General features: G+C 37.7%; 1 protein-coding gene across 8 annotated transcripts; it reads right to left on the bottom strand.

Annotated features, from left to right (window-relative positions):
- Positions 1–13,361: 13,361 nt before the first annotated feature.
- CHST10 (carbohydrate sulfotransferase 10) lies at positions 13,362–67,287 on the bottom strand. Of its 8 annotated transcripts, none has more exons than XM_056807767.1 (9): positions 67,091–67,237; positions 65,374–65,429; positions 64,371–64,830; positions 62,113–62,183; positions 46,402–46,550; positions 31,893–31,984; positions 23,828–24,062; positions 18,749–18,854; positions 13,362–16,648 (listed from the first exon to the last, which is right to left on the bottom strand). In XM_056807767.1, the coding sequence occupies exons 4-9, from the start codon at positions 62,130–62,132 to the stop codon at positions 16,111–16,113; spliced, it is 1,140 nt and encodes a 379-aa protein (XP_056663745.1). In that variant the 5' UTR covers positions 62,133–62,183; positions 64,371–64,830; positions 65,374–65,429; positions 67,091–67,237; the 3' UTR covers positions 13,362–16,110. The 8 variants fall into 8 exon arrangements, with proteins under 8 accessions (XP_056663745.1, XP_001363802.2, XP_007501195.1 ...); XM_001363765.4 differs by lacking the exons at positions 64,371–64,830; positions 67,091–67,237 and adding exons at positions 65,753–65,895; positions 66,462–66,585; XM_007501133.3 differs by lacking the exon at positions 64,371–64,830 and having other exon boundaries at positions 67,091–67,287.
- Between the last annotated feature and the right edge of the window lie 4,802 nt (positions 67,288–72,089).

The following is a 72,089-nucleotide window of genomic DNA, read 5'->3' as shown; positions in this document are numbered from 1 at the left end:
TCCTTGTACCAATGAATCGCACAAGCCTAGTTTCCTATGTGTATTTTGTGTATTTCTGTGCATGCATGTTGTCTCCTCTAAAAGAATGTAAGTCCTTTTTAGGGGACATCATTTAATTTTTGGTTTTGTATCCCTGGCCCTTACTACAGTGCTTGGCACACTGTAGAATATTTGTAGAATGATTTAATGATGCCTACTATTTTAAGGAAAGGCTTTGCCTTTACTATGCTCTATGGTCAAAATGATTTTTATTTTTTAATAGGAAGAGCTAGATTTTAAAAGGAGGCATATTTTTCAGTGGGTTCTACTTACAGCATCAAGAGCCCAATCTTGGAGCAAATTCTTGGGGAGGGCCAGAAAAAGGAGTCACGGGGGAGATTGCACAATACTCCTTTTACATTCCTATGCTCTGGAAACTGAGAGTTCTATGATTTTGTATTGGGTGTTGTTTTATTTTACCCTTCATTTTCCAGTTAATTTTCTCTTTTAAAAAATACTAAATTTCTTCTCACTGGAGCTAAGGGAGAAAGACACAGGAACTTGTTCATTATTAGAGAATTAATTCTAGGGAGGAAAGTCACACCAGGTGTGCTAGTGGTAACCACAGAGAGAGGGGGACCCCGTTTTAGACAGATCTGGGGCTTGAGCCAAATGGGATAGAAGGAAATGATCCCTAAATGCTGTCCTTATCTGCCAAGGATATTTCCTTACACCTCTATGTGCTAACCCCTGCCTCTCAGCAATTAAGAATAGCATCTCCAGAGTGAAGTGAGCAGAACCAGGAGAGTATTGTACATAGTAGCAGCAATACTGTATGATGCTTAACTGTGAATGACTTGGCTATTCTCTGCAATACAGTCATCTATGGAAATTCCAAAGGATTCATGATGAAAAGATGCTATGTGCCTCTAGAGAGAGAACTGATGGAGTACGAATGCAGATTAAATCAAACTTTTTTTACTTTATTTTTTGTTGGTTTTTTTTTTTTGGTCTGTTTTCTTTTACAACCCAACTAATATAGAAATATATTTTGCATGCTATGTGGGTAAGCTATGTTACATTACTTGCTTCTCGATGGCAGTGAGGGAGAGAGCTAGAATATTTAGAGTTCAACATTTTAAAAAATGAATATTAAAATGTTTTATATATAACTGGGTAAAAGAAAATATTATTGTAAAAAAATAGCATCTCAAAGTGTCCACTGACATTCGTTGCCATGGTTTCTCTTGTATATCCTAATGAGTGACTATTGGAGGTTATTCTGTTGAGTTCTCCTTGGTGGCTAATCTTTCTTTTTCTTTCCAAAGCCTTGGCTCAAAAAAAGCACTTCAGCGACATTAGATCCCTGGGTGGAAGAAAGCCAATTTGCCTTCCATAGAAAGAGATAGCTTGCCCTCATTTCTGTGGCAGTGTAAGTTGACATTCATCCAACAACCGTCAGCTTTAAGATCAATTTTCTCTCTTAATGGCAAAGACTCTTAGATATGCCTTGAAGACAGGCTCCTTCAATAGATGTGTATGACGGAGTGAATGACTACTGTATTTCTGAAGAAAAAAAAAGCAATGTATTATATACTTGGAAACTAATATACCTGTTAAGAGAAATGCACAAGTAAATAGGGGATTGATTACGCTCCACTTCTCCCACCTGCCCAAAAGTGGAAGAAAATATCTCTCTATCATCAAGCTCCTGCTGGTGCTTTCCACAATTGGAAGCAAGAGATCCAAAAGAAATGGGGGCAGGGTTGGCAAGAGGCAAGAGACAGTGGGGATGAGAAGCAGTATAAGGGGCTGTAGACCCCAAAATAGGATGCAAAATAGCAAAAGAGATACAGGAATTTCGGGAGTAAAATCATAGGATACTTGATTTAGAGCTGGTATATACCTACTAAAAATCTGAGGTTGAATTTGAAATCAGATCTTGCTGACTCCAAGACTGGTGCTCTATTCAATGTTTCCTAAACCTTGCTGTCAGCTGTTATGATTCCAGATTAATCCCTTGAAGTGGTCCCTTTAGTCAAGATTGTTTTCCTTTAGCTAGAAATGAATGGATGAACTTGTCCATAATATTTCTTACACTAAGGATTAGCTATGATATAGGTTATTTATATATTTTATCTTTATATAGTTTTATTTATAACCAAAGATTCAAAAGGAATACAGTCAGATATATTACAATAACCACTGCACGAGCTGCTTGCTCCCTGTTTTTCCTAAACTGAGGAAGTCTTTGAAGTAGTGTATGAGCATACTTTTAAAACAATTGTTGATTTGTTTGTTAGTCACATTGAAGTTCCCAGGTATCTCCCTCTCTCCCTCCCCACCTTGCCCTAGAGGTGTCATTTGACAAAAATATATGTATATATAAAATTATGTCTTGCTTGTTTCTCTTTATCAGTTCTTATCTGCAGGTAGACATATACAAGTTATTCCTCAGACAATATTTCTGTTGCTGTGGAGAATGTTCTCTTGGCTCTACTCGTTTTGTTCTTCATAACTTCAAAGGGTCTTTTCATGCATTTTAAAAGTTAACTTGCTTATCATTTCTTATGGCACAGTAGTATTCCATGACAATCATGTACCATAACTTTTTTAATCTATTCTCTAGTTGGTGGAAACCCCCTCAATTTCTAGATACTGCTGAAAATATTTTAGGACATATAGGTTCTTTGCCTTTTCCCCTGATCACCTTGGGAAATGGACCCAATAGTGGTATTGTTGGATCAGAGGGTATACATGTTTTATAACTCTTTGGGCATAATTCCAGATTGATTGTATTTTTTTTTTTACTTTTAGATGGTAGTATTTAAAGTTGCAAGAGACCTTAGAAATCATCTAGTCCAATAATTTGTAACCTTTTTCATGTGTGGACCTCTTTAGCAGTCTAGTATAAACTATGGACTCCTCGTAAAAATATTTTTTCAATGGCATAAAGTGCAGAGGATTACAAAGCAAACCAATTATATTGAAATATAATTATCAAATGTATATAGATGCACATACATTTATATAAAAAACAAACACACACTCCAGGGCAAAAAGCCCGACCCACATCAAGCCCCTAGTTCAGTGATGGTGAACCTTTTAGATACTGAGTGCCCAAATTGCAACTCTCACACTGCATGTGAGCCCCCAACCTTACCCCAGATAGGGGAGGAAGGAAGAGCTCCTATTGGGTTGCTGGACAGAGGGGCAGGTGAAATGAGAAATGTCTTCAAGGGCTCATGGAGATGGGGAGGGGAGAAGTCCCCTCTGGCACATGTGCCATAGGTTTGCCAACATAATCCTAGTTTTATAAATGAGGAAACTTGGGTCTTAAAAGGGAAAGGTAGCGAGAAATAGCAAGCCAAAGAATCAGAAGGCAAATCCTAGTGTTCTCTTTAATTTCTTAGGGCAATTAGGCCCCCTTAAAGATTTACTTGCTTTCTTACCCTATCTGGATATTTTTTAAACAGTTCCCTCTCTAGCACACTAGGTTCCCTTGACCTTTTGGTCATCTTCTCAGCCAATCCTCAGTTGTGGATTACCCACAATCCATGCTATCCAGTCAAGTTATTAGGTTTCTATTCAATTTAGCAGCATCACTGTTTACTTTGTCAATTAATTATCCATGTGAAATAGAAAAATCTAATCTTGATTCAATTCAATTAAAAACATTTATTATTTTTCTAACTACACAGAGACCAGACATCTTCAAGTAACAGAATTTAGATAGTTGGGTTGGCAGACCAATGGTCTATCAACAGATTCGCCAGAGCAAATATAAGCATAATCACTTCATGTTTTCCTAGACCAGGCTATAAAGCTATGTACCTCCAGCTTCAAAGCTGACCAACTCTAAATTCCTTCTCCTCTCACCTACTCTTTCCCCCCAAAAAAGGGCTCATAAAAATGGATCTATGGTTCTAATAATTCCCAATAAATTGCATATACCTTCTCCCTTTAACTGACTATTGATGCCCACCAATTTAAACTTTGCTAAGGAAAAAAAATCCCACTATCCTGCTCCTTTAAGGAATAGACTCACCTCTATTACATCTCAGATGACACATATTCCATAACCAAGTAGGCTAAGATTGATGACCATCAATTGTTTTTATAACACACCTAAATAAAATAAAGACTAAAAATAAGTAATTAAGGAAAGTACTCACTTGAATGCAGGTTGCTTGGAGCTTTGGCAACAGAGGATATAATTGTTTTTTTTTTCTCTATCACTGTCCCACAGATATCATCAAAAATGAGTATGTGGGTTGGGGAGAGAAGGGAAAGGGGAGGGAAGAGGAGGAGGCGAGGGAAAGGAGAGACAGAGAGACAGAGAGAGGAGAGGGGAAAGAATGATGGACAAATAAAACAAAATTGATTCTCTTCTTTGGGAGAGAGGAGATAGAAAAAGAACAGCATACAAGACACAGTTGCCTCAACAACCAACTGATCAGAATCTTGGATATACCAGGTCACTGGTTCCCCTCAGTTACCCTCTCTAGATTGTCAGCAAGCTGTCTCAGGAGAGATTTTCCCTGGACCTCTGTGAGTTTGTTAACCTACTTCTTGGCTATTGTTCCCATTTCTTCTTCTATATCAGAAGTTCTCAACTTTTTATGTCATGAATCCCTTCAACAATATAGTGGAATCATGAAACTCTTCTTAGAATAATTTTTTAAATAATTGAAGGAAATAATAAATTTCAGCTAGAGGTTAGTAAAAATAAAGATGCCATTTTCTTTTCCCATCTAAGTTCACAGACCTCCTGAGATCTATGAATCAGAGAACTCTTATTCTAGGACAAGATGAAGATTGCTCCTGGTATGACTACTCCCTCTTCTTCTCCATACAAAGCATCTTTTTTAGAGTCTCATCAGTCACCAAAACAAGAAAAGCCAGTCTACTGCTTGCTAAGGTTAATCTCTCTCTTTGAACTTTCCCTCCTAGATCTGCCTGACTCCAGAACCTTGTTTTGGTTTCCCCTTCCCCTTATTCATCTTCAATCTTACCTCTTCTCTGCCTCCTTCTCTTCTTCTCACCTTTGCTAAATAAGCTTTTCCATAACTCTTACACCCATCCAGGTACCATCCCATTTGTCTCTTCACTGCTGCAACTTTTGTCCTCATTACTTTACCTAATGGAAAAATTTATAGTCTTAATTCAATCCTCATCCTGCTTGACCTCTGCATCATTTACAGGAATCAGTGTCATTCATATCATGCAGTTAGGTGTATAGTGTTGGGCCTTTAGTCAGAAAGACCTGAATTCAAATCTAGCCCTGAACACTAGTTATGTGATCCTGAGCAAGTCCTTTAAACTTTGTCTGTCTTAGTTTCCTCATCTATAAAAGTGGGAAAATAGTATCTATTTTCTAAATTGTCAAATGGGATAACAATTATAAAGCACTTAGCACAGCGTTTGATGTTTGAATATTTTTACTGTTCAGTTGTTTCCATTTGGGGTTTTCTTGGCAAAGATACTGGAATAATTTGCCATTTCCTTCTTTAGCTCATTTTATAGATGAGGAAACTGAGGGAAACAGGGCTAAATGACTTGCTCAGGGTCACAAAGCTAGTAAGCAAGCGCCTGAGGTCTGATTTGAACTCAGGTCTTCCTGAATTTAGGCCTGGGGCTCTAGCCACCTCACTGGCCCTTCTAGTATAGTAAGTGCTTTATAAATGTTAGCTATTGTTATCATTCTCATTCTCATTGATGCTACCCTAGTAAAAGTCCCCATTACCTTAACTACAGCAACAGCCTTCTTCTATGTATTCCCACCTCTGCTGTTGCCTCCTTTATTTTGTCCTATCTACTGCTGCCATCCTTATCTTCCTTATGCATCACTCACCTTAAAAAAACTCACTGGCTGTCTATTACCTATGAAATAAAATAAAAGAAAAAGCCTTCTTTTTGGCATCTAAGGCCCTCCATCATCTGTTGCCCTTCAACTCTTCCAAACATTTGATATCGATTTTCTCCCACTCAGCCTCCATTCTACCTAACAGCCTACTTTGTCCCATGAATATGTGCTTTTCTATTTCTGTAGCTTTGCTAGGGCCTCTGGGTGGTCTGGTGGATAGATACGGTGTCAGGAAGTCATAGGGGTTTTTGTTGTTGTTTTTAATTGCAAGTTTGAAGGCAGGGACTGCCTTTTTCTTATTTGTATACCCAGCACTTAGCACAGTTCCTGGTACATAGTAAGTGCTAAATAAATGCTTATTGAATTGAACTGATAGCCATCAAACTGAACTTCCTTGGCCATTGAATCTGTGTGGTTTGAGAGTGAGAGAAGGGAACTCAGTCCTCCAAGCCTTTTTTTAAACTGAAGTAAAGCTGGGATTGGGGGGTCGAGAGAAAGTCTATACATTTTATTAGTGATTATTTCAATCCTAGACTTATGTCCCTTACAGATGTAGGATGAGAAAAAAAAAGAATGGGGGTTGGGGAAGGGAATTGAACGTCAGCTGGCTGTGACAAGAAGGTACCATAGGACAGCTATAGTAGAACTGATTTGTTTATAGCCATGGATTTTTAGGTGTGCCATTCGGTCATATCTGACTCTTCATGACCCCATGGACCATGGCACACCAGGTCCTTCTATCCCCCACTATCTCTCACAGTCGGTCCAAGTTCTATCCATAAGATCTTCTGCCATCTCTTTTACTTAGCTTTCAATCTTTCCTGTTATCAGGGTCTTTTCCAATGAGTGCTATCTTCTCATTATGTGGCCAAAGTACTTAAGCTTCAGTGTCAATATCTGACCTTCCAGTGAATAGTCTAAATTAATTTCTTTAATTATCGACTGATTTAATCTCCTTGCTGCCCAAGGAACTCTCAACAGTCTTCTCCAGCACACCAATTTGAAAGTGGTGATTCTGTGGCACTCCGCTTTCCTTACAGTAGAGGGTTCAAATCTGAGTGGCACATAGGTACATAGGATCAGAAAAAATGGATGGACCAATCATGTAGCAAGGGCAAAGGATAAAAGATGGAGAATGAAAATGCTTTAGTGTTACCAGCTGAATGCAAAAGATATGGAGAAAGGCTTCTATCTATCCCACTGGGTAGATATAGATCCTGTATGGAGAATTTACATAAAGCTGTGGTCAAGAATCTCCCAGGGTGAGACAACATAGCCAGATTGTGATCTACACCATCGGAGGGAGTACGTACATTGGGATCATAGATGCACTGAAGGATAATGGATTGAGGGAACTGGAAGGATAGAAGGTTATCATCAGAGTAGAATTTTTATGTAGTCTCTTTGAAGCAGATGATGGCATGAGGATATGGAGAGAATGGCATAAAACAGATGGCATGGTCTCTGAAGGATTTCATGGCTCAGGACATTCAAGGTAATGGCCTTGGAGTGAAACCAGCATCTCCAAAATGAGAAAGAAGTCAAAAGAAAAGAAAGGCCATTTAGTACAACTTCATTTGACTCACCCATTTATTAAGCAACTACTTTGTGCAAAGAACCACTTGAAAGAACAGATAAAGATGAAAAGATTGTCTCATTGTTCAAGAAACTCACATTTTATTTGGGAAAGAGGGTGAGAAAAATGGATATATGGAATAGTTTTTGAGTTTGTTGGTCTCTGGTCCCTTTTATGCTCTTAAAATTGAGGATTGCCCCCCACAACTTTTGTTTATATGAGCTACATCTATCAGTATTTACCATATTGTAAATTAAATCATCTTAGTATTATGATGAAAATAATTTTGATTTTATGATCCTCCTGAAAGGGCCCTAGACTATAATTTGAAAACTACTGGCACAATATAAGACTAGATGTAATGGGGTAAAGAGCTAAGCAAAATTTTGGAGGAAAATCCAAACAAGGGAAAGAACATTTTAGGATGTGAGGGAGGAAACCAGGGATATCTTCATTCAGGTGACACACGTACGTAACTGGGAAGATAGAAAGGGATAATGAAGGGTGGCAATAAGGAAAAAGTTGATTCTAGGAATGAAGGAGTTCAATGAATTAGTGGCCTCAAACCTCCTTCTGACCTAGCTACATCTGGTGGGCCATTCTGGAGGCAGAAGGCATATCCTTCCAAACACTTGGGTAGTTTGAGGCAACTAAGTGGTATATAATATAGAATGGACTTGGAGTCATGAAGACCTGAGTTCAAATCTGGCCTCCAGATATTTACTAGCGGTGTGATCCTGACCAAGGAAGGCCATAGCATCCATAGGTAGGTGATAAAAACCAGAAGATAAAAGCCACTGAGTGGTTGCAATGGGAGAATTTGAAAATGCCAGTGGAAAACCAGGAATACAAGACCTCCTCCTTCACTCATGGCACAGACAACATTGAAAATTTAAATTTAGGAACTGCCTTTCCTGACTTAAACCACTTTTTAGCAAACAGTAAAACTTGCTTTTTTTGCCCCCACCCCCACCCCTTTTCTTATTTTCTATTTTTTTTTATTTAGTCAATTTAGAACATTATTCCTTGGTTACAAGAATCATATTCTATTCCTCCATCCCCTTCCCTCACCCTTCCTGTAGCAGATGCACAATTCCACTGGGTTTTATGTGTCCTTGATCAGAACCTATTTCCATGTTGTTGATGTTTGCACCAGGATGTTCATTTAGAGTCTACATCCCTAGCCATATCCCCTCGACCCATGTAATCAAGCAGTTGTTTTTCTTCTGTGTTTCTGCTCCCACATTTTTTCCTCTTAATGTGGGTAGTGTTCTTTCTTGTAGATCCCTCCAGGTTGTTCAGGATCACTGCATTGCCACTAATGGAGAAGTCCATTACATTTGATTGTACCACAGTGTACAGTCTCTGTATACAATGTTCTCCTGGTTCTGCTCTTCTCAATCTACATCAATTCCTGGAGGTCATTGCAGTTCCCATGGAATTCCTCCAGTTCATTATTCTTTTGAGCATAATAGTATTGCATCACCAACATGTACCACAATTTGTTCAACCATTCCCCAATTGGAGGGCATCCCCTCATTTTCCAAATTTTTGCCACCACAAAGAGCGCCATTATGAATATTCTTGTACAGGTCTTTTTCCTTATTATCTCTTTGGGGGTACAAACCCAGCAGTGCTATGGCTAGATCAAAGGGCAGACAGATTTTTAGGGCCCTTTGGACATGGTTTCAAATTGCCCTCAAGAATGGTTGGATCAATTCACAACTCCACCAGTTATGCATTAATGTCCCGACTTTGCCACATCCCCTCCAGCGTTCATTACTTTTCATTGTTGTCATGTTAGCCAATCTGCTAGGTGTGAGGTGATACCTCAGAGTTGTTTTTATTTGCATCTCTCAGATTATAAGAGATTTAGAACACTTTTTCATGTGCTTATTAATAGTTTTGATTTCTTTAACTGAAAATTGGCTATTCATATCCCTTGCCCATTTATCAATTGGAGAATGGCATGCTGTTCTGTACAATTGATTTAGCTCTTTATAAATTTGAGTAATTAAACCTTTGTCAGAGGTTTTTGTTATGAAGATTGTTTCCCAATTTGTTACTTTCCTTCTAATTTTGGTTGCATTGGCTTTGTTTGTACAAAACCTTTTTAATTTGATGTAATCAAAATTATTTATTTTACATTTTGTGATTTTTTCTAACTCTTGCTTGGTTTTAAAATCTTTCCTTTCCCAAAGATCTGACATGTATACTATTCTGTGTTCATCCAATTTATTTATAGTTTCCTTCTTTCATTCATTCTGAGTTTATCTTGGTGTTGGGTGTGAGATGTTGATCCAAACCTAATCTCTCCCATATTGTCTTCCAATTTTCCCAGCAGTTTTTATCAAATAGTAGATTTTGGTCCCAAAAGTTGGGATCTTTGGGCTTATGATAGACTGTCTTGCTGAGGTCACTTACCCCAAGTCTATTCCACTGATCCTCCTTTCTGTCTCTTAGCCAGTACCATATTGTTTTGATGACCACTGCTTTATAGTATAGTTTGAGATCTGGGACTGCTAGGCCTCCTTCCTTTGCATTTTTTTCATGATTTCCTTGGATATCCCTGATCTTTTGTTCTTCCAAATGAACTTTGTTATGATTTTTTTTCTAATTCAGTAAAGAAGTTTTTTGGTAGTTCGATGGGTATGGCACTAAATAAGTAAATAAGTTTGGGTAGGACAGTCATTTTTGTTATGTTACCTCATCCTACTCATGAGCAGTTAATGTTTTTCCAATTGTTTAGATCTAGTTTTAATTGTGTGGAAAGTGTTTTGTAGTTGTGTCCATATACTTCCTGTGTTTGTCTCAGCAGATAGATTCCTAAGTATTTTATATTGTCTAGGGTGATTTTAAATGGAATTTCTCTTTCTAATTCTTGCTACTGAGATGGGTTGGAGATATATGGAAATGCTGATGACTTATGTGGGTTTATTTTGTATCCTGCAACTTTGCTAAATTTGTTGATTATTTCTACTATATTTTTTAGTTGATTCTCTAGGATTATTTAAGACCATCATATCATCCGCAAAGAGAGATAACTTGGTCTCCTCCTTGCCTATTTTAATGCCTTCAATTTCTTTTTCTTCACTAATTGCTACTGCTAGTGTTTCTAGTACAATTTTAAATAATAGGGTTGATAATGGACATCCTTGTTTCACTCATGATCTTATTGGGAAGGCTTCTAGTTTATCCCCAATGCAGATGATGTTTGCTGATGGTTTTAGATAAATACTGTTTATTATTTTTAGGAAAGGACCTTCTGTTCCTATACTTTCTAGTGTTTTCAATAGGAATGAGTGTTGTAATTTATCAAAGGCGTTTTCTACATCTATTGAGATAATCATGTGATTTTTGTCGGTTTGCTTGTTGATATGGTCAATTATGTGGATGGTTTTCCTAATATTGAACCAGCCCTGCATCCCTGGTATAAATCCTACTTGATCATGGTGGATGACCCTTCTGATCACTTGGTGGAATCTTTTTGCTAGTATCCTATTTAAGATTTTTGCATCTATATTCATTAGGGAGATTGGTCTATAGTTTTCTTTCTCTGTTTTTGACCTGCTTGGCTTTGGGATCAGTACCATGTTTGTGTCATAAAAGGAATTTGGTAGAACCCCTTCTTGGCTTATTCTGTCAAATAGTTTGTATAGTATTGGCGTTAGCTGTTCTTTGAATGTTTGATAGAATTCACTTGTGAATCCATCAGGCCCTAGGGATTTTTTCTTAGGAAGTTCTTTGATGGTCTGTTGGATTTCTTTTTCTGATATGGGATTATTTAAGAATTCTATTTCTTCTTCTGTTAATCTAGGCAATTTATATTTTTGTAAATATTCATCCATATCACCTAGATTGCCATCCCCTACCTCTTTTAAAGCAAGACTTAAACATTATTTCATAACTCTCATCTGGTGAATTCCTCTAGGATACTCACTCTCCCTTCTTCTTTGGGCTGTTCTATCCTGTATTTTGACGTTTCTCTCCATTCCCTCCACCAGATTCACTTATAGCTATTTTCTTTGCTGTTCCTTATTAACATGGTAGCTCCTACAAGGTCCTCTACCAGGAATCAAATTTAATGACACTTAACACTCTCCAATCAGAAGACAGAGTGATTTCTCCTTTGTTCATGGCTGATAACTCTCCTATTGTTTGTAGGAATTAAACCTGGTGGATGTCATTAAAAATAAAACTTCACCCTGGGGGCAGCTAGGTGATCCAAAGGATAGAGAGTCAGGTCTAGACCTGGAAATGGGATATCCCAGGTTCAAATCTGGTCTCAGACACTTCCTAGTTGTAGAACCTTGGGCAAGTCACCTAACCTCAGTTGCCTAGCGATGACCACTTTTTTACCTTGGAATCAATACATTGTATTGATTCTAAAATGGAATGTAAGGGTTTAAACAAAAAGGTGAAAAAATATATATTCTTTTTTCACCTTTTATATATATGTAAATATGCAAATATATAATATATAAAATAAATATGCATTGTGAATTATTATGAAACACTATAAATCATATATGTAAATATAATATATAATAGTATAATAAAGCTATCTAGAATAAATATGTATAACATGTAACATATATTATATAACATTTGTTATATATTGTTTATTTTTATTATGTAAAACATATAAATTTCAATATGCATCATGAATATATTATAAATATATTATATAAATATATTATATAATATAAATATATTATAAATATATTATATAAATATATTATATAATATAAATATATTATAAATATATTATATAAATATATTATATAATATAAATATATTATATAAATAATATAAATGAAATAAATATAAATATTTCTATTTAAAATAAATACTTTATATTAAAATAAAAATCTTTTATATTTAAAAGAAATAAAAATATAAACATAAATATAATAATGAAGATTGATATATAATTTATTTGTTATGCATAACAAATAAATATATATAACAAATAATATATATATATATATAACATGGGAGAGCTAGATAGCACAGGGGATAGAGCACTAGGCCTAGAATCAGGAAGATCTGAGTTCAAATTTGAACTGAGTCAAATTTGACTTTCTAGCTATATTTTAAGTTAGCAAAGAGGTAATCAGTCCATCAAGTCTTTAGGTCTAAAATGTATTCAACAATAGATTTAGCTAAGTGACTCTGGGCAAATCACTTCACCCTGTTTGCCTGTTTCTTCCTTTGTAAAATGAGTTGGAAAAGGAAATGGCAAACCACTCCAGTGTCTTTGCCAAGAAAATCCTAAATTGGGTCAGGAAGAATTGGACACAGCTGAACAACAAAAGTATTTTACAAACCCAGAGGAGTCTTCAGTCTTTTGACTCCCAGTCCTGTGCTCATCTCCCTCTGCCTTCCCCCAGGATATGCTAAAAGCACAGATTTAGATCTGGGAGGGACCTGGGAGGCCAGGATGGCTAACCCTCTCATTTCACAGATGAGTGACTCAAGGCACTGAAAGGTTTAATGCCTTCCCCAAGGTCCCCCAGGTAATAAGAGTGTGCCAAGGTGGGATTTGAACCTAGGTCTCCCTGAATTTAAATCCAGTGTTCTAGTCACTCACTATACTCTGTTGTTTCTCACATTCCACATTTATTAAACCTTTGTGCTTAACAGACAGAGCTCCCAATAAATATTTGATGAGGACAATATGGATGAAGTTTCTAGATTTTGGCATCAGGTCTCTCCCTCCCAAAGGCTGACAACACATCCCTCTAAGCAAATTCTGGCACTCCGGGTTGGATGAGCTTTGCCTTGGACAAGAATGGCGCCATTTTGCACTGGATCAGTTAGATTGCTTGCCCAACAACAATTCAGCATTTAGAACATTTACAAAGGTGTATTTTCTCCATTAAGGTTGCAAATGAGATATTGAGAAATATCCCCAAGCTCATTTTAGAAAGAAAAATCTTTTGTTTGTTTGTTTGTTTGTTTTTTATTAGGACTATCTTTAAGGCCTTAATTCACAATACATTATTCACATTGTTACAGTTTAAGTCAGTGAAGAGGTAATCAATCAATCAATCAATCAATCAAGTCATTAGGTCTGAAATGGATTCAACAATGGACTTGGCTAGGATTTCATATAAAAATAACTCAAGGGTTACATCCTTTACACATCAGTTAAGGACTAACAAGTCTATGACTGTAACTGCAACTGTCAAAAACAACAACCACCCAACTCACCACCATACCATAGCGTTGAAGCCTTGGCTCAGTTAGACCCTCCTGTTAACAGTAGTCAGTTGAGTGCTCCTCCCTCAGACCAATTAGTGTGTCCAGATGTGTCTGGGGTGATGCTTAGCCATTAGGTTCCCCTTTTCAGAGATGCAGCACATGTCAGGTTTGGCACAGATTTTAAATCTTATTTTTCTTTCATATTTTCCACTATGGAGGCCCATTCTTGCTTCCATAGAATGCCATTGGGGCAAATTGTGCAGCTGGTTGTAAAGATCATGGAATCCTGTGGAGCTGGCAGGGATCTCAGAGACCACCCAGTTCAACCCCTTTCACTATACAGATGAGGAAAATGGGGGCTCGTGCAAGATAATCAAAGTCACACAGGTAGTGACAGAGTCAGAATTTGAACCTAGGTCCTTTGACTCTAACACACTTTCTTTTACATCACTCACCTTGCTGCCTGGATCTCTGTTGCCATCATTGGTATTATTTGACATCCTTGTAAATCACATATACACAATACTTTTCAAAGGGCAGGTTACAGACAAGGTACTGAGAAATATTCCCAGTAGCTAAGAAGACAGCACGCTCAGGAAATCTCCAGAACATATCACACCTGAGGTTTAACTGATTTCTTTCTAGTAGGCCCATGCTAGGCCTTGTTGGCATTGCCATGGGGCTATCTATACTTGCAATAAGGCTGGTGTGTGACAATTGGAGGAGGGAGAGAGAGAGACAGACAGACAGACAGAAAGACAGAGAGAGACAGAGGAGAGACAGAGACAGAGAGATAGAGAGATAGACAGACAGACAGGCAGATAGAGACAGAGAAGAGAGGGGGAGAGAGACAGAGACAGAGATAGAGGAGGAGAGAGAGAGAGGAAGACAGGGAGGAAGAGAGAGCCAGAGACAGAGAGAGAGCCAGAGAGAGAAAGAGACAAAGAGACAGAGAAGAGAGGGAGAGGAAGGGAAAGAGGATGAAAGGGAGGGAGAGATGGGGGCTGTCAACAATATGGGGCTCAAGACTTCCTTTGCTACTTTGGCTATTAGAACCCCTCCCCCTTTTAAAATTCTACCTTCAGGTGGAACAGTGTATGGTTCATCTGTAAGGGCTTTCCCCTTTCCTACTTAGCTATTTCTCTAGATGTGATGGCAATGGTAAGATCTGAAGACATTCCACTCTTTCCCCTCCAATAGCTAGACTGCTACCCCAGGGCTGAGGGGCATCCTTTTCCTGTTGCCTCTTGCACTTCAGGGGGTTATTCTGATATTACTAAAACTGCTAAATACAATCCTCCCCATGAGGGGACAGCAAACAAGTTAATGCCACTGAATTTTTATTGCTGGTGAACTCTAACTCACAACTTTTAGAAATGCAAGTAGAAGCCATAGTCCCTCTCTAGGGCATTTTGCTGAGATCCAAGGCAAGGGTGATGAATTAGTATCCCAGGTTTCCAAGTATACTAACAATGTGGCCCTAGGATCAGGAGAGGCACCTTGGAATAAGTAATAGGAGAACCTAGCAAGCACCCCGAAATGCACTACCCTTGTTCAGATGAGGGCATTCAAATATTGATTGCTACTGGGTAGACTGTATAAAAAGCAGTGTCAGGATGGTATTTATTGAACCCAAAAGATCTGGGGGAAAGAAATCATCCTAAGCCTTCCTTAATGCCTACAAAGCATCCCCCTCTTCCAATAAGAAAAAAACTTCTTTCTCCCTTTCATCTCAAGCAATCTAACATGAACTTTGGAATACTTGGACTGGATCAAATGAACTATTTGGACAACAAAGGCTTGGAATTTATAATATCATTATGCAGGTAAATTTTCTCCATTAAGAGAACCTCCTGAAGTTGCTCTTTGGAACATAAATAAGTAGGGGTGTGGAGTGGAAGAAATCAAACCTTTCCAATGTGGCCATGAAAAGACAACACCAAAAAAAGGTGAGGCTTCCTCAGTTTTTATAGAAGTAAAAAAGGAAAAAAATTGGAACCCAGAGGTATAATTTTATCATCAAATTTGAGTCTTTACAATTTTCACAGTCTGTTAACTTCTCTATTCTTCCTGTCAGCATTAGGTACCATTACTGGCAACTCATAAATGACAATTCCTCCTACAGTCCATTAATTCATTAGAGATTGTCTTTTTTTTATTCAATTGCTGCCCCAAACCCCTCTTAAAATTATATTATTTTCCTCAACCCCCTTTCCCAGGTTAAATTTTTATTCTTGTTTTTGGGGGGAGAAGAGAGGGCCAAGGATGTCCTGGTTACTATGGTACCACTCAATGCCCCCAATGCACAAATGAAGGATAGCTACTAAGAGGGGTTCCACTTCACATGCCGAACAGCTAACAACTGGCCAATGGTTATCAACTGGGAATTTTAGAAAAGGAAGGTGCAGTTCAGGAAACCAGTTCTGGGTTCATGTACACAGCTGGGTATCCCTTGGTTTAAGGAAGACACTTCTCTCTTCCATCAATTTAGCAAAAAATCTGGCTTCTGATACCCAAAGAGCTTAAAGTCTCCTTCAAAACGTGCATATAGACGGCGGATGTCTCTTTTGCTTACTCCCAAGAAGTAGTGTTCCACCTTGGTCTTGTTATACACAGTAATGCCTGGAGGAATCGTTGGGTAAGATACTAGATGATCAATCCCAGCTTCCTTCAGGATATAGGGGGCATCTTCCTCCAAGGTCTCATGGTGCCCAATCACATTGTAGTTTATTTCACAGGGGGCACAGAGTTCTACGTACGTCACCCAGTGGATGATGTGGTCCCCAAACTGGAGATCTAACCACCTATGGTTTGGGTCACCCAAGTAACGCACAAAGTCCTCAAACTGAAGACCCCTGGTTTCTGTTCGGTTCCTTCTGTATTTCCTAATGATGCCAGGGGCGATCTCATGCCGATACCAAGGCTCAAACCGAGGGTTATGGACAAACTTATCCTTAAAAGCAGAAATGAGTCTTTCAAAGGGATCTCTCACGATAAAAAATTTGAAGTATGATTTTAAGCTAAAGAAGAAAACAAAGGAGAAGTCAATGAGTACAGGAGTGAAGGCAATTTTACAGCAATGGTGCAAGGGGGTGAAGCAAACATGTTTAACATGTGGTTAAAAAAAAACCCAGAAGGAATGAGGGTATGGTATCTTTTTGTCTGGAGAGAAGGGTTCTGAATGAATTAAGAGTTTATTTATATATACATATATGCATATATATAATATAATTGTACATAATAACATAATTAAAATATAATAAAATATAATATAAAAATAAATGTTATGTTAAGTGTGCCCACTTCTAAGTTAATTTGAGTTATGTAGAAGAGAGAAGAGAGGAAGAAAAGACAGAGCTTAGAATGATCAGCAGAATATAGTTTGCATTTAATCAATATTTGTGGTTTAGTTTCATAAACTTGCATTCTAAATAGCAGAATGTAAACTGGACAGGATCACAATCCATTGAAATCGCCATGGCCCCGTGGAAGCTGGGAGAAAAATATTTAAGGAATTGGTGATTGTTACTGTTAAATGAATGAAAAGATATTTAAGAATTCCTTTTTTCCCTTAATCATTACTCTTTGATATTTTTGTTCAGTTGTGTCTGTCTGTGACCCCATTTGGTGTTTTCTTGGCAAAGATCCTGGAGAAGTTGCAAATTCCTTCTCTGACTCATTTTACAGATAAGGAAACTGAGGCAAACAGGGTTAAGTGACATACCTGGGTTGCACAGCTAGTATATGTCTGAGACTGGATTTGAACATAGGTCTTCCTGATTTCAGGCTGGTACTCTATTCACTTTGACACTTAGCTACCCATTGTTCCTCTAACTGGGGTCAGTCCTAATTTATAAGTAAAACTAATTTCAATATTGATCTGAATTTAGGCTAGGCCCCTAAAATTAAGTCTCTTTGAAAGAAAGACAAAACGTAGGGGTACACTGAAAATTAACACTAGGTTTTATTCAAGCCTCAATCAGGGGAAAAAACTGTAATGCATAGTTGGATAAATTTAATTAGAGTGGTATCTACCCAAACAATTACTATTTGTTTTATTTTTAAAAAGGGTAAACAATTTTATTTATTTTTCTCTCTTCTTTCAGTTACATCTATGTGGTATATATCTAACTTATAGGCAGGGATGGTTCTGGTCTCTCGCCACAAATCACCTATCAAATAAATAACAGCAGCAACAATACACGAGTGTTAGAAAAAAGTGTTGGAAAAAAGTCTATTCAAAATAGAGTTGCCCCTGCAACTAAAGCTATTAACAGTTTTTTAAAATGGCTTAATTTTAACATAGATGATATAAATGAAATTTGCCTACATTTCACGAGTTTTCAAATTCCTAAAGATGTGATTTTTATTTATTTTTCATTTATTTATTTAAAAAACCCTCACCTTCTGTCTTGGAATCAATACTATGTATTGGTTCCAAGGCAGAAGAGTGGTAAGGGCTAGGCAATGAGGGTTAGGTGACTTGCCCAGGGTCACACAGCTGAGAAGTGTCTGAGGCCAGATTTGAACCTAAGACCTCCCATCTCTAGGTTTGGCTCTCAATCCACTGAGCTACCCAGCTGCCCCCATGGTCTGATTTTTAATATATATATATAAATATTTGGGGATATGAATCATGTAACCCTGGAAAAATATTCTAAATTAATTAATTAATTAAGTTTATATATGTATATAGAATAAAAAAACAGGTTAAGTCAAGGTTCTCTGAAGTTGGCTGAATAAGGAAGGCAAACATTTAAGACTTAGTTAAAACCTGTTCAACAAAGTGGGGAAACTATCATATCAAATCTCCTTTTTTCTAGGGTAGGTTTTAGTACACTGAACATTCTGGCTCTGATTTCACAGATTATTCATCTTGTTTTTTATTGCTTACATTATTTCATGTCAAGTTTGGCTCACCAGGGAATAAATATCTCATTTATGATTCCTTCCTCATGGACAACCCCTGCCCCTGCCCAAATATTAAAAGGAGCTTTGATCGAGGGGCTAGTGAGGAACTAGGTTTTTTAATGAGGACATTAAAGATGGATTCTATCAGTATTTGGGAAGTCAATGTTATTCATTTTCCTTTTGGCTCTTGATTAGGAAAAATCTCTTACCGTTTCTGAATTTCAGAGTCACTGAAAGAAGACAAACGTGGTAGGCCATTTTTTTCATGGTCATGGACAACATTTTCTGGGATGTCTTCAATGGAAGGAAAAACTCCTGGGAAGCAAACAGAGAGAGAAAACCTCCTAAGACAAGCCGCTTCCTTCCAATGGGGGGGTGGGGGAATTACCTAACCAACAGAGGGTCAGCTAGGCAGTGAACCAAAGAATCAGGCCTGAAGTCAGGAAGATTCTTCTTTCTCTATTCAAATATGGCCTCAGATGCTTGAACAAGTTGCTTAGCCATGTTTGCCTCAGTTTCCTCAACTGTAAAATGAGCTGGGAAAAAAAAAAAGAAATGGCAAACCGTTCCAGTATATTTGCCAAGAAAACCCCAAATGGGGTCATTCATTAAAGGGACTGAAACAACTGAACAACAGAAAGCCCCAGAGAAGACCCCTTTTCTCCCTAGTAGTTGTTCAAATCCAGTTCTGAAGGAGTCTAAAGCTCTTAGAGAGTTAAATCTCTCTCTTTCTCTTTTTTTTTTTTTTGAGGGAGAAGGGGGATAATTCCAACTTGCTTGTTCCTTCCTCTGCCTTTGCTTTCCTAATTTGCAGCCCAAGGATGTTTCCGGAGGGGATAGTACCCTTAGAAGGTAAGCAAAGAGGCACACAGTGTTGGTTCTAAGTATCCTGGCCATGATGCTCTCAGCAAGCTCTCCAGGTTATTTCTGGAATGCTGGGGGAGACAGTTATTCCTGGCAGCTCTATTCACGCACAGCCTCCTCTGGGCAGTTTTCCTTCCCTCTGGAGGATTTTGCTAACCTATCATCCCCAGCCCCAGAGAGCTGGGCTCCCAGGCCTCCAGGTCTAAGCTGGAGAGATCCGGTTAGTCATCTTGAGATTGTGGCACTTCCAGAAGTTGGGAGGCTGAATAGATCCTAAAATAACAGGATGAGGAAAAGTTTTAAATAACCCAGAAGCCAATTGGGCAGGGGGAAGGGTTGTCGATGAAAAAAATAAGTGGAAAAGAGAGTGAAAAATTGTGATGATTCCAGATCTTGTAATGTTCAAACTGGGTTAAATGCCCAATTAAAGAGGCCACAATGGCTACAGTTATAAAATGAAGAACCTTCTATTCAATTTCTAAAGTTCTGTAGTTTTTATTCTGGCCTGAAATGGTGAAAATCTGCTAGAGTAAGAACTGTTCAGTCGTTTTTCAGATTTGTTTGATTCTTCATGGCCCCGTTTGGGGTTTTCTTGGCAGCAGTTCTGGATTGGTTTGTCATTTCCTTATCCACTTCCTTATAATTTGACAGATGAGGAAACTGAGGCAAACAGGGTGATGTGACCTGCCCAGGACACATAGGAAGTGTTTGAGGTAAGATTTGAAGTCAGGCAGATGAGTCTTCTTGATTTTAGGCCTGGCACTCTAGTCACTGTACCACCTGGCTGCCCCAACTGGGTCCACCAAAGTGGAATGTCATAGAATAGGAATGGATTATAGTGACTTCATTGAAAAGATTTGATTCCGCTGTTTGTTACCCATCTAACTTTCTCAGTGTTGGTTCTAGTAAATTTACAGTTTCAAGGACTTCTATTTTCATCAGGGACCAGAGAGAGAGAGCCAGATGAGGAGTCAAGAAGACCCAAATTTATATTCTGCCTCTCACAACTTCTTAGCTCTAGGACTGTGGGGCAAGTCCTAGAAACTCTCCATGCCTCAGTTTTCTTGTCTGTAAAATGTGGATAATAATACTTGCAGAATTCCCCCCTCCAGATTGGAAGTATTAGGGAAAGAGCGTTAGGTACAGAATAAGAGACCTGGGTTTGAGTTTACTACCTATGTGACTGTGGGCAGTTTCTATCTTTGAATCTAATTTTCTGCATCTGTAAAAAAAGTGGGTTTGGAACAAGGTCTCCTCCAGCCCTAAACCTATGTTCCTATGAACCTTCCCTAAACAATCCAATTATTGTCTGCAGTCAGTCTGCTTTATTGATTATTGCGTCATAGATTCAAAGCAGCTAGGCAGTGAAATGTAAAGGGTGCCAAGTCTGGAGTCAGGAAGACTCCTCTTCCGAAATTCAAATCCAGCGTAGAGTCTTACTAGCTATATTACCCTAAGCAAGTCACTTAATCCTATTTGCCTCAGTTTCCTCATCTATAAAATGACCTGGAGAAGTCAATGGCAAACCATTCTAGTATCTTTGACAAGAAAACACCAAATGGGATCATAAAGAGTTGGACAAGACTGGAACCACTCAACAACAGCAGAATGAGCTGGAGAAGTCAATGGCAAACCATTCTAGTGTCTTCGATAAGAAAACCCCAAATGGAATCATAAAGAGTTGGACAAGACTGAAAACACTCAACCACCAACACAACAACAACAGAATGAGCTGGAGAAGTCAATGGCAAACCATTCTAGTATCTTTGACAAGAAAACACCAAATGGGGTCATGAAGAATCAAACAAGACTGAAAACATATGAACATCAACATTATAGATTTGGAGGTAGAAGGGGCCTTGCCAAGACCCTATTTTACAGATGGAGAAACTAAGTCACGGAGCAGTTAAATGATATGTCTAGAGTCACATAGCTACTAACTGTTTGAGGCAGGATTCTAACCCAAATCTTTCCATTCTGGATCCAGTGCCCTATCCATTCTACCCAGTTCTCAATGCAGATGCCCTATATAGGTGTACTTATTTACTTGTTCATAAGGTACAGGGTGCCATGAGGAATTATTTCAAGCACGACTCCAAGCAGCTATTCATTTTTCTCTTATGTAGCTCTGTGCAAATTAGTCATCTATTTTTGTTCACCAACTAAGACTCCTGCTCCTGTAAGTGGATGTTTACTTCTTCAGAATGCTGTGACTCATGCTACCATGGCATACTTAGGGAGACATTTTTATACACTCATTGTCTTAGACGCACATTGCAATTTCATTTTCAGATTGCTAGATTGGACATGCTGCCAAAATACTCATTCAGGCTTTTATGCAACATATCTCTTACACTGAAGATGAACTTTACGAATGAAAGGATAAATGCTTTCATTTTTCTCTCTTTCTATTCTTGTCCCACTGAAAAAAATGCGAATGACCCAAAACATTTAAAGTAATCTACCTCTATAGAGGGCAAGCAAGACTTAGGAGGGAAGGCCTGGAGTTTAGTGACTTCCCCAAGGTCATCTAGCCATCAGAGGTAGAATTTTAACCTACATCTTCCTGACTTTGAAGCAGGGTCCTTCATCCACTGTTATTGCTGCTTCAAATATAAAGTAAGCTACACAATAAATAGAAAAATAATTAAAAATACAATGTAAGCAACATAAATAATAGACTGGAGGAAGAAAAAATTAATAGGTTGGAGGATGGAGAAACAAAATGGATTCTCCAATTTTACATTCTTTTCTCTTTTTTTCTGGGACTGCCATTAACGTTTATTTGAAATGTGCTCCTTTCAGGGCTGATTCAATGGACCAAGGTAACAATTACCATGAATTTTGGAAAAGAATAATGATCGTTTCTGAATAGTTGTTTAAATAAGCAATTTCACAGAACCTTGAAAAAGAGCCTAGCAATTCCACTATGAGGTTATCTATCTATCTATCTATCTATCTATCTATCTATCTATCTATCTATCTATCTGTATGTATGTACATATATACTCTATCTATATATTATTCTATACATATACTATGTATAACATTTTTTACTTGAAAAAATTTAAATATATTTTTTACTTGAAAACAAGTTGACTCAGTGGAACACACACACATATAAACTTTAAGTTTTACATATATATGTTCCACTGAGTCAGTTGTTTTCATATAAATATATATCTTCTACTGAGTCAGCTTGTTTTCAAGTTAAAAACCAATTTTTTTTCAGCAGAAAGGGCATGAGCTTAACTTTGTTATATGGCAAGAAGATAAAGCAGATGCTCATGAGCAAGCAGAACAAAAGCACTTAGCACAGTGTTTGGAATACAGCTGGTGCTTAATAAATGATTATTTCCTTCCTTCCCTTCCCATCCCGGGTTCATGCTCAAATACTCTGTCTACAAATGAATAACCAAACAGATCCTAGCCTCCCTCTAAGCCTTTGTTTCCGCAGAGGTCACCTCTCCTAGAAAATCATCAGTCAAGAAGTGTCTGGGGCAGCTCAGTGGCTCAGGAGATTGAGAGCCAGACCTTGGGTTCAATTCTGGCCTCAGATGCTTCCTAGTTGCATAAGCCTGGGCAAGTCACTTAACCCCAGTAGCCTAGCCCTGACTGCTCTTCTGCCTTGCAACCAATATTTAGTGTTGACTCTAAGACAGAAAGGTTTAAAAAAAAGAAAAGAAAAGAAGTGACTTCAGATTAATTTGCTCAACTCATAACTGCAGCGGTGACCCACATATGTGAAATTTGGAAAGTTCAATGAGGCAGAGAAAACTAATCAATGATTGATCAGTCAGGCCTCTTGAGAGCAATATTTACCTTGGTTTCCCCATGCAAAGGGATGATGCCTATAGAACACTTTGTAAATCTTAAAGTATTATTATTCATATGTTTAGTTGCTTTTCAGCCATGACTGATTTTGTATGACCCAATTTGGGGTTTTCTTGGCAGAGATACGGGAACTATTTCCTTCTTCAGATAATTTTTACAGATGAGGAAACTGAGGTAAACAGGGTTACGTGACTTGCTTAGGGTCATACAGATCATAAATGTCTGAGGCCAGATTTGAACTTGGGAAGATTCATCTTTCTGTCTGATAGACAGCACTCTATCCACTGTGCCATTTAGCTGCCAACTATTCATATAAATATCAGTTATTATTAGTATTATAAAGGCAAATATAACCTTTTAAAGAACAATGACAGCATATTAGTGTCTATAATTAATCTCTAAACAATTAAAAATGGTTTTAATAAGAAACAGAATGGAAACTACAAATAACTTCAAGGCTGCCATAGTAGAGAATCTTTCTTAAGAAAGTTAAAAGATTTCATGTCTACTTTTTCCTTTTCTTCCCTAGTCTCTCTCCTACCCAAACCTGCTACCCACATCACCCCCAAACTCAAAGGCCCCTCACATACCATTTAAAACAATCAGGACTTTTTTCCACTGTGTATTGCCCACTTTGGGTGTCTGGCAGAAGAGAATCTTGTGTTTGTCACAGACGAATATTCTGTCTAACACAAACTTTGAGACTGCGGTGTGTGAAAGATTCCTCAGAGCTGCATCTCGGCAGACGTTTTTGAGTAGTTCCAGACGCTCCATGTGGACCATGGGCTGGTTAAGTCGGTTTCCAGAAAGTACTTTCCCAGTTGGCTGAAGATTTAAAATGAGGCAAATGAGACACAAAGACTTGAACCTAGGAAACACAAAGAGTGTTCTGGGTATATAGCAAATGTTTCTGGAAAAGGGAGATAGGGAGATGGTAGAACCAAGCCTGTTGTTCCAAGGATCATGGATTTAGAGTCCTTTCAAGATTCATCGATTGAGGTGCCCATCGTCATCTAGTCTAACCCCTTCATTTTATAGAAGAGGAAATCCAGGCCTTGAGAAGTTAGTGATTTGTCCAAGTAATGAGTACCAGGAGTGGGATTTTAACCCAGCTTGCCTCTGACTATAAAGTCAATTCTCTTTCTACTGCTCCATCTGGTCTACCATGTTGGCTTCTCTGATTACTTTCTGAATGGTCAGCCCAGCAAGACCCTCAACATGCTTAGTTGTACAGTTGTTCAAATAGGGACTAATATCTATTACCTTTCTTGATGAGAAAGAAGGGGGGGGAGTGAGGAAGAAGAAGAAGGAGGAGGAGGAGGAGGAGGAGAAGAAGAAAGAGGAGGAGGAGGATGAGGAAGAGAAGGAGAAGGAGGAGGAGGAGGAGAAGAAGAAGAAGAAGAAGAAGAAGAAGAAGAGAGAGAGAGAGAGAGAGAGAGAGAGAGAGAGAGAGAGAGAGAGAGAGAGAGAGAGAGAGAGAGAGAGAGAGAGAGAGAGGAGGGAGAGGGATAGAAAGAGGCAAGGAGGGGGAGGGAAAGACAGAGAGAGGGAGAGAGAGAGAGAGAGAGAGAGAGAGAGAGAGAGAGAGAGAGAGAGAGAGAGAGAGAGAGAGAGAGAGAGAGAGAACCAGCCACCTGCCACTGCACTTGAGTGTTCTACCTCTTCATAATCTACTTGGGCAAGAGGATGAGGCAGGTGGTCTGTTTACCTATTATTGGGCTGATGGCATGATGCTGCATAATTTCCTGAAAAGCTGTAGGAATCTTTTCATTCAGAAATTGCAGCAATGTGTGCTGTTCTCATTTATTTTTTTTTCCATTCCAGTTCTTCAGCTGTTTATGGCTCATGTAATTCTGAATTTAAGGGCATAGAGGAAAGTAAAAACCAGAGTTCATGTCTATATGACAATGGAATGAAGTATGGTTTGGGGGATACAGGTCAAATGTTGGTAAGTGTTTAATAACTAGCTTTTCAAAAATATGCATGACTCACTTTTAAGTTTAATCTGCAATATTAGACTTTTCTCCGTACATTTCTTAATTCTATCAAGGTTTGATTTGAAGTGTTTGTTGATTTCCAGGTTGTAAAGGTTCACCCTAAAAATTTAACAACTGATTCCATAAGCTGGTTGGACCTAGCTGTAGCACACACCTATAGCTCAATTTCCATTATAATCAAATGCCTCTGTGATTAAAAAATATATCTCCAAACCTCTTGTATCCCAGCAAGACATAAGTACTTAGACAGCCCCTGAAGGTTTGATATAAACCTCCCTCCCTCCCCTCTGTCTATGTGTCTCTATCTTTCCCCACTCCCTGACTCTCTCTCTTTCCCTCCCTCCCTCCTTCCTTCTCTCTCCCCCCCTCCTCTTTCTGTCTCTCTTTCTCTCTCATAGTAACCTGAAGCAAAAAGTTCTCTCAATAATGCTAGGTAAAGACTTAAATTTTATGATATGTTCTTAAGATCTCTTGAGATAGATAAAATTTATTATCTCTTCAGTGTTTGGCTGTGTTCTGAATACAGAGCAAACACTGAGTAAATATTTTGTTTTAATTGCAGATTTCATTAAGAATAATTGGAGAGTGCTCTTATGAAAGCAATAATGTGAACTAGAATTTGAGAGTTGGAACTGACCTTATAGCACATCTAATACAATCCCTTTTTTTGCAAATGGAGAAACTGAGTCCCACAGAAGTTAAATGATTTGCTTAAGTAAGCACAAGTACTAAGAAGTTACCTGGCTAGATTTGAGGTTCAGCCCTGTTGTTTCAAATTCAATGACCTTTCTGTCATACCACTGCTGCCCTTTCAAGCAATGATGCTTGTGATTGAAAGACTTTGTAGCTGAGGATTAAATAGAACAGTTTAGTCCAATGCAGGGTGACCATCTCTTTTTATGTGTGTGAATTAGTCATGTCCAACCCTTCCTGATTTCATTTGGGATTGTCTTGGCAAAAATGCTGGAGTAGTTTGCCATTTCCTCTTCCAGTTCATTTTATAAATGAGGAAACTGAGGCAAACAGGATGATTATATTTGCCCAGCTTCACAAAGCTAGTAAGTGTTTGAGGCTGGATTTGAATTCATGACTTCCTGACTCTAATGCTGGCACTCTATCCACTTATGGATCTAGCTTAATGGTAAAGTAGATAAAGTAGACTCCACTGGCCCTGAAGTCAGTAAGAGCTGAGTTCCAATTTGGTGTTAGATGTGATTCTAGATAAGTCACTTATTTACTATCTGGCTCTACTTCTCCATCTGCAAAATGGAGATAATAGTAGCATCTTCCTCCCAGGGTTGTTGTGCATACTAAAAAATGGATAATATTTGTAAAGTGCGTTGCAAATGTTAAAAGTGCTCTACAAATGCTAGTTGCTATTAGTATCTCCACACCAGAAATTAAATATATAAATAGAAAAAGGACACACATCTTCCACATTCCAATTTCTCTTATTCTTAAATGCTGGGTGCTGACAAGGCTTACACTAGTATGATCACTTATCCCCTCTCTGCTGGCCTTTTCCAGCTTCTTTTGCCTCCTTGTGGCTCCTCACCTGGCATGCTCCAGCCACCAACGCCAAGTGTGTTCCTTGGCTGTCCCCCCACCCGGGGTTCTCTCTCTTCTGGGTTCCCTGGCTGTCTTCAAGTCCCAGTTAAACTCCCAACTTCTATAGGAAACCCCTGATTTCTACCACTAGTACTTATCTAGCACTTTAAAGCTCACAAAGCACTTATATTATCTCATTTGATCTTGAAAACAATTCTGATTAGTAGGTATTATTATTATTATTCCCCATTTGACAGATAAGATAGAGGTTAAAAAATTTGCCTAGATTTTCATAGTGTCTGTGGCAAGATGAACTATCTTCCTGATTCCAAATCAAGTACTTTATCCATTATACCACTCAGCTAACTGCCTTTATACGGAGAGATGATCCCTAATCCTATTTATACATACATGTGTTGTTCAGTCATTTTCTGTCCCTTCAAACTCTTTATGATCTTCTTCAGGGTTTTTTTTTTTTGGCAAAGATAGTGGAGTTGTGCAAAGATACAAGAGCGATTTATTATTTCCTTCTCTAGCTCATTTGACAAATGAGGAAACGGAAGCAAACAGGGTTATATGACTTGCCCAGTATTACACGGCTAGTAAGTAGAGTCTAGGGCCATATTTGAACTCAGGAAGATGAGTCTTCCTGAGTCCAGGCCCAGCACTCTATTTGCTGATGCCTAGATGGACTTATAGCATACATTGACCACATTCCTAGAGATCCCAGAGGAGGAAAAAGCCAGAGAATTCACATGATTCTGTCTCTCCCAATTCAAGGTTGTTTCATAGGTTATATATGAAACAATCTAATGACAGGATTCCTGAACATAAGCCTTTCCAAATAGCCAGTTTTAACTCTGCTTGCTCCATAAAGTACCATGTTGCGCTGGACCAAGGGCATCAGAAAGGACATTATCTGACCCAACATAATTCCCTTCTATTTTCTTGATTTCCCCTTGAGGAGATTCCACATATGCTTTGTCTCCTTTTCTTTGGTCTCTCTCAGCTCATAACTTAGTTAATTTAGCCTCAGATAATCTCTTGGGAGCCTATGGATACACAAAGTAACAACAGACACACACACACACACTTCTGTCTTCTTCCTTCTCAATTCTGTTCAGTTCTTGATGAAAATAAATTTCTCTTCTGTTCTCTTTCTCATGAATCAAAATGCAACTCTATTTATGGAGCTGAAGCCTAAGAGTAGCCCTACCTATTTTAGCACCAGTTTTGAAATAAACTTTTGAAAAAAGCTCAAAGCTATGATATAAAATTAGACTAGTTATCAACTTTCAAAGTCCTTGAAAATACCCAGAAATTTCACTAACTTTCTATTTTTTTCATCTTCTAATTAAAGCACTAGCATTCAAGATAAACACCAAAAACATTTCTTATTCAATTTTATTTTTTAATTACTATTATTAGAGCAGTATTGTTTTCCTACTATTTTTCATTGCAAATGTACAGCTAGATTATGGGTTCAAGAATTTGGGAACCTAACCACCCATTTATAAAATTGTTTCTAGTGAAAATATCTTCTAAGTTCCAAAAAACTGACTTAAAAACTCTGGAACATAATCCATTGGGGATTTCCTGGTGTTTCACCAAACCTTAATGATTTCTACTCTTTTTGCTTGGGCAACTAGGTGGCAAAGTTGATAAAGTGCTGAGCCTGGAGTGAGGAAGACTCATCTTCCTGAGTTCAAATCCAACCTCTGACACTTACTACACCTGTGTAACTCTTGGGCAAGTCACATAAACCTTTTTGCCTCAGTTTCCTCATCTGTAAAGTGATCTAAAAAAGGAAATGGGAAATCATTTCATTATCTTTGTCAAGAAAACCTCAAATAGGGTCATCAGAGTTGAACAACTCTTTTTGTTGGTTAACTAGGGGGATAAAACTTGTGATTTTATCCATGTAGAAAGTTCCCAGGTTAGGAACATCCCTCTATCAATGCAGATCTGCAATTGTTATGCAACTTAAAGTCAACTACAGTCTTAGGAAGGTCCCTTGGGACCCTGAAAAGTAAAGACTTTTCCAAGATCACACAACCAATATTTGCCAGATGTGGAACATGAACACAGGCACTTCTGATCTGACTCTATTCCACCTATGCCACAAACTTTCCTTATTTCTTTCTTCTCATGTATTAATTTCCTCTGATCACTTTTTCTCTCTTCATTTGTTTCCTCTTATCTTCATCTCTTTTTATCTCATAATTTTATCTCATTATCTCATAATTTCATATTTTATCTTTTTAAGTCCGGCGAACTATTTCTCTTTGGAAGACTTTACACAAACTAAGTAATGAGCTTTAGGTCATATTATTCAACTAAAATACTGTCAACAAATTTCAGTCAAATTTTTCTTAACTGAAAATCTTTATTTTCCTTGCCCTTTTCTGAATATCCTATAATTTTTCTTTGTTTTTCCCTGGCTCTACCTGAATGTCTCCAGAGCTTTGTCAGCTTAATGCTATCAATTCCCTTGTCACAGCAGAATGGAACATCTGATGCCTCTTACTCTATAAGGTATCCTCTTTCTCCCTGCAGACTCTACTTTTATTATTCATATCATACAAAGGTCCTGGGCAGGACCTATTTTTCCCATAGAAATCACAAGAAGCATTATACAAATCAATCGTAGCTTATAGTCTGGCTAGAATAGTTTAGTGCTCAAATTGTAACCAGAGAAGGCTTACTCTACAGTGTCTCTTCTCATTGTCTCCAGGTAAGGGTACAACCTAAAACTACTTTTTAAATGTTTTATTGATGGGTTGAGAAAAGGCCAACTGTTAAAATCATCTCTTAATGACTTCTTTCTCATACAATAAAACCTTTTCTAACAAAAAAAACATATCCTTAAGCAAATTAAATCAACCCACTGGCCAGGCCTGGCAATATATGCCTCATTCCATTCCTATATTACATAGAGTCTCTGAGAAGTGGGAGGCCTTCTACATTATCTGTCCTCTTGAATTATAATTGGCAATCTAAACTATCCAGCCAGTCTATAATGATATGAGAACACCGAATCGTTAGGAACTGTGAAGGATTTATTATAACTACAGAAGACTTGCAAGCAAATGCAAGAAAATGGAAGCTTGAAGATCTGTAAACCAGGAAGATTCCAAAGGAGAAACCCACTCCAGATCATGGGGGAAAAAAGATACTTTAGGATCATAGAGGCTGAGTTATTAGTACATTTGACTTCTCCTCCAACTCCTAACAATGGCAAGCTCTGTTTAGATTTGCTCAGTCTTCATTTTTTATTGCTAATGGGAAATGGTTTCTTAGATTTGAGCCCAGTTCTTGAAGGTATCCAGTAATTGTTTTATACATGTTTTCTTTATTTTATCGCTATTCTCAGGCAGCATTTATCATCTGAAAAAATGATTTGAGGAGGTGGATTTCTATTAAAACTTTCTATTTTTCTTTTTTTTCTTTCTATATTTCTATTTTTTTTCTATATTTTCTTTCTATATTTCTATTTCTATTAAAAATTTCTAGTAAGAATATTAAAAGTATTAGGGTATTAAAAAAGTAAAAAAAATATTAGAAGGAACGTTAATTTAAGGCCCAATTCAAGTTTTATCTCCATCCATGAGGTTCTTTCCGATGACATGCTGGCTCTGAACGTCTTCCTCAGATAAAGTCAGGTCACTCAGGTTAGCACATAATCTTTCTCTCTTTTGTTTCATATGTGTTAGTCTTTTCTCCCTAGATAGGTCCCAAGAGCTGGGATCATGTCATACTTCTTCTGTATCCCTCACTGATCTTCATCACATTAATAATAAGTCACAATGGCCTCCATCACAAATCTCTAATAAATTATGCCTTGTTTTCTTTGGGTTTTCTCTGAAGTTTTCAACACACACGATTCTCCCACATCTCTAGATATGCCAATTGTATTTATATGAGTCATGTTCCTCTAAAATACTGTGTGTAAATCAGATTTCTTTAAATGAATTATTTTCTAGAAAGAAGGGTAAGAGACTAGGCCTTGACATATAAAAAAAAAATCATTATGTTGGTGTTCAATACTTCTGCAAAGCAAGAAGTACTCTGGCTTCTCTTAAAGCTAAGGATCAATGAAACTTTAGTTTTGGACACCTAAAAGAGGGCTGTGTTCTGAGAAACTTGGTCAACTACCTACAGACTAAGATGTATTTGCCAATATATGAGTAGAAAGTAAAAGGAAAAAACACAGTCCTAATCTACTCTACCTTTTGCCCAAATAGAAGGTTGGCATATAATAATAATAATAATAATAATAATAATAATAATAATAATAATGCTAATAATTATCAAGTGCTTACTATAGGGCAGGCAGTGCTTTATAATTATTATCTCATTTGGTCTTCACAACAAGCTTGAGAGGTAAGTGGTATTATTTCGCCATTTTTCAGTTGGAGAAACAGAGGCAAACAGGCTAAATGACTTGTCCAGTTTCACATAACTAGCAAATGTCTGAAGCCAAATTTGAATTCAGGTCTTCTTGACTCTTAAATCCAGCACCTTGTGTGTGTACCACCTAGCTATTTCTATGCCAGTTATTTCTAATGCCTCTGTATTTCACCTACCAAGATATGATTCTTTTGTTCACCTAAACCTTTGTTTGCATTTCTGCGTCCACCATAGTTTCAGTTGCTCCATATGAAAAAGTGACCATGATTGGTGGAAAGTGCCATCCTGGCAAAACCAAAGTAGTATGTACATTTTTCCCCTCCCTCAATATCTTTTCCCCTTAGGATTCATTTGCAAAATGACTGAATAAAATGGACCAGGCAGTTTTGGTCCTCTTTTGTGAAGTCTATTTGTTTTTCTCATCAATTTGATTTTATTTTTAAGACCTAAATTTTATTTTTGTTTTCATTTCCAAATTTTGTCTCCTTTCCTCTACCTCCTCAACCCATTGAGAAGGCAAGTGTAAAACATATTTCTGTATTAACCATGTTCTGAAAAAGAAAAAAAATAAGAAAAAGAAAGAAAAGTAAAAAAAAAGTTTTCATAGGCACTCTGAGTCATATGGTTCTCCATCTGGAGGTCAATAGCATTTTTCATAATTTTTCCTGAATTTTAAAAGAAATTCCTTTTCCCTTCTCACCTTTAGTTCTTTAGGTAAATATCTCTCCTCTCGCATTTTTTCTAATTCTGGCAAAGTTGTCAGGAATGGGAACTCTTGTTTGGCACCATATACTAAAAGACAAAGGAATATGATAAGCTGAAATGATGATCTTATCAGTATTTCAATTTGGAGTTATACACATTTACTAAAAATTACTTGGGAACGAATATATCAGATAAATGCCTAACTAGAGTCATTTTCTACCAGGAGAACTTTTTACACAGTTAACTGAAACATTGTGGGATGATCAAATGTAACTGACTTTGCTACTAATATCAATGCAATGATCTAGGACAATTCTAAGGGACTTATGAGAGAGAAAGAATGCTATCTATCTCAAGAGAAAGAACTATGGGAGTAGAAGTCCAGAAGAAAACAGGATTTATCACTTGTTTATATGGGTATGTGATTTGGGTTTTGGGTTTTAAAGGATTACTCTATTACAAAAATGAATAATACGGAAACAGGTTTTGAGTGATAATATATGTATAACTTAGTGGAATTGCTTGTCAGCTCTGAGAGGCAGGTGGGAAGGGGGGAGGGAGACAATATGAATCATGTAACGATGGGGGAAAAATCATGTTCTATAAGTGGATCTAGTAGTTCTTTTTAAAAAAATTCATTGTTTCAATACAAAATACTGCCTAACAAATCCCCTAAAAAGTACATTTGTCATTCTGAGGGACTTATGAGAAAGAACACTATCCACATCCACAGAAAGAACTGTGGGAGTAGAAACGCAGAAGAAAAACATATGATTGATCACATAGTTTGATGTGATTATGGAAGTAGACTTTAAATGATCACTCTATTGCAAATTTTGATAATATGGAAATAGGTTTTGAACAATGATATATGTAAAACCCAGTGGAATTGCTCATTGGCTTCAGGAGGAGGGAGAGAGAAGAGGGAAAGAACATGAATCATGTAACCATGAAAAAATATTCTAAATTAATTGAATAAATACATTTTCAAAAAAAGGAAAAAGTACATTCCCTGAAAATGAATTATTAGCAAAAAGTTAGGATGTGCCTTTAGATTTAATAGGAAAATTCTAACACTCAGTGTTGTATTTCATTCTGGTTTTGTTTCCTTTCCAAGTTGACTTCATTTATGCAGGGAGAACACCAAGGTTTATGCTGAAATTCTTGTCAGATATGTACATAAAGGCAAAAATATGAACCATAGGTGGAGCTCAAGGGCTCCATCTGCTTTATCTGGTCTTTTATTCTTGCCCACAGCTAATTTGTATATCAATCAAGGAGATTCTAGGGTGTGAAAGGACCCTCATCTATCAAAGTTCCCAAATAGATGCCACAGGATTTCTTTTTTGATACCTAAACTTGCCATTGGGGATTTCCCATGAGTTAAATGACATTTTCTAATCTCAAGTCAAATAGTTGCCTAGGACCATGAAGAAACAGTTGGCACAAAAGAGTCAAATGAATAGAATTCATGAAACCTAAAGCTTTTGTTAATTTTTGTCACTGGCTTTGCAGGGGAAAGGAGAGAAGAATAAATGTCTTGGCTGTGTCATAAAAGAACACCAGCTTGTCCTCATCAGGGAGAGGTTTCTCAATCATTGCACCCTAGCAGAGAATGTCAGATAGTAGATAGTCCTGATGGAGTTAAATAATTTAAATTCAGAAGATGATAGCAGAAAGCAGCTCAGCAACCATAAAATTAACAGAAAAACTCAGCAGAGATGACATGCTCAGTAGAGACATGAGACCTAGAATAGGATTCTGGAACTTTTGCAGTATTAAAGGTATGAGTTTCCCTGGCCACATATCTTCTGTGTGTAGACTTTGGCCATGTGCATTCCTGGAACATGTCCCTTCACATACATTTCTTGTGAACCTGTGGGAGTATTTTTTGTGAAATATGTGTGAAGGGGTACATTCTAGGAATGGAATATTTCCATATGCTTTCTGGCCATGGTTCCCCTATGTCTATGCCCTCCATGGATAGTCCTTATGCCCTCTCTCTCTCTCTCTCTCCTTCAAACTTGTTTGAAAACCTAAGCATGGGGGATATTGCCATTTAAATTACTATGATATTTGGTTAAATGCCTTTTGCTTTGAACCAGTTATTGGTTGGTAAAAGCAAACAATGTTGGGAATATAATCCATGGGTCTGAGTGGCTGCTGTCTTGCAGAATGCCTTGAAACACACACACACTGTTCTAAATCACTATCCTCTTTTGCCTCTGCTTTTTTAATGCTACTTAACTTTACATAATTTTCCCAGTTTCTTTGAATTATAATATATAACATAATATATAAGATATAAGAGATGACATTCATATTCCATTACATCTAGGGTTTTTTAGCCATTCTTCAATTGTTGAGCAAATATTTGTTTCTAGATTTTTGTTATCTCTATCATTATGAATGTTTCTGTATATGTGGGCCTATTGTTCTCTCTTTTACTGTCAGTCTTCTTGGGGGTTTTGAGTCAGAGTGTACACATAATTTAGTAACTTTTTTCATCAAATTTCAAATTGTTTTCACCAGCAGTAAATAATTGTGTCTGCCTGATGATGTTGTATTTAGCAATAAGCTTTCCTTCTTCATTTTCTGTCTGTTTTTTTCTTAGGTGTTTTGGAATCAAGTTGCCTAGGAGGCCACTAGGTGGCTCAGTTGATTGAGAGTCAGGCCTAAACACAAGAAGTCCTGGGTTCAAATTTGACCCCAGACATTTCCTACCTGTGTGACTCTGGGCAAGTCACTTAACTCCCATTGCCTAGCCCTTTACCACTCTTCTGCCTTGGAACCAATACATATTGTTGATTCTAAGGCAGAAGATAAGAGTTTAAAAGAAAAAAAAAAGAATTTAATTGTCTTGACTGATAGTGCATCTGACATGGGAAGTGTACAAAATAAATTTCTCATAGAATTTTAGAGGTGGAAGACTCCCAAGAACCCTCTAATCCAGCTTACACCTGGGGAGCATGTCTTCTACAACATACCAAAATGTGGTCCTCCAGGCTTTGCTTACCATTCTCCAGCAAGGAAGAAACTACTGCTTCCTTCTTCTTCACAGGAACTGTGTCTACACCATATTCCCTCTTCTTCTAGCATAGCCATTAACAACTCAATTAATTCCATTAAAAGCATTTCTATTTCACCTTTTTGTTCTCCTTAAACTCCTTTCACACTTCCTTATAAACTTTCGCCAAGTCACTTCAAAAAACGGTCCTTCATCTTTCTTTTACTTTATTCCATTTTTTAAGGTAAATATAACCACAATTATGGCTAAACATAAAATAAAGACTGTTATAATATGCTCAGAAAGGGAAAAACACACTTAAAAAAAATAAAAACTGATATAAGATTCTGCCTTATGCAGTCATTGGCCTGGGAGTCTTTGTATACAGCAGTAGTAGGATACATGTTGGGAAAGGTTATGTGCATCAGAATGCACATGGTGCACAAGGAACAATGAATTGTTTTGGAAAATTCCACCAGTGTCAATTCTACTGAACCTCGTGTCTTAGGCTGCTTTTGCAACTTACGTCCCTGAACCCAGTAAGTTTACACATGTGTGCCCTGCTTTCTAGCTCTCCCAGCCTGCACACTGTTGAATGGAGTCATCTCAGTGGGTTATTTGGGACCTCACTGACCTCATGGTTGGAGCCTGACTAGTGTTATCTCTGGAAACTTCGGCCCCTTGTTGTTCTTAAGCAGTTACGGATGACCCCAGCCTTTGGCTATTTTGCAAAACCTAATTCCTCCCAATTACTGCCTCTCCTAGTTGAAATCTATTTAAACCTGGTCCCTTCTGTGCTTCTCTTGGGCATTCCTGTACGTTGGTGCAGAGTGATTTTCTGAACTGCATGCAATTCTCTTTCCTCCTTTGGAACTTCCTTGAGAAATTCCCTCTTTTTATTCTTCCATAGTTAAATATGCTTTTCCCCAAATGTCCAAAACCAACGTTAAGTGATTTTTATGGCAACAATATTCTTTTCAATGCAAACACAATATTTTATCTGTCTTATGAGTTAAACAAGTTTTGTGGGCTAGTATGGGAACCTAACTGCCGATTATAACATTGTTTCCATGAGAAAATATGTATTGTTTCCAATTAAACTTTTAAAATGTACTTTTGTAAACAATGTTTACCAAAAAGGGTGTTGTAGAAACAACCTGTTTTCTAGTTGGAGGACTTATTATTCATACACTAAAAATAATATAAATATATGTATATGTTCTATACATATATGTATATATCTATCTATATACCTGCATATATATCCCTCTAAGAAAGGTAGTGAATGTGACAGGGCAGAAAGAGCTTTACAATTAGAGTCAAAAGCCCTGGTCTTGAACCTTGGCTCTTCCTACATGTCATTCACATGACTTTCTCAGTTTTCTCATTTGTAGAATGAGAGTGGTATACCAGATGACACCAGTTCCGAATCCCATGATTCTGAAAGAATAACTTGGCCTATCCCACTCCTGCATCTTCCCTGAATACTAGCCATTACTGAATGCAAAGCTTATGGCCCCATTCGTAGAATTCTGCTTTTATATAACTGGAAGAAATGATAAATTTTAAATAGAGGTTAATGAAAGAAAGATATGTTTTCCCCTCCCCCTATTCCCAGAGTTCATGGAGCCCTGGTTAAGAATCCCTGCTCTAAAAAGAAATAAATAAATAAACAAATTTGCTTTATTTTATTGAAGAACTTTGGAAAAATCTGCTTTTCTGATCAGTTCCTATAGCAGAGGAAATCATTAAATATACATATTTAATGGCTGATATACACATGTTAAAAATAAAGAGATGTTAACAGAGTAAATTTATATAGAAAAGTTGTTTGTTTTCATTCCCCACCCCCAGCACAAAACCAGAAGAAGCAGACTGTCACTATAACCAAAATTATAACTGGCACGCTGCTAAGCACTCAAAAGAAGGATTTTCCATCTGCTTCATAGAAATGAAATTTCATTATATCAGATTTCACAGCATTTTAGGGTTCTACTCCAAGTGTTTCCATTTAAGAATGCTTTAAAATAGGCTTTACATCTGAAAGAGGAATTTGCTGGTACAAAGGAAATAAACTGTTAACAGCTGTGATTAAAAGATTTAAAGCCCCATATGCACACCTACTGTTAAACCTCTTATTTTCTCTATACATCAAATAGTCCATCCATGTTTTATTTACTCAGCTGGCAAGGACATATTATGGACATTCAAAAAATCAAAAAAAGGGAATGATCGTGACAATTTCTGGCTGAGTCCCTACTTTTAGAAAGGTGAAGACTGATACCAAAGTATATGGATTTCTGTCCCCTTTTTAAAGATATCATTCGGGAATAGGTAGGGCAGTTTCCCCTGTGTTTTGGGAGCCTGTTCCAGGGCTTAATCTCTGGAATGGTCAAGAATTTCTTTATATCTAACTAAACACTTTAATTTAAACCCAAATCCCCTTGGTTCAGTCCTTTGTGGAGATGGTCACCATCTTTTTTTTTTTAACCCTTACCTTCTTTCTTAGTATCAATCTTAAAACAGAAGAACAACAAGGGTTTGGAAGTTGGGGTTGAGTGACTTGTCTAGGGGCATATAGCCAGGAAGTGTCTGAGGCCAATTTTGAATCCTGGTTGTCCTGACTCCAGATTGGATGCTCTATCCATTGTGCTACCTAGCTTCCCCTGTGATCGCTATCTTTTTTAAAACATATATTTACCCATGTAAAATCTATATCTGATTGCTTATGGTCTCAGGGAAGAAAGTGAGCAGGGAGGGTTTGAAGAAGGGAGAGAATTTAGAACTTAAAACTTTAAAAAAAAGAATGTCAAAAATTGTTTTTACATGTAATGGGGAAAATATTATTTAGACATTACATCACACCTCAGCATTTTTTCATTCAGATTAAAAATACCACTTCCATGAATACTACCCTTAGAGGGCTTATTTTCCATCCATTTATTATTCTTTGTTCCATTTCCCTTTTAAAGTTCAAATCAGACCCACTTGTTTTGCCCAGTATCTTGTCCCATGAGATAAAATGTTTAAGTAAATTCCTGGTTAACTTGTCCTTATCTTTGAAAAGAACTCAGTTTTTCTTCAATTTTAAACATTTTTGATGACTATATTTCTAAACTGGATGAGATGCTTCCTCACTATTTTAAACAGAATATATGGGTTTATTTCAGCTTTTTCTTTATGTCTTAAGGGCATCATTATAGATATAAATTATTGTAATGAGTTATAACACCATGATGTCTTTGAAGTTCATTGATGTATACAGGGCTGTTTGTCTTTTTTTCAGTCATGTCTGAGTTTTTATAAACTCATATGGGGTTTTCTTAGCAAAGATACTGAAGTGGTTGACTACTTCTTTCTCCAGCTCATTTTAGAGAGGAGGAAACTAAGACAAACAGGGTTATGGGACTTGCTTAGGGTCACACAGTAACTGTCAGATGCCATATTTGAACTCGGGTTTTCCTGACTCTAGACCCAGCACTTGGTTGTCCAGGAGAATTGGGAGAGTGCTATAAAATCTAGAAAAGAGGAGATAATTGTGTGAGTGGAGAGAAGGGATCCTAGGAGAAATTTGGGCTGGAGGTAGACATAACAAGATCTGGCAGCTGTTTGGATATGTGAGATAAGGTAATGTGTATAGTCAATGCCAGGATTGCAAATCTGACATACGGTGGTAGAAGTATGGTGGTGCCTTCAACAGAGATGTGGGGTTTGGAAGGAACATTCATGATTTCTGCTTTGTAACTATTGAGTTTGAGGCATCTCTGGGACATCCAGTTTGAAATGTTTGTATTGATTTAGAATATTGAACCCTAGAGACTACATTTCCCACAACCCCCCTTTCCCTTTTCCTGTGGTGTGTCATGGGTTAATTTTGTATTCAGTTTTGGTTTTGAGCATTTTTCTCTCTCTCTGCCCGAAGCGGGCAGGCTGGCAGTAGCAGTGTGGAGCTAGGTGAGGCTGAGTTTTTTCTCTAGTTTTACTTTTTTTCCCCTTTGCTCTAAGTAAAATTTTAATAAACAGTATTAAAATAATACTTGGAGTATTGACTATTAATTTTAATCTTTACATGTTCAATGAGGAATGGGTGATTTGGACCTGAACCCCGAGTAGAACTAAGGATTGTTATATTGATCTGGGAATAATTTGAAAAAAAAAAAAAGATAATTATGCTCAAATAATTGAGAGAAAAGAGAAGACAGCCCTGGATACAGCATTCTGGGAAACCACTGCAGGTGTGATGTGAATGATGAGCCAGCAGAGGACAATGAGAAGGGATCAGACAGGTAGAAGAACCAGAAAAAAGCAGTGTCACAGAAACCCAGAGAAGAGAGAGAATCCAGGGTGGAATGTAGCAGAGATGAGGAACAGACATGACTAGTAAATCTGGTAATTAAGAGATTACTGTTAACTTAGACAGTGAGTGGCACCTAACTTCCAATCCATCTTCAGATGCTTCATACATGGGACCCTAAGCAGGTAAGTTCATTTTTGTCTGCCTCAATTTCATCAATAAAATAGAGGCAAGCAGCTTCATTAAGGCCATCATCTTTATTGCTCTAGCCAATCTAGCCTCTAACCCCACTCTGATAAGCAGCTCCAAACTAATTTTCTAGCTTTACTTCACATGACTTCCTTTGAAGTACTCAATGATCCCATCAAACTGAACTCCTGGCTGTTCCTTGATCTCTTCCCATCCCCCATATTTTAAGTTTATTCCATCTTTGTCTCTCTCCCTAAGGAAATCCTTCTGTTCAAGGCTCAGCTTGGGTGCTATATTCCATGAAATTCTCTCCTCCAATTTTCCTAGTGTTTGCATCTCTTTTTTGTCTTCATTTCAGTCTACCAAGTACTGTATTTATTTGTGTGCATACAATGTTTCCTACTCTTCCTACTATTTTACCGCAAGGTAAAAGTAGCAAGAGAATGATTGACAGGTCTTGAGACATAGCTGGTTGAGTCAAGAGTTCCAAGGGGTAGTTTGCCAACTGACACTCTGGAGCTGGAAGGTGTATTGCTGAGACATACTAGAAATCCATCCATCAAGCAACTGGCCTTTGAGGATCAACTGGCTGTGGGTGAGAGGAAATCTCCAGTCTTCTGGTGGACTGGAGAGCTGACCTCTATTTTCCTTAGACCATCTGAGAACACCCCAACTTGGATTCTTGATATCTGACCAACCATTGGCTCTATGTGTATGAGATTCTGGGTTTGCTGGGGAATTTAGTCTTGATAGTCTTTAGTTAGATAGTCAGAGTAAGCTTAATTAGATAAGTAAATATAGTGGGTAAAAGTCAGAGGCAAAAAACCCTTTCTCTATTCCATTCCCAAAACCTTTCTCTTACCTGTTGATAAATTTAATTTTATTTATATGTGATTCTTCTCTTATATATACCCTTCCTTTCCCCCTTTCCTAAAAATCATAACAACAGTTGGCTGAGCCAGGTAGGTTTAGGACTTAGAAATATAGATTAAAATATAGATTTTTATATTAAAAAATAGTTAGAGAGCCAAGAGTCAGTTAGGCTGGAAGATTCCATCTAACACTCAGCAAGTGGAACATTCCACAGTGGGGGCCAGTGGAACTCTGAGACTTTAACTGAGCGGGGAGAGACATTTAAAGTTTAAATAACCTTCTGCCACATGGTCTAAGTGGCCATATTGGATGAAAAAATTTTTTTTAATTTTCCCCTTTCCTTACTTATATATAAATAAGGTGAACACAGTGGAGTATAACACAAATTTAATGTATATAGACCGCTGACTATGAATGTAAACATGTCTGGGGATCTTTTGGTTGTATTATGAGAGTGTGTTCTACATATCCCATATATTATATTTATTCTTTTCCCCAAAGTATGTTACATGGGTCTAGACTATCAGTGGATGAAACTTTGCATGGAAATTACTGTACAAACTGTCTTGTCTCATATGCCCATATTATGTATTTGTCTCTGTGTTGTGTATAAATGTAGAGTGGTGTTGTTTGTTATTGGCAAATGGTTTAAAGCTACAATGGTTTGGTAAACTAAAGATTTTGAACTTAAACAAATGGTTATATAAAAGAAACAACAATTGGACCAGATGGAAGTGTATATAAAGGATAAAAGGTTTATGAATACTGGATATGAATGTGGGGCAAAAGAAATTAATGGTGTAACTGGAAATCTAAATAGATTACAGAAGGAAGAGGCTGAAGGGACGGTTACGTTATTTCCCCTAAGAGATCTCCCAGTAGTTTCAAGGGATGAGATCTTCCAGGTAAAAACACATAAAAGATTTATACCAGATGTCTTGGAATTGATAAAGAAAAGAAGACTTGCCTTTGTGGACGAACTTAATAGGGTCATTAAGGAAATGAGGAGGGCTATTGATTTATTTGACCCTGATTACAATGATTTTGCCCCATTAATGAAAGAGCTTTTAACAAAAAAGGAGAGAAATAAGTTCATAGAGGAAACTAGGCAGTATCCCTTGTTAACACCATGGCCACAGGATTATAATGACACTGGCATGAACGTCAAAGTCAAGTATGACAGGATGAAGGAAGGTAGACAGGCAATTCTAGAGGTCATGGGTAGACATACTAAGAGACTGAATGTATGGTCCAAATTTGAAGGGATAAAACAAAACCCCACTGAAATACCTAGACCAAATCACTGAAGATGCTGAGACATAACATGGATGTTCTTGAAGAGGGAACAATAGCACATATAAAGAGAATCTTTGTAAAAAATGCTATTCCCAAAATAAAATTATTCTTTAAAAACAATTATCCTGATTGGGAGAAGATGGAACTGGAAGATATTAGACAAAAAGCTACATACTTGTGCACAGATAGTGAGGATAAATATGAGGAGAGAGACACAGTGGTAGAAGATCTTAAAAGAAAATTACAGGAAGCAGAAGGAAAAGCTAGAAAAAGTGAGATTAAAGAGGTTAAGGCAGTGGCTGCATTAAGATCTATGAAACCTAATAACACTTATGATAAGCTGGTCCCCAATGTTGTTTCCTCTGCAATAAAATCAGTCATTTTATAAAGGAATGTAGGTAGAGAGCCCAGTTTGCAAGGCAAATGGACAGGTATGGGGGATTTAATAGGCAAAATAATCTGAACAACAATAATAACTGGAATAATAACAATAATAGCTGGAATAATAATAACTACTCAAGAAGAAATAATGAAAATGTGGGTCAAAATGCCTGCTGTCAGGAAGCTCAAGCACCAGATCTGAGCACAATGCAGGACTGGGTTAAGTTTGGAGCAAGGCCTAAATCTAGTCAGGTGATTAAGAGTGATCAGAGCAAAGGGGCATGTTCCTTATGAAGGTTTACCCAGTGTTCTTCTGTATGTAAATCAAAGGACAATTAATTGAGAGTAAATGAAAATTAGTATAATGCTAATAAGATTAATGAAGATATAGATGAATTGATTGAATCAAAGGAGAATATAATTTGTAGTAATAATTACAGGGAAAAAGAAAATTACAATGTAAAATTAGTAGAAAATTCTAAGGAATGTAAAATAAGGGAAAATAGTGAAGAACATAAATTGGACAGTGATAATGAAATTGTAAATGAGAACAATGATACCAAGATAGAGAGTATAAGGACCAAAGGGAGGGGTGAAAAAGCTGATGATGGAATTAAAGATGCAAAATCCTGGGAATATCATGTAGTTCAAGCAGATGTAATCTTGGATGGACATAAAATGACTGAGCTTTGTACTGATGTTACTATGCTTGCACCAGTATTAGAAACATGTCAGCCTCCAAACAATACAGAATCATATGTATCTGTTACTATAGGTGATCAGGTTTATGATCTTTTGGTTGATACTGGAGCCAGTAAATCAGTTTTGCAAAGTCTTCCTTAAGACTTTCCAATTCCAATTCCTTAAGAATTGTAGAGCTGATGGTACAATGGAAGTTATAGGAGCTACTGGAAAACCAGCAAGAGTAGCTAAATTACAACCTAAAATGATTACTTTAGGTCCTTTATCTGTGGAGCATGCATTTCTTTGTATGCCAAACTGTCCCATGAATCTTCTAGGTAGGGATTTATTATGTAACTTATGAGCAATGAGCCAAAGTACTGATATTGGTGATATTTCATTACATCTACCAGAAGAAAGCTTTTCTATTGCTATTCTTAGATTCAGTAAGTACAGAGGATGATTTGAATTCAATCTATCCTATACCTAAGGATATCCCTGAAAGTTTATGGCCAAAGTCTTCCACAGGTGTAGTTCTATTGAAATCAGCTACTTCTGTAAGGGTGAAGACTAAGGAAGGACCAGTTCCTTGTGTACCTCAATATCCCTTAAGTAAAGAAGCAATAGAGGTATCAGACCAATCATTAAATCCCTAGTCCAACAAGGGATCATAATACCTTGCTTCTCATAATATAATATATCTTTACTTCCAATCAAAAAGACAAAGTTAGATCAAAATGGCATATAGATTTATACAGGATTTAAGTGCGGTAAATGATTATGTGGCAAAGACACATCTATCTATGTCTGTCTAAATATCTATCTATCTAAATATCTATCTATATCTATAGTCTCCCAAAGGTTTGGGAGAGAAGAGAACTGTGAAGATTGGATTTAGCTATCTCCTGATTGTAACAATGAAGATACTTAGCTCTTCCTTTATAGTGAAGCTAGAATTGTAAGTTACAATCTATTTTAGATTTAACTACAAAAAGGTGTTAAATAGCTACAAAAGGTGAATTAACCACAAAAAGCTGTTAAATAACTACAAAAAGTGAATTTACCAAAAGAGGTGTTAAGTAACCCAAAAAGATATAATCTAACCAGAGAAGGTGAAAACTAAAGAGTGAGCAGTCCTGGAAAAAAATCTAACCAAAGAAGGTGAGAACTAAAGAATGGGCAGTCCTGGAGAAAAGCGTCTGCTGTGATTGGTAGATGTAAAAATTAGAGGAGGTGACACAAGAGAAAAAGATCTTTAAAAAGAGGGCCAAAAGGCAGAAGGAGATGATTTTTCATTTGGGTACTGACTCAGAGGAGTGACTGGAATACAGACCCTTGAGGAGTAACTGGAAGGCAGACACCCAGACTTCTTTTAGACTGTCACCATTGGTGAGTGAAAAGCTGACTTAGTGACCTCGCCTTTCTGGAGGCATAAAGCCTCCAGGTAAGGCCCATCTTCTTGAGATTCTCGAAGCCAGAGTTCTCATTCTCTCTCTCTCTCTCTCTCTCTCTCTCTCTCTCTCTCTCTCTCTCTCTCTCTCTCTCTCTCTCTCACTCTCCTCTCTCTCTCTGTCTCTCTTTCCTTAATATCTTCCTTCTATTGTAAATATTGTAAATAAACTACCATAAATTCCATTTACTTTAGTAATTTATTTTGGGATTTAGAAATTAAATCTGTGGCGACCACCTAATAATATATTTCAACCACAAAAAATTTAACTCAAATAATTTTGTATATGTAAATAAATTTGGATAACTGTATGAATTCAAGTATGTGTGTGTATGTATCATGAAAAATGATTCATGGAATTTATATATATTATATATATATAAATTCCATGAATCATTTTTCATTTTTTTATTTCCAGTACCTAACACAGGGCAATCACACAACAAATGTTTGTTAAAGTGAAATTAAAATGTATTGCATTAGAATGTAAGTTCCTTGAGGGCAGGGAATATTTCCTTTTGTCTTTGGAGCCTCAGTGCCTAGCATGTAGTAGAGACTTAATAAATACTTTTTTGATCAAATGACCAAGTCATAATATGCTTACTGCCTATGTGATCTTAGGTCATTTAATCTTTTGGTGACTCATTTCCTTCATTTATAAAATCAAAGAGGGGGAGAGGTTTAGATGAATTAACCTCTAGGGTTTCCCTAGATGTAGATCTATCATTAGCAAGTCTGGACCCATCTTGCACACTTTCTCACATGTTCCTGGAGGCTGTGCCTGCAGAGCTTACGCCAAACAGCACCTCGCTGCATGTTTAATAAGTCTGGGAAGCCTCAGTATTTCTCAGTGGGCAAGAGACACTCCCCTGCATCCCTTTCCCCTGACCTCTGTGTTTCTCTCCTTTCTCCCAGTGGACTGACTTCTGTACAACCACCCCTTTACCCATCAAGTAAAGAAAAAGAAAAAAGAGGGATGATGGGACCCTGTTGGGTTGGTGCCATCAGTCAGTGTTCACCTTCTTAGTGACCTAACATGAGACAGGCTATTTAGGCTAAGGAAAAGCCTATCAGCCACTTGTCAATCATGCTTCACACTCTTACAGCCTGTAAGGGACGCTGATGGCTGGGGTTTTGGTGCTCTTAATCACAGAGGTCTCTATGAAGCTATCATCCAAAGGGGGAGGTTTGAAGTGAGATACAAAAAGCATCGGTGCTGTCACCCATGTCCTACATCACTTCCATTAAAGCCAGGGCCTGTGTTCCCTTCATGCCTTTCATCCTGAATCATTTCAGCATCACCGCAAAAGAAGAGTTGCCTCCAGCTGGAAGATGACAGTAATCAGGGGACACTGTGATCTTCAAAGTGCTTTCATGGACATGATCTCAACTGATCCTCTAATAACCCGGTGAGGGAGGCAGGGAAGGGACTATTATCCCCATTTTATAGATGAAGAAACACTTGACACTCTGCCTTAGCTTTTATTCATTCTCTCCAAGCTCTTGGCACTAAGAATTATAAGTGCTTTAATATGCATTCTTAATCTTAGTCTTAATGGGCAATGGCTCATTTGGGAGAGTAACATTTGAAGCACTAGCACCTAGCACAGTGCCTGGTACATAGTAGGTTTTAAATAAATATTTGATGATGAATTCATTAACTCATTCAACAAAAAATTATTGAGTTTATTCTCTTTAAGGCTCTGTGTATATTTCAAGGGGTACAAAGATGTTAAGATCAATTGATCCATTAAAATGTATTAAGTCTTTACTATGTGCCAGGCACTGGGCTAAGTGAGGAGGATACAAAAAGAATCAAAAGATGGTTACTGAGGTGGCAACTGGGTGGCTCAGTGGACTGAGAAACAGGTCTAGAAAATGGGAGGTCCTGTGTTCAAATCTGGCCTTAGATACTTCATAGCTGTACAACCCTGACCCTTGCTGTTTTTCTGCTTTGGAACCAATACACAGTAATGATTCTAAGATGGAAGGTAAGGGTTTAAAAAAAAAGGCAGTCATTGTCCTCAAAGAGCATATAATCTAATGGGGGCATAATATGAAAACAAATAGATACCAAAAAAAGCTATATATACCAGATAAATAAAAAATAATAAACCAAGGGAAGGTGCTAAAATTTAGAGGGGTTTGAGGAAGGCTTCTAATAAAATGCAAAAAGTTTCCAGGAAATTGTAACATTTACAATTATGACAGATAATGAAACTTCTCTGCATTTAGGGACTTGTCCACTCTATGTCTGACATAAGATAGTATCTAATAAGAATATTATAGTTAGTTCATTTAAGTAAACTCAATTAGTGCTTAAATATACCTACCATCTGGGTCTTTAAAGGTCAAAGTGATGAACTTGCTGGCAACCATAAACATGAAAATCACCCAAAAGCACGCAGCTAACAGAAGCCACTGGTGGTGCATGTTGTCAAATGAGAGCCATATAACTGCTGGTTCTTCCTGGAAAACACAGCTTCCTCCCGAAAAGAAAACAACACAAAACACCAACCATGATCAATAGGATCAGTAAAAGTATGCAAGAAAAAAATCAATCCAGAATTATTTTTGCTGAACAACTGTTAAGCATTATATCCTCTCTTACCCTCTACCACCAAGAGCCTAGTAAATTTTTGCTTTTGTATTTTTAAGGAAATACCTCCTGTCTCCTCTTCCACCCCCCCAAATCATGTTAACTTTCAAATATCCTTTACAAACAAAAGCAAGAAACAGTGAGTGAAACTAAAAAGTCATTTGTATTTGATTTTGGATTGTATCATCATCTAATTTTATTTTGGGAAAAAGATTTACCTTCCTAAATCTGTATGGCTCAGGTTAATATCAAAATGAGCTTGCAAATGCCTCATTCCTCACTAACTGCAGGCAGCCCAGGAACAGGTGGTAGGGGAAGGCCTGCCTGGGATTAAGCATCCACCCTGGGTAATCCACAGGCTCTGTAATTCACAAGAACAAATCAAGAGCAGACTGTGTCTAAATCCCAAGTTGCTGCCAGAATAAAACTACAGCTTAAATAATTGCTGGAGGAGCAAGGGAAAGATTTTAATAATTTAAATTCCCCTGCATTTATTTGCCTGCCAAGACCTGTTTAGACAGGTCTTTCTTTGGTGGTTTCTGTTTTCCATGCTACCATTTGCATCTTAAGCAAGGCTGGGAGTTTGAGTCTTGAATGTGTCATAGAAGTCATGCTCTATTGCATATTGAGAGTGATATGAAGAAACTGGAAACCTTGACTTGGGTCCTGGCAAGAAAACCAAACTTAAAAAGAGAGAGGGGAGGAAGAGGTAGGGAGGGAGAGAGGAGAGAGAGACAGAGACAGAGACAGAGGCACAGAGACACAGAGACAGAGACACACACACAGACTTTCATTTCACCTTTAGCACTGATTTTTCAAGCTAAGTCAAACTAGTTGGTTTTCATCAGCCGATTAAGTCATCTATCATTTCAAGGCAGGAAAAGAGACTGTAGGATTACAAATATTATTGCTGCCAGGGGCATCATTTTCAGAAGAATCCAAGCTAGCTCTCTGAGCCTTGAACTGTGAATACTTAGAATGGGGCAAAAAACAAATAACTCTCCTGTTATGTCCTGAAGCATCAGTATTCTGAAACCTCCTGAGCATGCTGTCACACCAAGAGAGAATGACAAACTATGTAGCTTTGTGCCTGTCAATCAGAATAAATATGGCACACTCAAAAACTACTGAAGCATCTCCTTTCTTCTGTAGTGGGTGAGAAAGAGAGAACGAGCAAGCTTGGGAGATTTGGCAGAAACAGGCACTTAGTGACTTACTGCAGGGAAATTTAGAGTGTGCATATTCACTCAGTGCTAAAGAAAGACAACAAGAAGAGGTAGTGAGAGAGAACTGGGCCAGAAGAACCAAGTTCATGTTTACATGCTGGCTGTGTGACCTTGGGGCAGGTTACTTCTCCATGATCTAGGCATGCTCTTAAACTTACAATTAATAGAGAAAATGACAACCTCCATTAATAAAGGAAGCTCTATCTTATAAGTCCAGACAAATTAGCTCCACCATAACTTCTGTGTACAATGATAATAAGGTAGCTAGAGGCCATGGTGGGGACAGTGCCAGGCCTGAAATCAGAAAGACCTGAGTTCAAATCTGATCTCAGATACTTCTTAGCAAGTCACTTAACTATGTCTCAATTTCCTCATCTATAAAATGAGCTAGAGAAGGAAATGGCAAACTACTCTAGTTTCCTTGCTAAGAAAACCCCAAATGGAGTCAAAAAGAGATGGACACAGGACACATGTGATACCCAGTGGAATCGTGTGTCAGCTATGGGAGAGGGGGAGGAAAAGAAAATGATCTTCGTTTCCAAGGAATAAGGTTTGAAAATGACCAAATAAAATAATGTCTAAAAGGAAAAAAAAAGAGATGGACACAACTTAAAGTCTGTTGCAGACCCTGAACGTTTAAAGATGTTCAGAGTACATACTATCATATTTTGGTGGCAACGAGTGTTAACCAATAAAAAGAGTAATGGGTTTGGCATCAAAGGACTCCTTTTTAAATCCTAATTCCTGCCACCTACTCTACACCACCTTTGTGACCTTTTAACATCTCTGGACTTCAATTTCCTCATCTAGAAAATGAGAAGATTGGATTAGATGGCCTCGGAGGGCCAGTTCTAAAATGAAGATGTTAGGGACATAAGAAACAGAGTGAGCCACACAAAGGATTCTTTCCCAGAAGCCCATAAAGGAGATATTATTCAGAAAAAATACATCATGAAAACTGTCCTGTTTGTACTGACCATTACTGTATTTCCTTGGCTGGTTAAACCAGAACTGTCTCAGCAGGTTCCCTGGTCATTTGAGCATCTTTCAAAGATAATACAATGCCTCCCAGGTATGAGTCAAGGATGTCCTGTTAGTTAAGGTTTCAACAATCCAGAATGCTTATTTAAGTCACATTTAAAATAATCTGAACATTGGGGGAAGCTGGGTGGCTCAATGGATTGAGAGTCAGGCCTAGATTCAAATCTGGCCTCAGACACTTCCCAGCTGTGTGACCCTGGGCAAGTCACTTGACCCCCATTGCCTAGCCCTTACCACTCTTCTGCCTTGGAGCCAATACACAGTTTTGACTCCAAGACAGAAGGTAAGGGTTTAAAAAAATAAAAAAACAATCTGAACAAATCCTTATTCCAGAATTGCATCTCTAGCCTTATCCCTTATGAGACAGTTGGCATCATTAAATGAAAATGATAATCAGTTCCTGCTTTTAACTCTCTTGCTTGCTAACCAAACCAGCTGGTTAAAGCCATGTAAGATGTTTTAAAATTATTTTATTGATACTTTTGTTTTTATACCACTTACATTTCCCAATATATTTTGCCCCATTTCCCTTCCCAGAGATCTTCCTTTCTGTTGTTGTTGTTCAGTTGTTTTCAGCCATATCTCATTCTTCATGACCCCATTTGGGATTTTCCTGGCAAAGATACTGGAGCGGTTTGCCATTTCATTCACCAGCTAATTTTTACAAATGAGTAAACTGAGGCAAACAGGGTTAAGTGACTTGCATGGTCACTAGTCACATGACTAGTACTGTGAGGTCAAATTTGAACTCAGGTTTTTCTGTGCTCTATCCAATGAAAGGAAATAGTTTTTGGTCTTAGGTATTTGTGTTAGTGTCTTACATATGTAAGGGATATTAGACCCTTATCAGATATTTGATTCAGATTTTGCCCAACTAATAGCTTCTTTTTTAAATGACTTGTGCTAATTGTTAATGCAAGTGCTTTTAAATTTCATGCGATTAAATTTTTCTTTGTGATTAAGAAAGCTCTTGCTTAGTTAAGAAATCTCTCCATAACCACAGCACTGAAAGCTACTTAATCTGATTCCCTTCTAAATTTTTTTTTATTTATAAATCTTTAACATTCAGTTATTGTTATCTGTTTTGAGCTTTTTGTGATGTATGGGGTAAGATGCATGTGTAAACCTAATTTCTGCCAAATTGCTTCACAGCTCTTCCAGAAATTCCTTTCAAATCAGGAGTTATTCAGGGTAATTTCTGTTCTGAAATTTACTGTACACTGGGATACAGAGCTCAATTGTTTCTGATTCTCACTGACAACTTTTCTATTTTTTAAACGATCATCAAATAACTGATGATTACTATTTTATAACATAATCTGGTATCTTGAAATATTATTCCTTATTCATTCTTTCATTATGTCCTGTGAGATTCTCTTGTGGAATTTTCTAGAGATCAAGCTATTTCAATGGAATGTTTGTCTTTGCTCAATGTCAGCAGGTTTCCTTTCAAATTTTAAGAGTGGCTAACTTTTTTCTCCTGAGGTATCCATTGGAGTCTTTCCTCCTCCCCTCTCTCCAAACTCAAACTCTCAGTATCAGAAGGCTTAAATTTTTTTAAAGTAGAACATGATGCAAAATTTCTGCACAAAATAATTTAAAGTCAGCTAGTTAGCCTTCTCCTACCAGGTTAGTATGTTAAACATGGAACAGTACAAGGTCATTATAAATGAGCTACAAAAGGGGAAGACGTACACTGTTTTCCCACTCCTTTCTTTATAGTCCCAAAGACTAGTTTCCTTCTTTCCATTTTCAGACTAGAATGCATGGGAGATACGGACAGGATGAAGAAATAACCTAACTTAGGAAAGTAATGGGGTGGGGTGGGAAAGTCTCTGGTTAAAACTATTATTTGTCTTTTCTTTAAAGGACAAGACAACTTTCATCAACCTCTTAAGCAAACTTAGTCAAGATTTATTTTGGAAAGTGTGTTAATTTTGGGTCCCCATGGTCCTATTATTTAATCTGTTAGCAGGGAATCCCTGCTGGAAATCCATTTTCAAGGACTCTGGGATACGATCCTGGTAAATATTTTGTAGTGTCCTGTATATTTTGCATTTTTAAGTTATGTTTAAGCATTGTACTGACCACTCTTGGTGGAATTTAGACAATGGTATAAGCCAACCAGTAAATCAGAAGGACAATTAGGTGGCTCAGTAGATAAAATACTTCCCTGGAGTCAAGAAGACTGAGTTCAAATCCAGCATCAAGGCATTCCTTAATTGGGTGACCCTTAACCCTGTTTGCCCCAGTTTTCTCATTAGTAAAATGAGCTAGAAAAGGAAAATGGCCAACCTCTCCAATATCTTTGACAAAAAAACCCAAATGGGATCACAAAAGAGTCAAACAGGGCTGAAAATGACTGAAAAACAACAAATTAATAGTCCCGACAACTTGAAACACATGGGCCAAGATTATAGGAAATTGTACTGACCATCAAGTAGAAAAGAACAACAATAACAAAACTCTAAAAATTATAAATCCACCTAGAGTTCTAGTCATCTAGTTTTGTAGCCAAATTATTTCTGTTTCTCAAGACTATAAAAGGCAATATAATTACTGTAATGGAATGTGTGAAGGCATGCTATTTTTTGTCTGATAAAAATTTTGGTGAGTGGACATTCAAAATTTATACTGCCCTCAATGAAGATGGAAAATCCATTGAACTATGGCAACTGGGTCCCCTACAAATTTTAGTTATCTGAAGGAGGCCTTCATGGCAACAAATAATTCACTTTCCCACTTAACACTGCAGCGATTCCAAATCTTTTTATCCCTCCCTCGTTTTAATGTGAGCCCCCTCCAGAGCAGGGATTGTATGTGTGCATGTATTGTTTTCCTTGTATCACCAGTGCTTGCCACACATGTATGCTTAATAAATAAATACCTGTTGACTGACTGATGCCACTAAAATATAGATAAATCAAAACATCTTTACTGTATGGTGGCAGGAACTTGAAACATCCTTAAAAAATATCTTTTCCTCCTCTAGAGAGGTGGAGAATTATAAATATTGAACACTGAATATGCTGCCAAACTTGGTTAGTATGTTGGTTAGTTTTGCTGAACTAAGTTTTCTCTTTAATTTTCATTCTTTGGCCCATGGGTGGATCTCTGATAAAGGGAAAAGGGGAGTTTATTTTGGAAATGAAGATTATTTAAAACAAATACCAGTAAATTTTTTAAAGAGTTAATTTCTTCTTTTTTTCTTTAGATTGAATAATAATAGTTTATTTTCTATTACAAAGTTAATTAGCCTGTTATCCTTTTTGATCCTCATAATAGTACTGTGAATTAGTGTGTTTTTATCTCCATTTTAAGGATGGGGAAATTGAGGCTCAGAAAAGCTAAGAGATTTGTACCTAGAACATACATATTAAGTGAAAGAGTCACATCTTCTCATTCCAATTCCAACTGTAATAGACTCACAAGGACTCATGAATCTAAAAGGAGCATAGGACAAGATATAAGAAAAACTTTATCAAGTGACAGAATTGGAATGCTTTAGAGTACACATTTTTCTATAAGTAGATTTCTGAAGAGGCATTTTATTTAATATCTTTCAGTGAAACTCATGGAAGCCTATGAGTAGAAGAAATTATTTCCTGATACTTTATTAGAAAATTTACACATAATTAACTCAGGACTAAAATTTTTTTAAAAAGCTGACATAGTAACTCTGGTCCTAAATGATAAAAAAAATAACCCTACAATGTTTTATTTCACAAGGTCTTTCTCATAAATACTGCCAGACAGAAATGGTATTTTAATAAATGAATACATTATGCATAGCCTTATAACATACAGGTGATATGTAATATTCTATATGTTATATGTGCAGTATATGTTATATTCTCTATGCTATAACTGATATACAGTATATGTTATATATTCTGTAACATATAGGCTATAGATGACATATATATATACATATACACACACACGTATATAGAGGCAACAGATATTATAGATCCTACAACAAATATACAATGTTATATCCTCTATAGCATATGTCATATACTATTATAACATGCATGCAACACTTCACATACTTTGTTATAATGTATAATATGTCCCATAATCAATATCTTGTATGCAATGTGTCATATATTTTATAACATCTATGCAATGTTATATCCTCTACTTTTAATATATGTAATGTTATATACTCCACAGTATAATATAGATGCAACATATGTTATATATTATATAGTATGTATACTATATATATAAATGTATATTTGTATCATATATTAACATATGTGATATGGTATATTGTATATCACAATGTAAATTATATATTACATATTATAAGAATATATGAATATATTACAATATACAACATGTGTAAATTACATAATGTATATTTATCATATACTAATATGATATATTATATTACAATATATGTTGTATATTACATATGCACATATACAATACAGAATATGTTGCAACAGTACATAAGTGTAATATATTATACAAAAAATAATGTATATTTATATCATATATTATTATATATGCATGATAATCAATATCATGCCACATATAAATAACATCATAATTTCTACTGCTAAGGCTATCATTAAAAAAAGAATCTTCACTGCTAAAGTCCTAGACTGATGTTTCATCATGCCAGAGAGGTAACCTTGCATCTGACTACATAAGGCCATGTCAGAAAAAAAAACAACAAGATTCTTCTCCGGATTCTACTAAGCTAGAAATGCTTGCAGTATGGGACAGTGATGGGGTGTGCGTTTAATTTTCTAAGGATCAGAGTCTAGTTAAGTGGAAGGAGGCCAGTCACCAGAAGCTGACCATTGGATGATGCACGTTTGTGACCCTGGAAACTCACAAAGATGGCTAAGGTATGAAGGGGTTGCCACCAGTGGGCCAAGCAGCTACACCAATAAAATGAACGAAGTTATCAAAATTTAATGAGGAGGAAAAGGGATCAAGTTAGGGACTCAGAAGTCACAAAAGGTAAAAATAAATGACTTCTTTGGTCCCATCCAGCTCTAAATTAATGATCCTTTAATCATGGAACACAAAGTACAGTAAAATCTTCCCAGTTTGTAACCATTGGGGGATGGATTATTTTGGATAGCTGTCAATTTTTCTATATAGCTGAATGTTTGTTTTTGTTACTATTATTTTTTGTTTAGTCATCTCCCATTTGGGGATCCTATGGCAAATATACTGGAGTGGCTTGCCATTATATATATATCTTCAGTTCATTTTATAGATAATGAAACTGAGGCACACAGGGTGAAATGATTTTCCCAGGATCACACAGTTAGTGTCTGAGGATGGATTTGAACTCAGATAGAAGAGTCTTCCCATGTCTAGGCCCAGCACTTTATCCACTGTGCCACTTAGTTGCCCCATTTTTTGAAAATGAAAACCTCTCTCCTAAAAAAGAAACAAAAAACCTCTTTCTACTAAAACCTTTCTACTTTAAGGTCTTTTAAAATAGTCTATGCTAAATAAAGTTGAACTTCTTTTCCCCCAGATGATTTAGGTATTATGAAAATTCATTCTTATAATGTACTCTAATAAAGTGGTACCCCATGGGGCTATTCAAGTATGGCACAGCCTGTTTGTGCCTACACTCAAAGTCCCTAGATAGCTGTGGCTTTCAGAATTTTTGCATCTGATTTTTGCAGCTAGTTTGTCTGCTCTAACTTGTCTTTGCTGTCAGTGGGCTGCTTTCACAGCCCCTTTATTTCCTCTTAGTTTTGATGTGAATTTGGAAGCCAGATAGCCAACCTTGACTGAATTGTGTAGAGCAGGACTAAATACTCTTTCTCAAAAAAAAAAGGAAGAAAATACTCTTTCTCCCTATCATTTAACTTATTTTAACTTGTAAAAATAAAGGTAAGAAGTACCTGCATGAATTCCTTGCAGATTTATTAAATGAATAAAGGCACTTAGTAAGTATTTAATGTGGGCAAAGCACTTTACTAACTTCTCAGAATACATATGGCCAGTTCTTGTTTTCAAGGGGTCCATGATGAAAAAAGGGATGTTTTTGTATAATGCAACATAGATGCAAAGTGAAGTTAGATGGCACAATGGACAGAGCACTAGGTCTGAAACTATAAAAGCTCATTTTTCTGAGTTCAAATCCAGCCTCAGACTTACTGGTTGTGTGACCCTGGGCAAATCACATTACCCTGTTTGCCTCAGTTTATTCACCTGTAAAATGACCTAGAGAAGGAAATGGCAAACCACTCCAGTATCTTTGCTAAGTAAACTCCAAATGGGGTCATGAAGAATCAACTAAGAACATCAACAAAAAATAGGGATAATAATATCACCTACTTTGCAGGGTTGTTGTGAGAATCAGATGAGATAATTATTGTAAAATGCTTAGCACAGTGCCTGGCATCCAGTAAATGTTATGTAAATGTTAGTTTTTTAAAAAATGGACTGGTATGCCACACAGAGGAGAAATACTGGTTCTGGAGTCAAATAATCTGGCTCCAAAACCTGCCATTCTATCATTCTTCCTTTTTCTTATTAAGCAATTACTATGTGCCAGGCTCTCAGAGGCCATCTGGTCTAATGCCTTCATTGCACAGATGATAAAACTGAGGTCCAGTGAGGTTAAGGGCCTTGCCCCAGTTCACACTGCTAATTAAAAGCAGAGCCAGAATTCAAACCCAAATCTCAATTCATAGTGGCTTTTCTACCCTAGGCAAGTCACTTAATCTCTCTTGGCCTGTTGCTTCATCTGTAAAATGAAGGGGCTGGCTAAGAAGATATTTAAGGTCCCTTCTAGTTCTAAATCTATGATCCTAGAAAATTGCTATGCTGAAATGCAGACAGTTACATTCATAGAAAGACATTTAGTTCCATTCTGCTGCTTTCAAAGCCATCTAGATTTTCAGGGACACAGATCCTCCTGGTGGCTCTTGGCTAGAAGAAGGAATTTGATTCAATTCGTTTTTAAAATAAAACTTTGGAAATGATTCCCTTTTTCTGCCTCTGAAAATCATTATTAGAAAAATCAATGTTAGAAGCTAATTATGAACATTGTCTGGAATTAAAGAGCTTCATTTGAATTGAAGAATTGTGCCTGCCATCTTTCTCAGTAGTGTGATTGCCTCAGTTGCCATATATTCAGGAGGTTGGATTATCTAGTAGTCTCAAGGGGGGGGGGGAGAGACAGAGAGAGAGAGAGAGAGGGAAGGAGAGAGAGAGAGAGAGAGACAGACAGAGAGAGAGAGAGAGAGAGAGAGAGAGAGAGAGAGAGAGAGAGAGAGAGAGAGAGAGAGAGAATGGCCAAAAGAAATTGAAGACCAAAGATAACATTTGATGCAATGTGACTGTCCAAAAGATATAAGGGTTTTCTCCTTGACTACCCATGCCTTTAATAGGCAAGCTGCCTTACAAAGAAGTGGAAACTCATGGGAAAAATAAAGAATGATGCTGGAAAGCTAAGGAATAGAGGAGGAGAACAGAAGGAAGAAAGGAGGAAATGTCAGAGCATTAAGATAACGAAGACAATGGTAAGTCACTGAACCTCTGACAATGAAGAGAAGTCACCCAGCCATGAAAATGCTGAAAATCTACAGGAGGATGCTATGCCATTTGGCTCTGAAGGGCATTTATGTGCCATGATAAAAGCACAGTTCTAGGTAAGACTTTAGCTGGAGATTTGGCCAGACAGCAAATCAGATTGGTGAAAGCATGCTCGAGTGAGGTTTGCTGGAATTCTACCAGGAAACTGCCAAAAAAAACTATTGTTCTAATATGAGCTGGCTTTCATCACTGGCAGTTTAGATCTTAACCTAGGGTAGGACCCTAGAGGCAAGAGGTTCTTAATCTGGGGTCCATAGATAAGAGGTCTGTGGGTAGATTTCAGGGGAGGGTCTGTGAATATAGATGAGGAAGAAAATGACATCTTTATTTTTTGTTGCTGTTCAGTCATTTTTCATTTGTGTCTGGTACTTTTTGACCTTTTGGGGTTTCCTTGACAAAGAGACTGGAATGCTTTTCCATTGTCTTCCCCAGCTCATTTTATAGAGAAGGAAACTGAGGCATGAGTTATAGAAAGAAATAGATAGTAAAATATTACTATATAGGGGATCTCAACCTCCCTCTCTTGGAAGAAGATAAAGCCAACCAAAAAATATACAAGAAAGAGGTTAATAAGGTAAATAGAACTTTAGAAAAGTTGACACAAAAGGAGTTAAGTAACTTACACAAAAAGTATCTATGGTCAAATTTGCACTCAGGAAGCTGAATATTCTTGATTTCAGGGCTGGCATTCTACCCACTGCACCACCCAATTGCCCCCATCTTTATTTTCACTAGCCTCTAAATTAAATTTAGCATTTCATTGAAAAGATTTTTCTGAGAAATGGTTCATAAGTTTCAACTGTCTGCCAAAGGAGTCTATGATACATAAAAGGTTAAGACCAATTGCTCTAGGCAAATCTGAGGCCAAGTCCTAAGCAAGATTCCACTTGTGAATCTTCCATGCCAAATATATACGGCCATGTTAATATTTGTACATTTGAGTCCATGTTCTCTAGGCAGATTTTGAGTCTGGACCCTCAAGTGAGGTTCCGGGTACTTCATAGAAATAATCTTTTCCAACCTCTCTTCCTGCCCAGATCAGAGGAAAGAATCTTGACAGACCCTAAACACAAAGCCCAATTCCACAAACATTTTTAGAAAAATTTTAGATGACCCAAAAAGAGCTTTTGGAAGTTGTATAGAAATAGATTTCAGTTTGATGTATTTTTTTAGAAATTCCTAATAATTATAGAGGGAGTTCTCCATACCAATGTAATTCCAGGGCTGAATCAATTACAGAAGTTATATTGCATTGTGGAACAAGCCTTAAATTTGGAATCGAATCATATTTACTGTGATTTTTATTACCTAAGTGACCTTCAGCAAGTTAGACCCTCCAAGTCTCAATGTTTTCATTAAGCAAAATAATAATAGTTAAAATTTATATAGAATTTACTATGCACATTGTGCTAAGCATTATCAAAATAGAAGAGAAAAGTGCACCTCTAAGGACCCCCAAGATGTTGGAGGTATGCTGGTTCAGCCTAAGAAACTAGAATATTGTGTGTCATAGAGCCACAAAGACAAAAAGATAGTTAATAATAACCAATGTTTAATTATTTACCACCAACTTCTCTTTGTCTTCAAACTGCAGGCCACAAAAATCAGTCAGTCAATTAAGTATTTCTTAAGTACCTACTATGTGCTAAGCACTTTCCTAAATACTAGAATATTATGAAGGCAAAAATTAGTCCCTGATCTCAACAGGATTTATTCCGGGAGAGTGCTAGATTTAAAATCAGAAAGCCAGAGTTCAAAGCTAGATTTTATTACTAATGACTTCCTGTGTGATCTTGGGCAAATTACTTAATCTCTCAGGGCCTTTTTCTCATCTGTAAAATGTACTAGATATTCTCTCAGGTACCTTCTAGGTCTAAATTTTTTATCTTAGGATCCACTAATAGAAATTTCATATGCAGGACTCCAGGGATAAATATATAAATATTCCAGAGACTAAAGGATGTTCAGTCAAAGATTTCTGCTTGGTTGATTTCTGCTTTACGTGGGGAATTGGCTTTGGAATAATAGGAGAGAGGGAGAAGGGGGATAAGATGTATCCTTTTTCCCAGGTTTCCTGGTTAGGGGATCATGAGAGTGAGAGACTTGGTCCTTCTTCACCCCACTGCCTATTCCAGATACTTACCAGTTGTGTTGCCAAGCATCACCAAGTCACTTCACAACTGTTTGCCTCAGTTACTTCAATGGTAAAATTATAAAAAATTCCTCAATTGTAAAATGGAGATAATAATAGCTAATAAAATGGAGTTAATAATTAGCTAATAAGATAATAGAGAAGGTTGCAGGATTTTTGTGGTAAGGATCATATAAGATAATATTTGTAAAAAGAACTTAACACATTGTTTAGTGCATAGTAGACACTTTATAAATACTTATTCCTTTCTTCCCTCCACCATTCCCAAAAGAATATTGGGACACTTTGTGCTATTGGAGAGAGTCTCTGGCATGAGATAAGGAATATATGCAAAGGGTTACTGAAAAGTCTGATGCTGGAGACTTTTAAAACTATATTCTCCAAAGCACATCTACTCCCGATGCCGTCATAGAGAAATGAGTTTGCATAGCACTGAAATTTTCAGTAATTAACTCTCTTTTGTTCAAAAAGAGAGGCTAACTAGAAAATGTCACCTGGTTTAATGGAGGCAAATTCAAAATGGCGGTATTCACAATGTGGACCTCTTAAGCTTCTGACAGTACATCATCCTATAAAGAAACTTGGATCCAAACAGCTGGAGAGCTGGTCTTCAAGATGGGTTATCATTCACATTTACTTTTCATGTGAGCTTAGGCAATTAAATCTCTCTGAACCCAACTTTTTCCATTTGTGAAATGGAATTATGGGGCCCGGCCCTTATCTTTTTTTCTTTTCTTTTTAAAAACTTTTACTATCTGTCTTAGAATCTATACTAAGAACCTATTCAAAGACAGAAGAGTGGAAAGGGCTTGGAAATTGGGTTTATGTGATCTGCCCAGTGTCACATCTCTAGGAAGCATCTGAGAACAGATCTGAACCCAGGACCTCCCTTCTCCAGACCTGGCTCTCTAGCCATTGAGCCACCTAGATGCCCTGGCATTTGTCTTTCTTAAAAAGATCTCAGTGATGTCAAACCAAACCAAAAAGATAGATAGGGTAGTGGATAGAGCACTGGGCCTGGAGTCAGGAAGATCTTCAATCCAGTAGCTGTGAAGTCATTTAACCTCTATTTTATCTCAGTTCTTCAACTGTAAAATGGGGATAATAACAACCCCTACCTCCAGGGATTGTTTTAAGGATCAAATCAGGTGGTATTTATAAAGTGCTTAGCACATTGCAGGCACTATGTAAAAGTTGTTATATGTTGTTAATTCTTGAATTTCATTATTTTTAGAGGAGTGACATCATCAGGGCTCTCTACTACCAACTGCCCATCCTTATGGAAGAAACATGATGAACTTTCGTGACCATTTGGCATCTAAGAGGTACAGCAGAGAAAGAATTAGGTCTGGAGTCAGAAAGACTCAAGTGGAAGATTCTACTTTGAGATGAGATAACATGGAAGGTACTTTGCAAACTTTAAAGCACTTTAAAAATACTAGGTTTGATGATGATGATTATCTAGTCCAAACCCATACATGAAAGGCATCCCCATTATAACAATAATTAACGGCAATCCAATAACTGGCCAGGGTTTTTTTTTTTTTTTAATTCTACCTAGCATCTAGGATCCATTGCCTTCTCTCTGACTACATATGGACCAACCATCTTATGAGAAGGAAGGATAACCTGCAGGGAATCTGAGGACTGGCCACAAAATTTTGAAAGAACTATAGTTCTTACCCTCATCACTTCTCCCAATTATTATTTCAACAACCTTTTAACTTAGTCTCTCTGATCCAATTTTTTCTCTATAAACTGATGAATTGATATCTCCAAAACAGGAGTTAAATTATTGATACAGATCACCTACTGATCTGATGTAAATCATCTACTGGAATATAGTTTTTCTAAAAGCAGGTCAGGCCTCCTTTGTGCTAGCTTTGAATTTCAAGAAGTCACTCTAATTCTGGTCAGTCAAGAAGATATGGATGGCAAAGAAAAAGGGAGTGAAACCAGGATATAACCGAGAGCAAAATCAATGGGTTGGGTCAGAATTATAATCTAGATTTTGGAAAAGCAGAATCTAAAAAGTTAAGAGACAGAATAGATTATGATTCCATGTTTTAAGACAAAACCAGAATATGACTTCAGGATTTAAATATTAAATCAGGATATTATGATAACAAAGATCTTGATCAGGGATCTTTAATTTTGGTGGTGGCAGGAGTTCTTCAAAATTGGAAGGTGTCAAGAAAAGATCAGAGGATCACTTGTAGGCAATGCTATGGAGGGAATTTTTTTTTCAAGTATAAGCTAGTGTAGGTGGTCACTGAGGTCCTTTCCAACTCTGAGATGCTGTGATTCTCAGACATCTTGTTGACATGACATTTTTGATCCTTTGGCCCAATAATGAAAAACTTTATTGCCCTTGGGAAATACCTACTGCCTGGAACAGAGGTAGATGGTGTGATATTAATGGATGTTAGAGATAAAATTCTTGAAATCTATTCTGCTTTGATTTTTCTTGATCAAAGAGAATGCTCTTCAGGTTAGAAAGGTTGGAATGGGATAAAAGAAAAAGCTGGATTCATGGTTAGAAAACCTGGATTTGAATACTCTCTACAACTTACCCACTATGTGACCATGTACAAGACAATTTAATGTCTCTGGCTCATGATTCCCTCTTTTATTAAATAAGGATGTTTGGATCTCTCACCTCTAAATTCCCTTCCGGCTTTAAATGTAGTATCCCATGAACGAACATGATTAAAAAAAAAAGCCATCTTTATTTGAGAAGTTAAGAATAGTAATAGAAGCTAAGGTTTACGTAGCACTTTAAGGTTTGTGAGTAATTTATATACAGAATTTCTAAACATTTTCCAGAGAAGCAGGTGATATTATTATTTCCATTGTACAGATAAAGAAATTGAGGCAGAGAAAGGATGAGTGACATGTCTAGGGTTGAATAGTTCATAAATGTCTGAGAAAGGATTGAACTCAGGTTATCTGATTTAGAGTCTAGATAATGAGTCCTTCATATTTACTACACAAATGCATTTTTTGGACCAAACAAATTGTAAACCAGGGAATATGGTTCTCTGCCTCCACCCCAATTTTTTGTGATAAAGGGAGGGAGGAACAAATCTAGGTCATATGAACAGGTTCTAGTGTGGAATTCAGAAATACCATCTGATTAAAGAAAAACTTTTATGGAGAAAACAAGGCATATGAATTTATGTCGTATGAGGTGTTTTTTTTTAATTCAAAAGTAGTTTTCTGAAAAAAAATTACTAAATCTCTGAAGTTTGAATTTGCTCTTACCACCAGAATTATTTTTCTCCAGAATGATTTTACTGTGATTAGTAGTGGGAATGAGAGAATGCCAAGACTTTGTAGAACAATGAGACTTGTCTCAAGGTCAAGATAAATTCTCTTGGTTCAGATAATAAACCCATAAACACATTTTCAAATAGATATTGTACTCAATTGCTCTTTCACCTACCTGCTGACACCCAAGTTCATAGTTCATCACTTCATGTCCCAAGACCAGGGTTCTAGCTTTTGGAATTTCTCCTATAAGTGTATTAGATTGAAAACAAAACAAAACAAAACTTGGATCATTAAAGGTTACAAAGTTACCCTTATATGTATCCTGTGTATATTTTAACCACCTTGGTTATTTACTTTTACCTCCCTAGATAAAATATGTTCCTGAAAAGTAGACATCTAAAATGCAGTAGGGTAGTTAAGGAAACTTTTATGGAAAATCTTTTGCAGAAAGTGAAAAATCATTTTGTAATATAATTAATTACCCTCAGTTTATCTGTTTGGCAAGATTAAATATTTTATATTAAGGTACTTTGTCCCCATATTTGATTAGCTTCAGATTATAAATTAAATTTCTAGAATTAAGGACATTTTTAAAAATGCTTCTTGATTTTGGTTATATGTTATCTACAAAAGAAAAAATGAGAAAACACATTTTGCCATAAGATAGATATATGATAGCTTCTCCTGTTCACATTTAGTGTAGTTTTTTTAAGTCTTCCTAAATCACTGATTCAATTACATTATTCCCTGTGCAATATAAAAGGCATTTAGTTCTTACATAGCAGTTTAGAGTTTAATATTTAACTTATAAAAATATCTCTACCAGATTTCTACCATGAGATATAATGCAGCCTAAATTTCCAGATTATAATCATACTATAATTCCATTCTCTTTTCTACCTATTTTCAGGCTTTCTACTTCCACCTTTTCTCCCTTTTCATTGTTATGTCTACTAAACCATTTTAGAGATACAACTAACAAAAGCCAACCCTCTTGCTTATTTAATACTTTTATGTATTTTCACTATGTGATGTGTAGTTTTGTTGACATTCCAAGTTTCCTTTTAGGAAATTGGAAAGGTTTTTTTAATCTTTTCAAACTCTTATTTCTTGCTGTATTTTCTTCAATGCGTCAAGGGAGAAGGCACAATATCTTATAATCCTAAACCAGATCTCCTACCAGAGGCTTATCCTGGGGTTTGTGAATTATGTTTAAAAAATTTTTTTTGATAGCTATTTTAATATAATTTGTAATCTGGAATATTTTATTTTGTACATTTAAAAACATTTTTAAAAGGGTCCATAGGCTTTGCCAGCTTGCCAAAGGGGCTCATAGAACAAGAAAAAGATGAGTTCCTGAGACCTAAACCAAGATCAGATTTGCACTGCCAAGTTTAAAAGTATCAATAATTTTCAGGGGGAGGGGAATCCAGAAGGTAACTGTAAGATTTAAAATGGTTGAGGTCTATAAGCTCAAGCCGAGTATTTAGTTCTGCATATTGTTGAGTAGTAGAAGGAACCCTTGGTTGGTTTGACTGAGAAGTGGGTTTTGTAAAGAAATACCATATTACAGCTATAACAATTAAAATCCCAAGGGGGAGTACTGTGTTGATTATATTTTGCCATAAATCCCTTGGTATGAGAAATTTTAGAGAGAAAAAAATGCAAATTTTACAAGGTTGGTCATGGAGCTGAATAGCCAGTTGTTAAGTATGTTGTGAACTGGTTGTAACCACATATTTCTAAAGTAAACACGTAGGGAGAAGAACAAGGCCAGAACTTTCCCCAGGTTTGTCTTAATCTTAATTTAGGCAGTTGTTCCCTAAAGGAAAGGATTTAGAAATAGTTCTCCTAGCCAGGACTTTAGGGCCCTGTTGCTAAGATCTAAAACAGCTTAATTTTAAAGAGAATCAAAAAGGTTTTTTACTCACCCGTTCTTGCAGCTATAAATTTGAAGTCAAGTTAAAAAAGAAAACAAAACTGACTGATAGGCAAGTAATAACGCAAAGAGATAAAGGAAAGAGATTTCACAGAAGTCTTTTGAGGGTTTCTCACCAACTTCGTGAGGTCGCCATAAACTGTAAGATTTAAAATGGTTGAGGTCTTAAACTGTAGTGAGTTAAAATGGTGGAAGATATAAATTGTGATAGATATAAGAGAGGGTGAGTAAATTTGACCACAGAAAATATGTTTCACTACAGTGTCTTGGGTTTTAAATCAAATATAAGGTGGTTGCCAGGGAAATATTCCCAATTATTCAAATACCCAAGTCAACTGGGTTTTATAGAGATTTTTAATTAATAATATAATGAGGAATTAGAGAAAGAGAGAAAGAGTAGGAAAGGAATAATTATGAAGGGCCTCAAGCCAACATGGCCTAGACCTGAGTCTTAAGAGAGAGAATCAGTCAGTCAGTCTTTTAACACTCACCACAAGGTCTGCCTAAACAAGGATTCTAGTGACACCAGGCCAGCTCCATCTCAGCTGACTTCACCAGAGAGCCTTTCAGCCAGAGACTGTTCCAAAGGGCCTTTCTCTAGAGCCTCTAGAGGGACAGAGTCCTCTTAGAGGAGCTCCAGCGAGACCTCCTTAGAGATTGTCCTCCAAGAGCTTCCCTTCTCCAGAGCCTCTCTCAAGAGAGTCTTCCAAGCGATCCTCATCAGAGATCCTCCAAAAGGATTTCCCCAAAAGTATCTCCATCAAGAGATTCTGTTTTTTCTTATATAGGAGTTTTTCTCCCATGTCACCTCCCCTAAGTCCCTACATCTACCAATCACTGTAGACACTTTCCAAAGGACTGCCCATCTAAATTCCTGCTAAGTCGACCAATCTCCTCATTAAGTCTGAATCAGAAAAAATGCTGCTGTGTCCACCAATCTCCTCAGTAAGTCTGAATAAGAGAAAACACAGCTGAGTCAGCTAATCTCATCAAGAGAAAACTTGCCCGACCCTTTTAGGTACCTAGCATCCCATTGTATCAATTCTAAAAACAGGCCTGGCTCAAAGAACTCCTTGCCCCACCATAAGCATGGATCCAAGTACTTTCTTTGTTTAGCAAGGAGTTTTCTCCCCTAAAGCAGTCTTAAGTACAGTTGGAGTAGAGGTCCTCCCATTTCTGATCCTGGCGAGTTCTCACATCAAAATGGGGAATGTTTCCCAGTAGGGAATTTGTTCCAATTAAGAATTCCCTGATGGGGAAATTTTTAACATTCACAAGTCTGAGAGATTTCAAGATTTACATAACTATGAGCCCATCCTTTTATAACCTTAATAGAATCACTGGGAAAAAGAAAAAAGAAAAAGAAATGAAAGCAGGAGGCCTGCTCCCCCTCCCCATTGAAATAGGAAATTGGACTGTCTTTTGAGAAAGGGCCCACCCACACACAACACCCAGGGTATAGAGTGGCCTGAGCCACCCCTCCAGTGAACTCACCAGCAAATCCTGCAAAAAACTGCTTTATGTGTCTCTTCTGCACAGTCTTTCCAGGTCTGGAGGGAAGAAAAAAGGGCTTTCAGACCTTGGCAAATTGGGTTTACCTTCTCTGCCTGAACATCTCCTTAAAATTTATGTTCCCACCTCAAAACTTCTGAGGATGCCTTGCCTGTCAATTAGAATGGAGCACTCCTTGGCAGCCAACATGCATTTCCAGCAATTCCTACTCTCCCTCCTTTGGCCAAAAGGTGGGTTTTAATTGTGGTTTACGGAAAGGTATATAGTCTCTCCTCCCCACCCCCACCCCTATTCACTCCAACCTCCACATTAGAGGTAGAGGGATGATTCCTGCCCCCAACTCCCCCGCTCCGTTTCCAACCTTCGCCACACACTATTATTGATGGAAATTTTTCAGTCCGGAGAGAAATAAATTATTGATATTCTGCTGATCTATAATTCCACTGATCACACCATTCCACGATAAAGGATACCTCCTTATTGAATAATTAATACTACATTCATCTAAAAGCATGAAAAAATAATCATGAAGAATTAAGACAATGGGAAGCCGAAGAATCTCTTAGCATGCAAAGACTTAATTATTTGTCCCCACCCCCACCCCAACCCCTCTTTCTCCTCTTATGAAAGTATGAAAAACTAACCCTTCCCTTCCCTTTAATCCGAGCTCTTCAACCCCCCCCCCCCCCCGCTTGGTTTGCTACTCCCTCCCCCATTCCGACCTCTTTGTGCACAGAAGGCATCACCCGGCTTCTCCCAACAGCTGCATCCCCTCTTTGTAAAGATCCACTTTTCCAGATCCCTCGCTTTTTAGTCCCAGGGGTATGAAATGGGGGAGGGGGGGCGGGGGTCACCCCAGTGGTTTCTCTCAGCAAAGGCTCCCCAGGGAGAATGCAGTTCTTTCCCGCCGCCAACACGTCCCCCTCTTCCCCCTGCACACCATCCCATTACATCCCTCCCCTCCCTTGCCCTCTTCTCTTGCCATGCCCGGCCCCTGGACCAGGGCCACGCACTGGGAACCGAGTGCGAAAGGAAGCCGTGACGGGGGCGTGGAAGCCTCCTCCACCTACCCCTTGGCGGCGGCTCGTAGTCCTTATGCACAGCCGGGCGGTCCAGCTCGCGCCAGGCGCCGCGGCGGGGGGCAGCAGAGGCAGCTCTAGGGCCTCAACGGCTCTGCAGCTGCGGCCTCCCTGGGCACGGAAGACTGTGCACACGGAGGCGGCAGCAGCGCGATGCTGCCGCTGCTGCCGCTGCTGCCGCCGCTGCCGCCGCCGCCGCCGCCGCCGTTGACTGCATCATCTCCCCAGCCCCGTCGCCGCCGCAGCCTCCACGCTGCCTGCCCAGCTGCTCCCTCCCAGTCCGGCCGTCCCCTCCCCACCCCCGGCGGCACACTCAGGGTTGGGCTCCTAACGGGCCCTAGCTCCCTCCCGCCGCCCCCCAGAGGCGGCCCGAAAGCCCGGGGGAGTCAGGGAGGGGGCAGGCTGCTGCAGCCTGGAGTTGGACTCGCCCTGCCCCGGGTCCGGCCTCCCCGACTTCCAGGGCTCGGGCCTGGGCGCACCGGTCCACCCAACTCCCGGCGAAGCTGGCCTGAGCCCCGGGCTGCAAGTACGCCCAAGTCTGTGGATTCCCAGGATCAGGGGGACCCACGCGGCAGCCCCAACCTCCTTCCCAAGCAGGGGCGCGGGACGAGGGCACATACCAACCGAGAAAGAAAAGCCTTTTTTATTCTTTTATTCATTGTATGGGTGTGGTCCTAGTCTGGCTGTCACTGAAAAGTCTTTTTTAAAAAAAGGGAGAAGAAATTGTCCCAAAGTTTCAGCTGAGGCCGGATTGGAGGGATTTCGAACAGGCGCAGCACAGGGTTTTTACTCCTCCCTCTGCCTTCCCTTTCTCCTCCCCTCTTCCTCTTCTTTCTACTCAACAGGATAAATGAATAAATTTGCAGGATCTGAGCTCAGGACTCCCAAGCAAACAGAATTCCAGGTTTCCAGGAGAATTAATGATTCAGAGACTAAAAGTATAAAGGGAGCCCTCAGGGCAGGTGTGGAGTCAACTTCATGGCATGTATTCATTCTTCCCTAAGGATGCCTAAAGCTGACTTTGGTCCTGTGGCTTCGTTTTTATAATGGAAGCAACTGAGCATCCCCTCCTCCCCAAAAGCTCCATAATTTGCTCAAGGTCACTTAGTCAATTGAAAGTTGTTGGGGGGTTTTGACATAGGGAAAACAGGACAAAAGTGAGAGAAAAAAACTTTGAGAATGACTCTTTTATGTTTATTTAGTGCTCATGACAGGTTTACTTTTCAGAACAAATAAGAATAAGAATTCTTTCCTTCCTTTATTCCCGAAGAAGTTTTTAAAGGTCTAATTTGCTTTTTCAGTTTTTTTTTTAGTTCTAAAAATTTGTTCCACTTCCTATTTTGTATAAATAGGCTGTCAGAAGAAGGAAAAAGGTGTTTGAGTGTTAACTTGAGAAAAAAAATTTTTTTTTCTTAAACCCAACAATGGCATTGAGGTGCTGTAGAAAAAAACAGCCCTGAAATCAGGAAGATCTTCAAGTCTTACCTTTGGCACAAACTGACCTTGTGACCAACTCCTTACTGCCCCCAGGCAACTCTCTAAAGCTAAATTCCAGAGCAATTTTCTGTCCACGTTGCTCCTGGAAATGTCTTCATTAAGGATTTACCCAAGAGGTTAAATAAGTAGTCCTGACACACAGGAAACACCAAACAAAACTTAAAAATGATAAAAAAATAAAGTTCTGTTGTAAATAAGAGCAGTTGATTAGTCGTGTCTGACTCTTCAGGACCTTATTTGAGGCTTTCTCAACAAAGATACTAGAGGGGGTTGGCATTTCCGTCTCCAGCTCATTTTACAGAAGAGGAAATTGAGGCAAATAGGATTAAACATGGTCACCAAGCTAGAAGTGTCTAAGGCCAGTCTTCCTGTGTCATAGACCTACCTACCATTCTATCCTCTTCACAGGAGTACATTCCTTCAAGCCTTAACTTGAGTTGGTAATTCTTTTTCCTTCTTCCTTCCTTCCTTCCTTCCTTCCTTCCTTCCTTCCTTCCTTCCTTCCTTCCTTCCTTTCTTCCTTCCTTCCTTCCTTCCTTCCTTCCTTCCTTCCTTCCTTCCTTCCTTCTTTCTTTCTTTCTTTCTTTCTTTCTTTCTTTCTTTCTTTCTTTCTTTCTTTCTTTCTTTCTTTCTTTCTTTCTTTCTTTCTTTCTTTCTTTCTTTCTTCCTTCCTTCCTTCCTTCCTTCCTTCCTTCCTTTCTCTCTCTCTCTCTCTCTCTCTCTCTCTCTCTCTCTCTCTCTCTCTCTCTCTCTCTCTCTCTCTCTCTCTCTCTCTCTCTCTCTTTCTTATTTTCCCATGGTTACATGATTCATGTTCTCTTCCTCCCCTTTACCCTTCCCCTTCCTGGAGCTGACAAGCAATTCCACTGGGTTATACATGTATCATCATTAAGTTGGTAATTCTAGTGAGATGCTAAATTAAGCAACCTTAAAAAAAATCAGGCAAAGTTACATAGATCTACAATTGAAAGGGACCTCAAAGGCAATCTAGTCCAACTTTCTGATTTTATAGATAAGGAAACTGAGATTCAGAGGCTAAGTAAGGAATCTGCCAAAGTTACACAGAGAGAGCTTGGATTTGAACTCAGGTCCTATGATTTCAAATTTAAAGTACCTTGTGTATATTATATAATAGAATATTGAATAGGTGCAGCTAGATGTCCAAGTGGAGAAAACCCATCTTCCTTACTTCAAATGTGGCCTCTGACACTTTCTAGCCATATGAGGTTGGAAAGTCACTTAATCCAGTTTGCCTCAGTTTCCTCGTCTGTAAAATGAGCTAGAGAAGAAAATGGTAGGCCACTCCAGTATCTTTGCAAAGAAAACTCCAAATGGGATCATGTAGAAATGGATGTGACTGAGCAACAAATATCTAAAATAATTATATATGTTACAATAATTATTAGATAACTGCCTATTCCCCTCTTACCTTTCCAATCTTCTTACACCTTATTCCAACCCATGGGCTTTTTGATCCAGTGACAATGGCCTCCTTCCTGCTCCAACAATGTTATGCTCCATCTCTCTGATCAGGGCATTTTTTTTTTCTGTCTGTCTCCCATACCTGGAATGTTCTTTCTCCTCATCTCAGCCTTCTGGCTTCCCTGGTTTCCTTAAAATCCCAGCTTCTATAGGATGTCTTTCCTGACTCTTCTTAATTCTATGTCCTTGCTCTCTTAATAATTCCCTATTTATCCTGTATATAGCTTGTTTATGCATATTTGCTTGCTGCTTTTGTCCCCTTTAGATTGTGAGCTCTTTGAGGGCAGAGACTATCTTTGTCTCGGTTTTTAGCATAGTGACTAGCATATAGTGGATGTTCAATAATTGTTTATTGACTGACTTGTACCTAAGCCTATTAAATGAATTGGGGTCAACACAGTCAGAGGCTGGTAGAGAGAGAGGAAATATAACTGAGGAAAGGCAGAGGCAACTATTAATATGTGCCTGGGGGATTTGACAACTTGGAATATTATGCAGATTGACAACAATTAAGGCTTTTAAAAGTTCTCTGTTCTTCATTATTTAAATCAGAGGTTCTTAACCTTTTCTGTGTCATGGACCCCTTGTCAGAATAATGTTTTTAAATGCCTATAATAAAATATTTAGGATCACAAAGGAAACCAATTATACCAAAATAAGTTATCAAAGTGTTTAAACAAGAGTAATACCTCAATGCACTCTAGGTTAAGAACCTCTTAGAATGGTGCTGTCTTTTCACTACCCCTGTACCACAAATGCCCCTCCCTCCCCTGGCTCCTTTTCTCCTCCAACTCCACAGTCAGGAGGCAGAAAGGCTCTTGAGGGCTAGCTGGAGGGGACTTTCTGAAAAATGGAACCTCAACTGTCATTTCACGGTGGATGGTAGATTTCCAGTCATGGATTAATTTCTTGTTTTTTATGATTCCCATAAAAGAACTAGGTCTTATAATTTTTAGCTATGCTAGATTTTAAAGAGAATTTAGAGGATATATATAATAATAATAGCCGCTAGCATTTAAGCAGCATTTTGGCAAAGCACTTAATAAATATCTCATTTTATCTTCACAATAACCCTGGGAGGCAGATGCTATTATTAACCTCAATTTTACAGATGAGGAAAATGAGGAAGGCAGATGTTAAATGATTTATGTCTGGTCACAGAACTAGTAAGTATCTGAGACTAAATAGGGTGCTGGACCTGGAGTCAAGAAAACTCAGTTTCTTGAGTTCAAATCTGTCCTCAGACACATACTGCCTCTGTGACCCTGAGCAAGTCACATCCCTATTTGTCTCAGTTCCTCATCTATAAAAGATCTGGAGAAGAATGTGGCAAATCATTCCAGGATCTTTGCCAAGAAACTCCAAATGGGATCAGGAAGGTCAGGAACTGAACAGCTTCCTAAATACAGATCTGGGGCTCTATTAATGGCTCCACCTAACTTTCTTGAGTTGTAAGGGTACTGGATTTCTTAGATGGATTATATGAAGAGATACAAAACAATTCTGTTCAATTAAACATGAATTTAGGAAAAGTCAACTACATGTGAAATTTTATTTTGTTTAGACCTCAGCTCCAGGCCTCAATCTGCTATTGTTTAGCTATATGATCAGGGGAATCATACCCTCTCTAGGCTTCATTTCCTTATCTGTAAAAGATGTGAAATTAGATTTTTAGGTGTTTTTTTTTGTAGGTTCCTTACACTACCGTGAAGGTCATTAAGCCCTAAAATTACTGCAGGTAGCCAAGACTTTCCCATTAGTTAGATAAATCTTTAATTTGAGATCTTTACTAAAGAATTAATGAATGTAAAAACCAACAATAAAGCATTTATTATATCACTCTATATCAATGGATATCATCTTCCATGGGTTCAGTTATCATTTCTATGGTGATGATTGGAAAATCTATACATCCAGTCCTAAACTTTATTCTAAGCTCCAACCCTACAATATTCATTTTCAGTCATTTCAGTCATGTCCATTTCTTCATGGCCATTTCAATGTATTTAATTATTTTTTTTGGAATATTTATTGGATTATTAATGGATGGTACAAGAGAAAACTCAAACTCAACTTGTCCAAAATTAAACTCATTATCTTTCCCCCTCTTCCAAATTTCCCTTTTGTTCTTGAGGGCTTGACAATCCTCATTATCTCTGAGGATGACAATCTTGGAGTCCTCAACTCTAACTTATTCCAGAGATCTAATCAGTTTCCAAAATTTATCATTTCTACCTTTACACGACTTCCTTTATATGTTCCCTTCTCTGTTTACATAGCCAACATTCTACTTCAGGTCCTTTCATCTCTTGCAGGAACTACTTAAATGGCTTCATTTTTGGTCTTCTTGGTTCAAGAATCTGACCATTCCAATCCATCCTCTACACAGCTGCCAGAAGGTTTTCCTAAAACATAGGTCTGATCATATGACCCTCCTATTCAAGAAGATCTTTATTATCTCTAATACACAAATATAAAGTCCTCTTTGGGGTATTTTAAGCTCATTACATCCTCTTCCTACCTTTCTGATCTTTTCATACCTTACCCCCCTTTCTGCATTCTAGGGTTCATTGAGACTAGCCTACCTGCTATTCTTTCCACAAGACAATCCATCTCCTATCTCAGTAATCTCTTGGTACT

This window comes from Monodelphis domestica, chromosome 8, assembly GCF_027887165.1.
Source record: "Monodelphis domestica isolate mMonDom1 chromosome 8, mMonDom1.pri, whole genome shotgun sequence".
In the NCBI taxonomy this organism is placed as follows: domain Eukaryota; kingdom Metazoa; phylum Chordata; class Mammalia; order Didelphimorphia; family Didelphidae; genus Monodelphis; species Monodelphis domestica.
Note: the sequence above shows the minus strand (reverse complement) of the source record. Positions and strands in the feature narration are given on the sequence as shown.

Bases quoted from the DNA above. Each gene is read 5' to 3' on its own strand.
- CHST10 (XM_007501133.3), bottom strand. From the start codon at position 62,132: ATGAACTTGGGTGTCAGCAG. The intron at 31,985-46,401 runs GTAGGTATATTT...TTTGTCTTTTAG, and splicing joins GACCTTTAAAGACCCAGATG to TATATGGTGCCAAACAAGAG. The intron at 18,855-23,827 runs GTATGTGAGGGG...TTTGCTTCCCAG, and splicing joins AGTCCTGATTGTTTTAAATG to GAGTTTTTCCTTCCATTGAA.